Here is a 72089-nt window from a genome sequence, read left to right as displayed (position 1 = left end):
CTCTCAAATCCAAGATCTGTGAAAGAAAATGCTGTTGATGCTTCTATTTCAATTTTATCCTTATTTTTACAGAATTACAACAATAATAAAAAATGTCCTGTGTTCTCTGTTACAAAAATTGGTGAAGTCCCAGTGGAGTCTGTGGAATTGCATCAAATATGCCAGCAGAGAATTTGGCCTATGAAAGGAAAAGAAGTCTCAATAATGTTATACTCTCAACATGAATATTTATTTTCCTTATTGCCAGTATCAAAAAATAATTTTCTCTCCAGAACTCAGACTGCAATTTTTACTATCAAGAATATAGCTTCTAAATAGAAAAAAAAGAGTGAACTATGATAATTTACAATAACAATATTACTTGAGCCCTAATTTTCAAGTGAAAACATTACCAAACTAAATTTCAGATAGCGTTTTATTATGTGCAAACCACTGTTGATATAATAACTTCTATTTTAGGTTGCCAACAAAGAAAAGAACAATGTGACCCATTTAAAAACTGGCTCACACAAAAATATTAGCAAGCTATTTATTGATTCTATTTAATTTTGATAAGCACCTTTTCATAGAAACAATTCTTTGTTACAAAATCAACAGTAGCACATGATATATTTGACCAAAACACACGTGCTTTGCAATGGTACTGAGAAATGGGCTTTCTATTTGTTGCCAATTGTTTGGAAAAGAAATAAGAAAAAGGAAAATTCTCACCTTTGAATTCTTCAGCAGATGAAGCCTGATTTTTGAAATCTCTGATTAAGAAGCAAATTACTCTCTCACAGCTGGAGTGCTGCAATGCCTGGATACAGCTAGAAAGAGCAATCCAAGAGACCTCTAGAGTGCACTGATGGACAATAATGCAAAAATAGGGTTACAAAGTTAACAACAACAACAACAACAACAACAATAATAATAATAATAATAATTCTGATGCAGCTGACTGAGAAGGTGAAGAGAAGAGATGCTCTTCAGGATCTGATTTTCACAAACAGAGATGAACTGGTTGAAAATCACAGAATCACTGGGTTGGAAGAGACCTTCAAGATGATTGAGTCCAACACATGCCCTAATACCTCAACTAAACCATGGCACCCAGTGCCACATCCAGTCTTTTTTTAAACACATCCAGGCATGGTGACTCCACCACCTCCCTGGGCAGACCATTCCAGAACTTTATCACCCTATCTGTAAAATCTTTTTCCTAGTATCCAACCTGTATTTCCCTTGACCCAGCTTAAGACTGTGTCCTCTGGTTCTGTCAGTTTCTGCCTGGAGAAAGAGACTGACCCCCACCTGACTACAACACCTTTCAGGGAGTTATAGAGAGTGACAAGGTCACCTCTGAGTCTCCTTTTCTCCAGGCTAAACACCCCCAGCTCCCTCAGTCGTTCCTCACAGGGTTTGTGTTCCCAGCCCCTCACCAGCCTCGTTGCCTCCTCTGGATGTGCTCAAGCCTCTCAATGTCCTTCCCAAACTGAGGGCCCAGAGCTGGACACAGCACTCAAGGTGTGGCCTCACCAGTGCCGAGTACAGGGGCAGAATGACCTCCCTGCTCCTGCTGGCCGCACTGTTCCTGATGCAGGCCAGGCTGCCCTTGGCCTTCTTGGCCCCCAGGGCACACTGCTGGCTCATGTTCAGCCAGCTCTTGACCAGCACCCCAGGTCCCTTTCTGCCTGGGCACTGTCCAGCCACACTGTCCCCAGCCTGTAATGTTGTAGGGGGTTTTGTGGCCAAAATGCAGGACTCAGCACTTGGACTTGTTAAACTTCATCTTATTGGACTCTGCCCATCCATCCAAACATTCTAAGTCCCTCTGCAGAGCCCTCCTACCCTTCCAACAGATCAACACACGCTCCCAGCTTAGTGCCATCTGCAGATTTACTGATGAAAGACTCAACACCCCCATCTATGTCATCAATAAAAATATTGAACAGAACTGGCCCCAGCACAGACCCCTGAGTGTGAATGCCAGGAGCAGATGGAACTCAGGATCCTGAGAGAAGACAGCAATTTAGCAACCCTGGACATCAGGAAAGCAAACAATGGGACCTGCCTGGAAGAATCCCATGTGACACCCTCTTGCAGAGGAGAGGAGGAGTTCTGGAGGGCTGACTGATTTTCAAGGATCAGCTCTTCCAGACTCAAGAGCTGTCGATCCCCACCTGCAGGAAATAAAACAGAGGTGAGAGGAGGCCTGCATGGATGAACAGTAAGCTCAAAGGTAAAAAAGAAACATTCAAGAGGTGGATGTAGTTAGGTGATATGGGAGGAATATAGACACTGACTAAGCATGCAGGGATCAGGTTAGTAAAGTCTAAGCCTTACTTGGAGTTGACTCTAGCTAGAGATATGAAGGGCAAAAAGGGAGATTTCTACAGATACATCAGCCACAAAAGGCAGACTGGGAAAAATGTTCGCCATCTGCTAAACAGGGCAGGCCACTTGGTGACAGAGGACACAGAAATGACCAGTGTACTCAGGGCTCTTTTCTCATTGATCTCTGCTGTTAAAGCCAACCTTCATGAATCTCTGGGATCTCCCTGTTTCCTTAGAGACATGGAAACATTTGAAATAAGCAAGAATTGCCATTGCTGGAGAAGAACCAGATTAGGGGACCCTTACCCAGCTAGAATGAACACAAGTCAATCTGATGGTATGCAACCATGAGTGCTGAGAGAGCTAATGTCACTGCAAGACTTTTTTTGAATTGCCATCAGGGAAGGGTCCTGAGGGCTGGAAGAAAGCCAGTGTCACTTCTTTCTTCAAGAAGAAACTACAGATCAGTTGTATGTTGTGTATGTTTTTATCCTGAGTTTATCAAGGCAGCTGTAACATCCTTCCTGGTAAACCAGTGATGCACAGAGTAGATAACAGGACTGAGCTGGACTGAAAATTGCCTGAACTGCTGGGCTGAAAGGCCTGATCAGCCACACAGAGGCGTACACTGGAGATTGATATTGGGGCCAAAAGTGTTTAACATCTTCATAAGATAGCTGGACAGTGGGACAGAGTGCTTCCTCAGCAAGTTTACACATGATAGAAAATTGGAATGAGTGGCTGCCATACCAAATATTTGTCACTGGAGAAATATGCTGACAAAAACCTCTTGAAGGTCAAGAAAGGGAAATACCTAGTCAAAGGAATGCACAGAACTGCAGGTACCCATAAAAGCTGTGGGGTCAAAGAGTTGAAAAGCAGCTACAATACGAAGGACCTTCTGGGCTTCATTAGGAAGAGATTTGCCAGCATGTCAAGGGAGGTGATCCTGCCCTCGACTCAGTACTGTCGAGTCCACACTTGGAGTTCTGGGTCCTGCTCTGGGCTGTCCAAGACAAGAGAGATGTGGAGCTACTGGAGAGAATCCAGTGCAGGGCCAAGAAAATGGTTAAGGAACTGGAGTGTCTCCCCTAGCAGGAAAGGCTGAGATAGTGAGATAACTGGGGTGATTGAGCCGTGAGACAAGGAAGCTCAGGAGGATCTCATCAGTGTGAATAAATACTTAGAGGAGGTGATTGAAAAGGATGGAGGCAGGATCTTTTCAGTGGTTCCTAATGACACGACAAGAGTCAATGGAGCAAATGAAACACAGGAATTTCCACTTAAACATAAAAAACCCAATTATTTCTGTGAGAGTGGTTAAACACTGGCACAGCTTTCCCAGAGAGGTGGTTGATTCTCCATCCTTGGAGATATTCAAAACCCAATGTGACGTGACCTTAAAAATCTGCTTTAAGTTGACCCTGCTTTGAGCAGGGGGTTTGGCCTAGTTGGTTTCTAGAGATGCTTTCCAACCTCAGCCATTCTGTGAAATTATTGCTTATATAATAGACCAAAAAGTGTTAGCTCTGTAGGAAGCCCCATGTCACAGTCACGCAGTCATGCTCTTCTGCTGCTAATACGTTCTGTTAGAAAGAGTTCACCTATAAACCTGCAGGGTGTAAGTGCAGGTAGGATCCTGACATCCAGGGAGACACCAGGGACCTTTAGGCACCTGATCCTGGGGGAGATGGGAGATGCTTTGCTGCTCCTCACCAGCTGCATTCCCTAGGGGCTGGGCTTTCCCCTCCCCAGGTAGGGATCACGGTCAGCATGACGACCTTGGCCTGTCAGCCTGCTGGAGCGAGCTGCTGGTGGGGAACAGCTGGCTCTGCTGGCACTGGGGCACCTGGGGAGCCCTTCTCTCAAGGAGAAGCTGCAGCTGATTTTTCCAGCCTACTTTCTAGACCTTTTGTGCTGATCTCACAAAGCACAAAGGGAATAGAGTAGGCCTGGGAATATGTGTGAAAAAATATCTCCCCCAGCCTTGTACATACTGAAGAGAAGGAGTATGTAACAGCATGACTTCTGTACCAGTTCCATAGAGATAAAACCACTTTGGAAAGCAGCTTTTTCATTGTTTAGGAAAAATAATTTTCTCCCCAGGTTTGAATTAGACAAAGTAATTTTATTTTCTCTCCAAGTTCCTTTTATTGATATGATTATTATCAACAATGAATTGTTTTGAACATCAAGAATAAGAAGAAAGATATACTTTTTTTTCCACATCATCCTTTTGCCTTTAGTAAATTTTGGCCTAGACCACTTACTCTGTTTAGGATTAATACATTCATGAGTCTTATTTTCAGTAGCTATGAAGAAAAGACATTTTAAAGCAAATTGAGGTAGGTGATATCTTCTCAATGCATTTTTAATGTATGAGACATTGTAAGGACCAGAAAAGCATTCTGTGCTCTGCAATACAATTTGACAACTAAAAATAAATACAAGATAACAGAACATATGGGAAAGTGAAAGACACAGCCATGCTATTAGTATCCAGTTAGCTAATTTTATTGGGATTTCCAACATATGCAAGATGAATATGATAACTGCTGAGGGTATGAAGATGTTGTGATATTAATAAGAATGTAATTCCATAAGAAATTGTCTTGTGATTTATATCTAATAATATTACTGAAATGAGGCTAATGAAAGCAATCAATCCTATATAATACATTTTGTGAATCTGATTCTCAAAGCATTTCTGATAGAAAGAGGATAGATTTGTCTTCTCCCAGGAATCCCTGCTGACATGAGAACTTCCACTGAAATCAATTGACAAGCAGACAGGGGAGTAAAGAAAACTCTGTGGATGCACTACTGCTCTGCCTTGCTTCTGTAGTTCCTCTCTCATGGCAATGTCCTTAGAGTCATGTTTTCTGTAAGAAAACTGCTCCAGTGCATCTGGAGTGCAGTCTCACACCTTACTGCTCTACTAATGAACTCTGCCTGCTATGAAAGTTGCCTTTGCTCTTGCTGTTTTGGGTACAGATCACACAGTCCTTGCTGTGCTACACCAGTCTCTCCAGACCTTGGGTATCTATTAGCTGGTCTACACTGCACCCCACACTGCTTGGTTTTACTGATACTACACTAAAGAAAGGCAAGCTTCATTTTATTTACCCATTCTTTATGAACACTGCAGACTGCAGTGCATGTTTCCCCACCCCAGCATCCCTGAAATCAGCTTCAGTTGGATTTAGCAGATCCCTGAAAACACACATACTTATTTCCCTCTTTGTCCCTTTGCTTGTCTGTTTCATTACCCATTTTCCTTGGAAAGGACAATGTGATTTATAATACATATCTTTATAGCATTTGGAAGAACGCCTGTTTCTTCAGAGAAATGTCATGGGATATATTTACAACCACAGAAATTTCAGAAAACTGGGACTACTTTGCTTTGCTTGAAGTACAGACTCATAGTTCTCCTTATAGGGGGATATCTACAATGAAATTACTAATCTTGTGAATAATTTTGTGGATGTTGAAGTATGACCTCTCTCCTGGGTAGACTGTGAAGAGAAGCTCCCACACACATTTATCTCCTCATGCCCAACTCCTTCCTCTTCAGGATTCTGGAAATGGGCATTCTAGCAGAGGTTTCTGTCTCTGTCACCATCCTAATTTAAGTCAATGGCAATAACCTTTTGATGTCAGTGAGGCAGGATAAAAGCTTGTGTAAACAGCCAGCACTCACATCTTTCGTCATCTCAAGAACCTTGCTGACATCTGACTTAACACCTTACATATCCACCTCACTCAAATACTTAAGTAAGCACAGATATGTGACAGCAAGGAAGTATAATGGTGAAGAAAAGGAAGTGAATATAAGTTTGGATTAAAGGTGTAATGCTATAGACAAGATCATACATATTTTTTTTTCTGTGCAAGTTTTTTTCTGTATCTTAGTCCAAGCAGATGTTGAGGCAAGCAGCATGAAGCACAGGAGATTAGGGGCAAAAATGTATTTGAACCATCAGATGCTTGGAAAAACTGCAGTCTTATCTGAGCTTGGTGAGAAGAACCTGAGACTGGAGAAACACCAAGGGAATGGCCACTGGTTTAAAAAGAAAAAATGTTGATTATATTTTGTTAGAAAAGGAAAGATTTAGTCCTCACTGTTTTTTGTGTTTGAGGTTACTTATGAAAACCACTTAGCACAGAGCAGATTAGATCCTGGCACTGCAGTGCTGTCATCACTGTAAATTCATTAATGTTTCACTGAACTGTTCTAATGCCATTAGACTGGCCCATGTCACATGTGTTATGTCTATGAATGCTCTCTTTGTCTCTCTGTGTAGCAAGGAAGGTGAAAGGCACTGGAATTGAACTCATTCTTCAAGCCGAGAATCTTTGCAATCATAAATAAAGTCAGTCCCCTCAGCTTAACATTCATTGCCTCCTTTCTCATTTAAAAACAGATGTCAGCACAAGGAGAAGGCAGGTGCAGAGTGCCTCTTTCAGCTGCTTCTGAAGGAAAGCAGGAAGTGAATAAGTCACAGGGAGCTGTGTTGTTTGGATCTTTAGAAAGCATTTATAGCTTCTAGATACGTTCCTGCTAATGAGGGTGTGAGATGTCAGCTCTTTGGAAGTTAGAGCATGCACTGTTGCACTCTCATCAACTCTGATGGATGCAGTGTGTATGGGAATATAATTTAAACATGAGGATATGAGGAATGATTTATTAAGTTACCACAGAAAGTACTTAAGGAAAAAATGTCTAATACTAGAAAAAATGTCTGGTGTAGTTGAATGCTATATAATCTACAAAATTTGTTATAAACTGGAAAGTCCCAAATGGATATTCTCCTTACACTGCAGCACTGTCTGAAAATGCATATAAATACCCTAAATAGTAGCTGTAAAATATTACAATTTACAACTGCCAGGCTCCTAAACCTAATGAAGACTACAAACTGATTGTTGCCAATTGTACTACTGCTGTTAAAGCCAGCAGCAATATCTGAGCGCATGTTTGGGTGTGTGGTGAGAATCTTACTAGTGCCGTTTCTCCCCTTAGGCAATCCAACTTCCACACCAAATAGTGCCCTTTTTTAATGGGAGCAAGATCAGATATGATCCATGGTCTCTACAAGATGCCAGACTGAGGTGAGCAGAAAAGAACAAACAGCACTATAGCCTCTCTTTCCTCTCTTTCCACATCTCTCAGGTTTGATGTGGGGGGAAATACGCTATTCTTTGTAAAGAGCTGGCACAATTTGCCCTCATTAGCAGAGCATGCCCACTTTTTTGCCACTCTTGCTGTACCTCATTTGAAACACCACACTGCAGGGATTTTGCAGTGTCTGGAATTTGGACTATGAAAGGAGAAGTTTACAGGAAAAACGCCTGCAGCTTCCTGGGCTTGATGCACTGCATTGTCTGGCACGGATTTCACTTTCCCTGTGACACTGAAAAAGCATTGCCACAGAACAACTTGCTTTGATGCCCTGTGCTAGCAAACAAGTTCTGTGATAAACAAGCTCTTAATCCTGTATTTCCACACTTTTACTAAGCAAATTGCAACTTTACAAAGCTGTGTGTCAATGACTGTGCCAGAAGTTCAGCCCTGAACAGAGCTGGTAAAAGAGGGTAGGAGAGAAAGTGCTCACAGGAAGCACACAGAAGAATTGTACTTCAGAAGCTTTGTCAGTGCTTTGATTTAGTGCCATCAGTCCTACTGCAGCAGGCCTTCTACTAAGTGCTAGTGTAGACAGTCCAGGAAAACTCCCAAGAAGCAATAAATGATGCTTGTGACCTGAAAAGTATCTTCTGCCTCCCTGAATTCTAAGGAGGGATCTGCCAAAGCAAGAAACGTGCCGGGACTCACGAGGAGCCTGCCCTTTTATGTGATAAGGGCTCTGTGGAAAGAACTGTGGTGTAATCAAAGTACATAAGTAGCCAAATCTCAGCATCAGGTTTTCAGGAAAAAGCCCTGCTGGTCCCTTCCATATGATGCCAACCACACGTGTCACAGTGAACAGCTGCTGAAGAGCTATCTTCTGCATGAAGGGAATACCCAGCACTAAAATGTATGTTAGCACACCCAAGACAGTTTTTCAGTGCCAAAATTAGCAGTTTGGGAAGCAGCACAGGAATGTAAGCAGCAGAGGACCTTTTCTGCTTACCTGAAAGTCATCTTGTTGCCTGAAATCTTCAAAATATCCTGAAGTATTGCACAGTCTCCTGGTGCTACTCCTCTGTTCCTTTTCCAGATGAAGAGAGGCTGAGCTTATCTGCTTTGCTGATGCAGATACAACAAAGCACATTGTGCTACCAACTAACTCCCTTCCTGTGGAACAAACATTAGGAAGCAGCTGAAGAGATATTCAAGACTCCCGTGTCTCAATACAAACCAGAAAATGCCTGTCTTCAGATTCTTAAACAGGAGGGTGCAGGCTGTAATACAAAATCTAATCACTAGAATAAAAAAGTCTGATATCAAACTCTTCTTTTTAGTGAAGAAGTCTTCTCTGATGCTTTTCCCCCTGCCCTTTTTATACAAAACTGAAGTACACAGATGCATTATAGGACATTGATAAAATATTAGAGCCACTGCATGGCTTTAAATTACTGTACAGAAATCTAGAGCATTTTTGGAAAATACTTCATATTCAGTGTGGGAAAGTATTTTTATTTTTAATGGTAGCTGTTTGAAGTTGTTCAGTGGCTTGGAAAGTTACCAGTTCCTTTTCATTTCTGAATACAAACATTTCTGTGTCTGTGCAAGGTCTCAGTTTTTTGAGGCTGTGGCTCTTTTTACCACACATCTAATCTAATCTCATCTAAGTATTGCATTATTTTTGATTATATTATCACCCTGGAAGAATACTAATTCAGGAAATCAGTGTTCAATGTTTCTATACAAAACATCTAAATTGGAACAAAATCAGCTGCTTTTTCCTAGTTAGCTACACGACACATGATTAATGATTGGTAAAATATAAATCTGAATGGAAATATCTCCTCTTCCAAGTTTCCAATTGATCAGTTTTGAATTGCCAGACTGAGGATGTGAGCTAAGAGCCTCTCTAGCAGAATTACAGTGACACACTGTCTGTCATTTACTGCCTGCTCTCCTTTTAAGTACTTGTTCCTTCATAATTATTATCTGCAGTTGGCCACTGGACTTTGAAACTGCAAACTGCTTTCCATATCTTTTGTTACCTGTTGTATATACACTGAAATCACACGGTTTGTTATCTGTCACTAAGATTACAAGCAGCATGACTTAAAAGGAAAAAGGTAGAAAAATGTCAATGAAAATAGGGAGCTCTTTACTGACTATAAAATGTGACACATCTCTGTAACCAAAAATAGAGCAATAGTACTTGGAATCTGGTTCTGATTCAGTGGTGAATAGAAAAAAAAAGAGTAGAAGTAAGTAGAAAAAGACTAAACAAATGTTGATACGTAGTATAAATTTCAGGCTATAAAAATATATTGATGTACATTTCAAGAAAAATCAATAACTAGGTTTCGCAAAGATTTGTGATTTTTTTAACTACACTAATTACAGAAGAAACTCTAAGTCATTACTGTCTGAGACTGCATTTTTTGATGGTGATAAAGAGGTAAAATACTCATAAATATTTTAGGGGTTTTATTTTTGGGGAGGAGTTTGATCCGCTTACATCATGACTGGTTAAAGAATTTTTCACTTTATTAATAACTGGTATTGTGCAATAACATAAAATCTTATTTAAATATATGTACCCAGATAGGTATTTACCAGGCTCTCCCAGAACCTTGGAGTTTTACAAAAACTGGCTGAACAGATCCCCAGTCTGTTATGTAAATTTTTAACAAATACAGGAAGATGTTGTAAGACATAAATAATCTTAGCATTATTTAAATATTAAAGGAAAAAAGAGAGAAATGAAGAAATTTGGGTAACTACTCTCTGGTTTGACAAAAGTAGCAGAAAAATTACAAAATATATGGGACTACAGTTATAAAAACTTGATGTAGAGAACTAGTGCTAGTGACAATAGTCTTACTAGAAGTGTGTCTTGTCAAAGAAATCAATAATGAGATTACAGATTTGTTGAGGCGTATGATTTAGTAATGTACAAGATACTGATTAAAAAGGAAGACTAGGGCTCATTCAAATGGATGGCATTTTAGGCCAACAAAACATTAAATGATAATGCAATCTGTGTCCATAATCTGTAGTCTGGCTCCTGGATACCCAGACTCACAAAGAGAATTTAATGTTTATACTAAATCACAACAAACAAGAGAGCCAATATTTGATTCAACAGCAAAAAAAGACTATGCGAATCCTAAATGTGCAGATAAAAAAAAGAAATAAATGAGTACATAGAGGTGAAACAAGAGCTACCAGGGAGAATTCCAGGATCTGTATTTTTAATGTGGAAAACAGGAAAATGTACAGAAAAAAGCTAAACCCAAGATATCTTGGTCTTAATCCTATAGTAAGTGTTAATGAGCTTCTTTTGTTTAAACCTCACAGAGGTGACCAGGCTAACACAAGTGAGTACATTAGAGAGAAAATACAAAGCAATAAAGGCTTTCCTGTCAAGGCAAACAAGCACAACATGAACCAGTGGCTGAGAGTTAAAGCCAGAAAGATTCAAATTAGAATTGAATACCCATTAGTTAACACTGAAAGAGATTAACCACTGGAATGAGCTCTCAAAGTAATGAGTTCTTCATGTCTTGATGCCTTCAGGTCAGGCATTTCTGAAAAATGTGCTGCGGCTAAACACAAGTTATTATTTATTGATAGCCAAATAATTAACTTAATACATGAGCAATTGCATGAAATGTAATACCTTGTGATATAGAAAGAAGATTATGCTCTGAATGTATGATTTCATAGCTTTTCCAGAACAGGGCACATGAGCACTTTGCCAGCTATGGGTGTTGGAACATTGATAAGTGAAACTGTAGAATGAATGATGAACTGACACTCCTTTCACCATCATTTTACAAACTCAAATATGTTGTTATCTCCTTGCCACTTCATGCTGATCAGTGCTTCCTCTTTCTCACAAGCTTCCCAGCTGAAAAGCCAACACCTGTAAGCCAACACCTGCTTGTGCTCTTCTAGTGAAAAAGTGATCAGGCCCATTATTTAGCTCATCCTCTCCTTTTATTTTAAACTGTAGAAGGTATTATATCTTTCCCTGATTCAGTGGTTCCCTTTGAAACATGTAAGTGGTGGATTTTACATCTATCAGTTCCACTGACAAAGAGCCACTCCTTTTCAATAGCTATTAGATGAAATTCATAATCCTTCAAGAATCTCATATAATGTTAAAGATCTGAAATTATCACAGCTAGGTAAATACATATTTATCATCTCCTTATTGCAGATTTCCCCCCTGAGCTTCCTTTAATTTGCATCTGGGCGTATCATTAGTTTTTCTTCCTTCCTAAAGAAATAAAGAAATAGTTTTGCCATGTCAGGGCCCTTGATTATCATTTGAATTCTGTGTTTCAGAGACATCTTATTTCATCCTTTGACTGCCTTTTCCTTTTAGCCCGGCAGCAGAAAAAAATCTCACTTCCCTTCTAGTCTTCGTTGTCTTCAGGAATTTGCTTTACTTTTGTGCTTACTTTACTTCATCAGCAATTCCTATTGTATCTACCATTTTTTGTAATTCTTTACACTTTTTTTTCCCAAGGGCTATATCATTTTAGGGAAAGGAAATGTTCCAGCAGACTACATAGCTTACTCTCTAAATTTTTAGTGTGCCCTTAAATACTGTGTACTGTATTATTAATTCTTCTGTTCCTTTTTGATGGGAGTTTCTTCAGTCTTTAAAAATGACTTCCTATTAACTTGTGTTTTCTTTAAAAAGCTTGACACTATCCTCCTGTAGTATTAATGTCCTCAAGCTGTATGCCTAAATTCTCATGGAGAGCCATTTTAGTCCTGTTTTACACATTTGAGCACTGGGAGAATACACCCATAGGTTTGTAGCTTATTCCAATTTTCCCATCACTTGTGCTTGTAAAAGGTTTATAACTATACTGTAGAAAAATGTCTGTACACACTTGCAGATCAGTGTGTTGATCTTTAAATTCCCCACCCAAACCATGCATGTTGTAAAGTGAAACATGTGAAGTGTATTTAGGGCCAGGCTGCTGTCCTATTAGCTGGCAAAACCAGGAAGGACAAATTTACACTTACAGACCATAAAAACACACAAGGCCATGGAAACCACCTCTTGGTGCAGATGTAAGGGGAAATTGGGATTCAGCTGACATATTTTTGCAATGTTTGCAGGATGGCATTTGCCAATGTAAACCTGACTTGCAAAGATACAGTGTCTTTCACTGTGAATGGTTTATTTTTGCTATAAATGGCCCCTTTATTAGAAATGGTCTCCCTTTACCTTTTAATCTTGGACTATTTGAACTACTCAACCAAATTTTCCGTTCTGTAATGCATTACTGCAGATGAAGAAAATAAATATAGGCAAATATTATAATTCCAGGAATACTGGAATATTATTCCTTCTAATGAACTAGTTCCTTTTAAAATGTGCAGAGATTTTCAATATTGATACATATAAGGTTGTGCTTTAAAGTTCAAATGCAGAAACTCTGTGCTTACACTTCTAAACTTGGAAAAGAATTAAACTTCTTTTAAAGCTTAATCTGGCATGAAATAAAGATAGAAACAAGACCATGTGGGAGATATTTGCTGGTGAACCTCATAGTCAACACAGGAAGAAAAATAGGAAGCCCTATTCACTGGAAAAACTAGATGCTCCAGGTGCCTTCAGCTGCTTGTCTTGCTGTATGGACATTCCCTTTTCTTTCAGGAAACCTTGGCAAGAACGGAGATCTGGCTAGCAGAAGCATAAACAGACTCTAAATTACCCTAAATAGAATGCTCTAATATGCCACAGAACAATTCTTTCCTTATCAAAATATTAAATCCTTCATGGCCTCACCTACTTCATGTTGGCAGCAACATAATAGAGGAAAAAGTGGATAATACAGGAAATATGGTAATCTCAGAGTCTGAATTTCTCATCCCTTGCACCAAGGAAATAACTGTCAGTTCTGTGGCTGCAAAGAATCATGCAGGTAGGAATGTAAAGTCTAAAATAACTTGTATGTAATTCTGCTTTTCTGTTTGCTATAGATTTCTTAGTAACCTGCACAGTTCTCTGCACTGGACTCTCCCTTTTCAGAGTGGTGAAAGCAGTAAGTGAATTTGTGGACATGTAACGTCTTAAAAAAATGTTGCTAGTCATTCATGAAAATTGTCACATACAAATTTTTCAGCATTAGGATGGAGAATATTGGTTCAGGCCCAGTTTCCCCAGTATATACTTTTTAAGGTGTTTGGGGAAGACATATTTTCTGAAAAAATAAAAAAATCATGTAGAACAAAAAAGCATATCTAGATATAGAAAACAGAGGAATAGTTGCTTGGGATCTCACCAGGATTAAGTATTATACTAACCATGTTTCAAAATGTCATTTCTTGTTTGACAAAAGGAATGTCAGAGACTACATTGCTTCTGAACTACTGTTGTGTGAGTTCAAAGAGGAACTATTAAGCCCTGGATCTGTGCCTGAGCTTTTTATTCCTCGTGCTATCAAAGGGTGTGATCATTAATCCCAGTTAAACAAGAAGTCAGCATGTTCCACAGAATCAAAGGATGAGCCAGGATTCAGGAGAGAGATGTCCTGCTCCTGCTTCTGTTGATGAGGTGTTATGTCACTTATGAAGCTCATGTTGGCTGAGCTTCTCCTACTTTTTGCTCAACAATTTAATATTAGCTTGGGGGCCATAACTATTCCTGTCTATAGATTTTTCAGTGTGTTTAGCCAATGTAGCAAACATCATGGGCAATGCATTTTTACAGAATAGAGTATTTATATGAGTGCATTTATATGTATTACAGTTATATATTCAACATATTTTCATTGTAAATTCAATTATTGGGAGCTTCTACACAAAGTTAAACAATGTTACGTTTGCTTATATCATTCAAGATCAAATTCCACTGATCTTGGACAAATCTTAGCTCATGCCACTATCTCCATCTGAGTGCTTCAGCCCTTTTCTTTGAAGCTGAGTCCATAAACAAATGAGTTGGTTTGTGCAGAGGCCAATATCCACATCCATCTTTATCCTTTTTTGTAAGGTCAATATCCACATTTCTCACTGGAGTTTATTGTGAGGGCTCAGTCCCATGCTCCATTTCCTTGTGGAGAAGCAAACTCTTTTGTTACTTAGATACCTCACCATTAAAGAAGTCCCAGAAATCTTCAGTGGAATCTAATCTGTTGATTCTCTAATCTATGCCTGACAGATACTAAGGAAGAAACGGGATATTTGCACAAAAACTACTCAGCAGATGTATGGGAATAAAGAAATGTCAATTATTCAGTAAAGGTACCTGCTACGCCTAATTTTGCAGAGGGATATGGAAATAATTGAAAGGTTAAAAGGAAGGACAACAGATATATGGCAAAGCCATGAAAAGTATTTATTGCAAGACAGGAACTCACAGGTCTGATAAAGTTGCCCCTCATAAGCATGAAATTCTAGAACAGATATCCCACAGGAAGGTGACTGCAGGAAAGGACTTAATAGAGAGCATGAATGAATGAAATACTGTATTTCAAGGACTAAGGGAATGAAATCAGCCTCCTAGGACTGTTTGGTTCATTTCCAAACTATAAGACTCCTTTTTAGAAGAAAATGAATTTCCAGTCAGATGGACCAGAACAGATGATGATTTAGGGTAATGTTTGTTTTTTTCCCACGTGGTTGAACAATGAATCAAAGAAATTTACATTAATAGAAGCAGCTGGTGTGTGTTTTAGAAATGAGTAGATTATAAAACTTAACAACTTAATAAAGCCAGTTGGCTATGGGAGATGGGTATGCATATACAACATGATACCTCATGTGACTAAAATGCATGTTAAAAATTTCCGAGTTCTCTCTTTGTACTGATGTCAGGTAGTCAATATATGAAGAATGTCTGTTTGGGTTTTTTTCCTCAATAAACTGCATAATGCTGTAATTTGGGTAGTATGATACTGCAAAAGGAAATCTGTGTTTCTTCTCTGCTCTTGAAAAAACCCAACCCAGTAAACTCTGCTTCTTTTGCCCTATTTTCTTTTCACCTTGCATGCAGCTCATGAACCAGTACTCTCTTGCTTCATTAATGAAGTTTCACCTCAGTCCTTCTTTTTTCATCTCACACTCACACTGATGATAATTTCTGCTCCCCTGTCAGTGCTGCACAGGAATCACAGGTACTGCTGCTGAGTTGGGGATCACTGAAGCACAATGAGCTCCACACTGAGATCAAACCTTGTGGATCAACAGCACAGGCTCAAGATGCTATCACCTTGGGATACCAGAATTCAGGGAGGTCTGGTCTTTGATTTTAAGTGGACTAGGATGGTAAGCAAAGGGGACTTCTTACCATTTTAGCAATGCTATTTGACTGCCTCTGCTACGTGTTCTGATTGCTGTCACGGATTGCAGACTGTCAGTACTACATTCCCATTTCCCTTCCTGTCACTGATGCAAGTTTTTGGGCCACTGCCTAGAAGAGATCTCTATAACAGAGGTCCCTTCTGTCCTTTTTTCCCCTGACAGAATGAATATTCTCCAGTTCCATACACGGCTGTTTTCAAAGGAGAATGAAGAGTCCTTTCATAACCTTGAACTGAGGCATCTTCATCTTGGGGACAGAATTTCCTCAAACCTTCAATCTTTCAATAATTTGCAGTAGGAATTGATGCCACACTTCTTCCTTTAGGACAGAAAGGGCAGAAGTGGGCTCCCTTCCTTATTCAGTGGCTTCCATTATCCTCACTGAGGGTTTCCATTCCTCCACAGAAGGGACATAGTGCTCAGTAGTGAGGAGTAAACACAGAAAGGCTGATGTTGGAAGGAACTTCTGGACATCATCTTGTCCAAATGACCTGTTCAAACAGGGCTGCCCACAACAAGGACTGTGTTCACATTAATACCGCTTATGGATGAAGACTCCTCAACCTCCTGGGGCAACCTGTGCCAGGGCTGTCATTCTCACATTAAAAATTGTTCCCTCTTGTTCAAAAAAAACCTCCCATGTTTCAATTTGTGCCCATCAACACTGATCTTGTGACTGGGCCCCACTGAAAAGAGCCTGGCTCCACTATCTTTGCATTTTCCCTTTGGGTATTTGTAGACATTCGTGAGATCCCATTGAGCCTGCCCTTCTCTAAGCTGAACAGTCTCAGCTCTCTCAGCCTTTCCTCATAGGAGAGACGATCCAGCACCTTAACCATGGTCATGACCATTTGTTGGATTCTCTCCAGCATGTTCATGTCTGTCTGTACTGGAGCAGCCCAGTTCTGAACCCAGCACCCCAGCTGTGTCCTCACCAGTGCTGAGCAGAGGGGCAGGATGACCTCCCTCGACTTGTCGGAATTGCTTTGCCTAATGCAACCCAAGGCATCGTTCACCTTCTCTGCATCAAGGGCACACTGCTCGCTCGTGTCTGACCTGATGCCCACCAGGAGCCACAGTGGGTGGGACCCATGCACCCAATGCCAAACTGCATTCCGGTCGGTAGTCGCCCCTTCTGGATTGTTGCTCCCCAGCGGCCGGGCTCTGCCCCTCGCCTTGTTAAAGCCGCTCTCCCTGGGTGTCCCGGGTGCTCAGCGCGCCTGTGCCCGGCTGGAGGGGCAGCGGGAGCTGTGGAGACGCGCACCCAGCCGGGCTAGGGGAGCGGCCTGCGGGGCACGGCGAGGAGGGCGCAGGGAGGCTCAGGAGCAGCGTCCCGCCGGGCACGCCCGCTGCCGCCTCACCCACCGCTGCCTCTCCGTGCGGCGCCGTGCGCGGGACAGCGAGCGGCTCCCGGCGCTGCCCGGCCCGGCCCGGCCCGGCCCCGGCGCTGCCGCCGCCCGCGGGCGGGGGCGGAGGGCGGAGGGCGGGGGGAGGTCCGGGCGCGGAGCCGAGCGCCGCCAGCCCGGCTCGCCCCGCACACGCTCGCACTCCGCGCCGCCCGCCCATGGCTGACAGGAGCCTCATCGAGGGCGCCGAGCCCCTGCCGCGCCGGGAGGAGCCTCCCGAGTGGGGCTACGAGGAAGGTGAGGCGCGGGCGGCGACTCCGCCGGGGAGAAACTTTGTCCGCTGGCGGGGGAAGAGGAGGCGGTGTGGGGATTTCAGTGGCCGGGGCACGGCGGGGTTCGCTCCCGGCCGTCCCGAGGCGCTGGGAGCGGGGAAGCGCCGTCCCGTCCATCCCCGCCGGCGGCAGGGCAGCGCGGAGCCGCGGGCTCCGGCCGAGCAGCCCTTCCCGGCCGGGGACAGCGCCTGTGTGACCCGCAGCGCGGCGTGCCGGGTCCCCCTGACCGCTTTTCCCTTGTGCCTCAGGAGTGGAGTGGGGACTGATTTTCCCCGATGCTAACGGGGAGTACCAGTCGCCCATTAACTTGAACTCAAGAGAAGCTAAATACGACCCGTCGCTCCTGGAAGTGCGTTTGTCACCGAACTACGTGGTGTGTCGTGACTGCGAAGTGATCAACGACGGGCATTCCATTCAGATTGCCCTGAAGTCAAAATCAGGTATGCTGAAACATGACCTTGATTTTCCCGGCTAAAGCTTGTGTTGCCTGAAGAGTCACTGCACTCGTGTCCCGGAGTGTAGGAAAAGCAGCCTTCCCCAGCTGGGAGCAGTTGTGCCCATTCCGCATGGACTATGCCCGGTGAGAGTGTTGCTGTTGACTTTGGTAGGAAGAGGAGCAAGTGTTGCAATGGGAGTTGCAGATTTTGATGCCAGGCTGGATGGTCAGTGAGATTGCTTCAAAGCATATCCAAAACTTCCTCTTGTGGTGATGGTATCCAATCCACTGGCATTAACAGCTGTCTGCACTCAGAATATTGCTGAAACAGTGTAGTGCCAAACTGTTCTGTACAGCTGGCAAGATTTGTTCATGGTTCAAAGACCATGTAAGTTAAAAGTGCTTTCTCCCATTAACTTGAGTGGATTCTGAATGCTACCTACAGAATTGGACAGCTTAAGATAGATACACCAGTCATATGTACTCACGATATTGATGAGGACCAAGTAGGAGGCAGTCCTCATTTCCTAAAGGACGACATTTTTGGTGTCACTCATCAAATCCGATTTAGATGAAAATAATAATTCCAACAAAAGTGAAGCTGCAATATCTTATCCATACCTTTTGTCTGGGTAAACTGTTCTGAATGAAGGAGGCAAGAAAGTAGGGAGGAAAAAAAGTCCACTTTGCTTTCCAGCACTGCAGTAGTTCTTGCCATGTTTTTGGAAGAGCCTCCATGTTATTCCAACCAGTCTTAGCTAGTAACAGCCCTTTGGGGGCATTTAAACAGCTGGATATTGTCAAACCATGAGACATTCCAACTTCTGTTTCCTTCTGAGAACTCAGTAGTATTGGGAACTGCAGCTGTGCTAAGTGAGGGAGTCAGTTCAGTTTTACACAGTTTTTTAAAAAGGAAGGGTTAATAATAATAATCATCTTAATAATGATGCTTTGATTTATAATTTCATTTCTATGATATTTTGATGTGTTTTTGCAGCACAGAATGTTTCTTTCAATGGAATTTTGCAGATTTGCAATAAAAATGTTTTACTTCCAGTCAGTTTTACTGCCTTCATCAGAAGCAGAGCTCTTTTCCCAAGGGGTAAGGTTGTCCCTGAAGGATCAGGAATTCTTGAATTCTCCTGTGGAGGAAATAAGAGTGACCACAAGTGACCTCATAATTCATATGCCAAAATGCAAGTCCTTCCATGCTACCTTTCCCAAGGGCAGTTCCTAACTTAGTGGTGATTAATAAGATGGAACCAACACACCTGAATGCCTTTGCAAAACCATTAAGAGAATTAGAAAAAAGGAAAGACTTCTTTTACACTTGAATGCAATGTGATGCCAGACAGATGAGTCTTGAATTATAAGAAAATGTGAAATAGAGAAAAAGTTTATGACTGAAGTATGGATTTATGATTTAGGAACTCTTGGTTTAGTTTCAGCTTTTTCTTAAATTTAATATTACGTAATTTGCCATTTTCCCTTTGTAAACTGGCAATAATTTGGGAGGGAGAGGACAACATTTATTAAACCTACCAAGAGGAGAAAAGCGTTAATAAGTTGTGATTGAACCTGGCCTAGCATACTGGCCATTTTTCAGGGATTGCAGAAACTCCTGCAGTTTCTTTTCCTCACAGGAGATCTCTGATGACAAATCCATTTGGCCAATTATTTTGTTGAGAACTATTGAGCACTGGATACTTTTGAAGCTCTGTCCAATTAATGTGCAAGAGATCCTCATCTGCTGTAATGTTAGCAAAGAAAAAGTTCTTTGTGGAAAAAAGTAAACTGAGTAAGATACATATTAAAAATAAATTTGTCATTACTTGTGAATGTTTTTATCCTTAAATTCAAGACACGCAGTCCATATGGAGTTCCCAAATCTTTCTTATTATTTAATTGCAAACATTTTCACAGCTGCTTTCATTTTGATAGTGGAATATGTGTTGTGCGTTAGATGGAAGAACCATGACCAAATATGAAATAGTTTTATCATGGGATCCATCTTTTAACTGAAGCCTTGGAAATAAACTCTTCGAAGCTCTTCGAGATCCTGAACTACATAATATAGAGAACATTTGTTCTAGTTACAGTTTTTCTCAGAGCAATGTTTTAAAACAGAAAAAATACTCAATTTTCCTAATTGAGATGATGATGATGATTACATTGTCCTAATTAAGCACTAATTGAGTATCATTATTCTTTTTGTTTGTCCAGATTTCTTAAATACTTCAATTGGTTGTTTCCTCGAGTGTTCACTGGATTTGTAGATTTTCCCTCTAGGGGATATAGCTATAGACAGAATATAGATAAAGCAAGGTTAAGGAGCAAATCTGAATCTCTAACTATATTTAGGACATTTCATTTTAGAAATAGCTGTTAGATAAGTTGTGAAGAATTATTAAAGGAGCATTAACTGGAATATCTGACTTTTTTTTCCTCCAGCTTGGGAAAAACATAATTGATCTGTTTTCTTTCATTTTTTTACAGTTTCATACCTTTGGTTTTGTGTTTGTACAATTGTAATATGATTCAGTTGCTAACTTATGTTTTAGTATTACACCACGTCTTATGCTTCAAGCTCAGATGGTATAGTTTGTGTGTCAAAATAGCTATATATTATGGAACTAATTCCCTAAGGCTATATTTCATGCAGTTAAATAATCCTTATCAATTATCAGAGATTGTAAAAGATTAATTTCAAGGCTATGAAATGTAAGCTAGAATTTAATGGGTTCTGGGGAAGACTGTGAATGCCCTTAAAGAAAACTCAGCCCTGCCTAGAAGCCAATATTCAATGATTTTAGTGGGAAGTTACCTCCAGCTTGTGGTGTAATATTTGATCTAAAGCAGATTCAGAAATCCCTGGGCAAAATGTTTCCATTGATTAATTCCATAGCAGGTTGGGCCTCACAATTGCTTGCTTTTACTACTTCTGGTGGAAGTCTCTATTAGTGCCAAAGTACTGAGCAGCTGTATACATTTTTTTGTGCATGTGTTGTGATTGTGGACAGACGCTTTTAAGAAATTCCAGATGTTTAAAAAACTGAATTAAGAAAAACCCATGGCTTCCTAGAAGCTGTTTTTAAGTAAATGAGGTATGCTGGTTTTGCTCCAGTGTGTAGGTTTGAGTATATTTTGGTGTGGAGGTGTTCAGTATGTCAGAAGCCTGGCAGGTGGTATATGAGTGAGCGCCTTTACCCAGCAAAATATTTGCTATCTAAATTTTTCTGTCCATTTTTCTGACCCATAGTAAATATAGGTGATGAAAATTAAACATTTGGACAACTTGGAGGTTACTTCCCAGTTCAGTTCAGAACCTCTGCCATCTGTTTGGAGCGCACAGTTAATGTCTTGATAAGACAAATAAACATTCCCTCTTCTGACTGGTAGAGGTACAATGCTTTTATTTGGAGTTCTGCATCATAAAACAAAGAGTTCAGTATGACAGCAGTTTTACTGTTTTTCATAACTGCCTCAATTCATGTTCTGTACCTGCAAGGTTCTTCAGAAGTAAAGGTGACAAGTCTGTCAACTTGACTGTTCTCCTCTCTGGTGCCACTTCTATATATAATAATATAGAGGATTGCCACAGACTCCTTGTTGTATTTGGAGAATATATTCAGTGGCTTGTCTGCTTTGAAAGGCAAGTTCTTTACCACTTATCTTCTTTCCCAGTGTTAATAGGGGGGCCATTACCTCGGGGACACGAGTTTGAACTGCACGATGTTCGGTTTCACTGGGGGAGAGAAAACCAGCGTGGTTCTGAGCACACAGTTAATTTTAAGGCCTTTCCCATGGAGGTAAGAGTGCTCTGCATTGTATAACACCTGTGAAATGCAACAGATTTTATTTCATTGCCTGAATTCTTGGTAGCCCGAAAGCGACTTCTTTTAGCTCTGCATGCTTTATATTTCAACCACAAAGCTGTCTTCCTGGGGTGTGCTTTAGTGCAGGTAAATTAGGATATGCATCTGGAATAGAATGCCTCCAGCACTCATCACACTGTATGATTAATTGGTCGTAAAGTTAACTTGCAGAATTATTAACTTCTTTCTTATTAGTGTTCTAACAAGATCTGCCATTTCAACACTTCCTGTGTCACCTTGACTAATAGCTATAGATGGGGAGAACTAGCCACTGGAAATATTTCCATGGTGAGTAATAACAATTGAGGTTGATTTGGAGTAAGTGTAGAGCAATTTGTTTTTGAAACAGCTTTACATACTTGAAAATTGAAGATTATGTGATAGTCCTCTGTATGTTCTCCAAGATCTGAAAACATACATGATTTTGAAATAAAAGCAAAGTGATAATGCAGTCTTAAAAAATTCAGCTCCTCATGGGGTTCGTGTCATAGGCAACACAAAATGCTTGGTCCTGTTTCTCCTGCCCTTCAGCAGTGGTTTGTTTTCACTTCCCACTGTACCATTGCTTACATCTGTCAAGGAATGGCTTGGAGTATTCCTTAGCCCCTGGGCTGCAAGACTACTTTTAAAATATACCATCCCTGATGTTTGGTGACTTCAGTTTTGTATCTTTTATATTTTATTTCATTTGTTGTGCACTATTTGTTTTAAAGAAACTCAAGGTTTTATGGAATTCTTTATTTATTTTTGCCTTATTTATCTATCATAATCCCTCATGAGTCTGAAACTGTTTCTTTTATTCACTGTGCTCAGTGCTAGGAAATTTATTATTGTAGTGTTCATGAGTGCCTGGCTACTGGAATAGAACTGTCTTATGGAAAAGAATGTTAAGATATTAAAGAATATTGAAGGACCTACTGCAGAAATAAGTGTAAAAATCCTTTGAACTTACATCATCCATCTAGTTTTTAGGGTTGTTCAAATATTTCTTCAAGAGTTGTGGGTCAGGTTCTGGTCTCTGCCTTTTGCTATGTTGCACTGGTCTATCACAACCTGCCATATATAAACTTAGTCATTTGGAGTTTTCATTTTGAATTGAGTCAGATCATAGAATCACTTATGTTGGAGAAGGCCTTTATGATCAACAAGTCCAGTCATAAATCAGTACTGCCAAAGTCCTCCCCTAAACCACGTCCCTAAGTACCACATCTACGTGGAGGTCTCCTCTGCAGGTTGATTCCAGGCAGGTCTTGGAAATGCAAAATTGTTTGAATGGATAAGACTCATCAACCAAAGGGAAAACAAGGCAATGACTTCTGCATCCTGATTACCTGGCACAATAGATCCAATGTGATTTATATGGGCAGTAAGACCTTCAGGATACTGCAGTGTTCCCCTGAGGCAGGAAGCAGCCAATTCATTATGAAATGGCTCTGCTTAGTGCTTTTCTTCAAGGCTGGTCCAGTGTTGTGGTGATTGAGAAATACTCATATGAACTGTGCTGAGAGCTGTTCTTGGGAATCTATTAGGATTTCCTGTCTCTTTGTTAATTAAAGATCACTTGCAAACAGTCTTGGTGGTATGTGGGAACAGTCTATCGATAATCTGCAGAAAACCTAAAATTATCTACTCCAGATCAATCCAGAGAAAATATGCTTGACCCAGAGATACAAAATAACAAACTTAATAAGTCATGAAGGGATTTCATTCTTCACCTACTTTAAAAGCAGTGCAGCAGCTGCACAAACAGAGTTCTGGCACAGTTGAAGAACATCACCTGGAGGTGAGCAAGCCACTGTTTTTCTGTTTCCTGCATCTAAGCAGCTTTCAATTAAACTCTAACTTCCAAGAAATAATTACTGATGCAGAAATTCTCTAGCAGAAAAAAGTCTGACCCCTAATACCCTTTAAGTACAGTGTGAATGTTTCATTTTGGAAACAGATAAACTTCTTATGGGAGAAGATGGTCAGTTCATCATTTTCTGCCTTAAGGTGCAAGAAAGTACAGAGCAGGTTTTTTTGACAGATGAGCTGCATTTCCTTCTGCTATATGCACAAAGAGCTGTTATATTAATTCCCTCTCAAATTGTCCAAGTCAAATATTATACTTGAGCAATAATAAAATGGGTGCTTGTGGCCACTGTAATGTTTAGGTAGCACACTTGGGACTTCAGAATGGAAGATTTGCTGTTTGCATTCCAGGCATAGCCTTGTCTTTTTTTTTTTTTAACAATAGCTCAGTAGCTTTGATCATGGACCAGGAAATCTTATTTTCTTAGCTTTTCACATTGGCATTGGTTTATACAGTTGTTGGAAATCATTAAATTCTGAATGTATATTTGTCTTGATTTCCACTGGGTTTCACAGATTGACAGAATATCCTGTCTTGGAAGGGGCCCGCATGGATCATCCCGTCCAGCTCTTTAGTAAATGGCCCATGTGGGGATTGATCCCACAATCTTGGTGTTATAAGTACCATGCTCTGATCAGCTGAACTGAGTTTGCTGGTTACTGAGCACAAGCAGCAATTGATGCCTATTTTGGCTACATCCAAGCAATCTGCTGTGGTTTATGCTTTTGTACAAAATAAGCTGGCAGTTGCTTAAGCTGGCACAGTGCATCAGTGCCTGCCTAGGAATATGTTGCACACCAAGTGCATGAGTTTGGGTCTTTTTCTAGTGTGAGTAATCTAGTAGATCATCTTCCTAAGGAACTAGAAATTATTTCCATGGAAAATGATAGGGATTCTCTTCTCTTTGTGAGAGGAAAACAAGGACATCAGAGGTAATATGAAAATGGAAGTGCTTGGTTTAAGTGGCTACATTAACAACACAACAGGTTGGCCTAGATTATGCACTCTACTACTGTATTTTAAAACCTGAACTGAGCAGTTCTAAAAAAAATCAGCTTTAATTTGACGAGATCGGAGATGCCTATATGAGACTAAGTATTGACTGGAGTAGTAGTCTGGGTTTTTTTAGGGCTGAAGTGTATACAGCTTTATTTTATTACATGGGACACAATAGTTGTGAAACAGCTTCAGATTACCATGTAATGACCTTTGTAAAAGATTTTAAAAAAGAGTGTAATTTTTCAAATTTGGAAGGCTAATCTTCAATTACTTCCTTAGTCTCCTCATCTTTGGTACCATAATTTCTATAAAAGAAGTTAGGCAATATCCTGTATTAGTTGGGTAATATCCCATGTTTCTCAGTGCAAAAATCCATTACTTCTTACTACACAGCCAGGGCCTTTGCATGTAGTTAGGATATATAGTTTCATGGTGAAGTTGGGTAGATTACAAAGCTTGTGTAACCTCTGGAACAGCTTCTTGAGCTAATACATATTGTCCAAAAATGTTGCTCATGTGGCTTGGATGCTGAGTTCTTTTTTTGTTATATTCTTATATAAGGTTCAGTGAAGATGTGTTTTCCGCCTTCCTTGACTGAAGAAACCAGAATGTAGACAGTGATTTGACAGTGTTTTCATTTTCGCTGAAAAATCTGTGTTTGCAATAAGTCAGGAAAGCAGAACAAAACAAAAATATTTCTCAAAAGTAAATATGGTAATGCCTCTTAAACCAAGGAAGAGCAGAGGTTGCATGTACCAATACTCCTCCCTTTTTTCATGAAAAAAAGAGCATGAAGACTGCTCTTGCCCTTTGGGCAAGAATCAGAAGGAAACATTTGTGCAACTTTCTCTAGAAATTCTTCTCACCAACTACTTCTACTTCATGTAAAAGAGTGCTACTTTGCCTTTTTGCCAAAGATGTGTTGCCATGACATATGCTACATGTTTAATAAGGGTCCTAACACTGAGAGACTGTTTCATGCTAGCAAATGGAACAGGATACCAAATATCTGTGCCTTACAGTACAAATTTCCACAAAGCAGTGAAATCCACATTTACACATGTGATTTACCTGAAGCTGATAGACGTGTAGGAAGGAAAGGAACTATTTGGCATCTTTATTCCTCTCCTTGATGCCAAGAGTGTGGGTTGGGGAAGGAGGAAAAGCAAACTAATGAAACTGACTTTTTCCCTTACCTCTGATGTATAACAGGGAGATAGAAGAGGACAGGAATTGTAAATTGCTGCTATTTATTTTTTGTTAACAAAGTGAAATGGGAACAGCTAAAAATGAGTTCCCATTGTATCTGATCTCTGTATAAACACAGCATAATATAGTGCCAGGCTGAATGAATTTACAGTCAAAAAAGAAATTAAATCCAGCAGAGGAAAGTAAATCACATGATAACATCAATGCAGGTTTATGGGGAAAAAAATGTTTTCACTACTTCTGAAATGAAGGGAAACAGGGAAAAATATAAGGGGGCCTGAAAGTTGTCTCTTCCTCTTAGTTAGCCAAATGGTGGTGTGACCAAAGGCACAAACTGACCATAAAGGCACAGTTGTTTCCAGGTTCCTGTTGTGAAATAAAACTGTATCAGGGAAAATAAAAAGGTTCCTTTCATCACTTGCAATATAACTAGGATAATTCCCTGTAATCCATCCTCTTTAAAATGTAGGATTACATTAGCTGCGAACCATGTGAAAGCTCTCAGTAGAAGTGGGTTGGCAGAAAATAATTTAAAAAATGTTTCCAAGGTGTGCAGGAAGATTAAAAACTATTATTGTCCGTCCTACATTTTTTGAGTAGAACAGAAGAAAATACAGTTGCTGCAAGGACCAAAATCAGTTCTGGACAGGAATAAAAACTATTCCTGTCTGTTGGGTAACAAAATGCAAATAATTAATTCTGTAGACCCTTCCAGAGTAACTGAAGTACCTGCTGCAATGAAGGTAACAGTGCAAAACACATATCTTACCCTCGATTTGATTTAAACCATGATGCTTTCCTTTGTTAACAAGAAATGGTGCCTGAAGTACTCATCTAACACAGTTAAAGCTTTAGGGCTTCAGGTGAGGCTGTTAGCATTACACTTACCTATTAAAGTCTTTGCTGTCTTCACTGTGGGATTTTCTCTGTGCCTAGCTCTGAAATCAGATATCTGCACACAGTGCATACTCTTTCTGGCATTTCTGGAGACAAAGTATCATGCTTTCAACACAGAAATTTATTTTTTGCCAACTTGTAATATTCTTTGCCAAGGCTATTTGACCTTGCTGTCTCTTTTAATCATTTTCCTATTACCTTATCTGGACTAAAAAATAAACCAGAGTATTTTTAATTTTAATAGAAGGCCTGGGAAACAGTGTGCTTGCTAGTGTGTCTCTCCCTCTTTATTTAGAGACTGACAAGCTGCAGAAGGACTGGGTAGGTATGAATGGCAAGCAGAATTCAAACCATGATGACAGTAGTTTCTTTATTACGACTATGATCCAAGTAATAAACTTTAAAAGATAAACCAAGGAGTAAATCCTGTTGCCTTAGTTGGTTGCATTGATTACCTGCTTGTGAAAAAAATAATTAATTCCACTCATACTGGCAGCACAAGACCTTTGAACAAAGGATATCTACGAATTTAACAGGAGGCAAAAAGAACAGATTCCAGAAGAGTTTATGTAGCATCATGCTGAGGTCTGGACCTCTGCTCAGACACGGTCCAAGTTTTCTGGTGGAATATTAACTTGTTACTAATAGTCTTGGATTCTCTTCTAAATTTTGGAATGATTGCAGGTGAACACTCTTAGCTGTGATTAAACACAGTGTGCCTTATAAGGAAATGATGACATTTGTGTAATAGCTGATATCCTTGTCAGGTTATGAGTAAGACTAGTAATTGTTTAAAGTAGATATTTTCATTGGACAGTATCTAATTTTTGAGGATAGAATTGTGGAAAAAATACAGGAAAATTGTGCCAATATTTAAACAGATGTTTTCAGTTTTGTTTTCTAAATCTCAGTGATTTCTACAAAAGAAATTTTTTACATGTTGTGTAGGTGCCATTTAGGAACTGTATCAGTAATACTTAGATTTCCACAGCACTCCATGGGCAAAATTGGTCCTAGGAGAAATTCCAGAACTGTCAGTGAATTATGTTATGTGGAATTCTAGTCCCAAATGTGCAGGTGTTTAAGTATTTTTCTGCTTTTTGATATGTATCATACATTCTGCAATCCCCTAATTGATGTGACTTCTCTTTGGATTTTTTGTGGTGGACGATGCTGTGAGGTCTTGGTCTCCTCCCAATGTACAGGGAAACATGAAACAGCAACGAGATAAAGAAAAAATTACCATCATTGTAAAAGCACACATGAGCAGCTTATGACTCCTGAGATTGCTAGTGCTTTAAGTTCTTTCAGTGTTAGGTTTTTATTGTTGTTGAGGGTTAATTTGACCTAAGTAGGCACATGCAGTCTCTGGAGTATACTTTGGTTTTGGGTAATTTGCCAATATGGGCTTCAACTGGCCCTTGCTTTGCTGACTCACATATAGTTTAAATTTTTCAGGAATGTACCTGTGTGCTTTCTAATGTGAATTCCTGAAAACAGGTGCAAAAATAGGCTGATGTACTTGCACAAATGTGCTTTTATCTTGTGTAACACCTGAAAAAAAATTAAGTTAAGCCCTGTGGAAAAAGGTACACAACTTTAGAGGCAGCAAAATATGCTACCCTTTTGTGCAAAATCTACAATATATTTATTGGGTTGTGGAAAATGTATGAGCTGCCAGACACCAGGTCAAAGAGTAGTGGTATTTTTCGTGTTTATTGAAGCCTCTTTATCTTTTTGTCTGTTTTTTAAGAGTCATTTGAGTTTTGTGTGGAGAAGCTCTGTAGCCCATATGCACCTAAACCAGTTTTGAGGCGGCAACTGCAATCATCTATGATTAATAACTTCTACTGGGATGGAGGATTTCAGTATTCATTGAAGAAATAAATAGTTCAAACTAAAAATGACTGAGCAGAACAGGACAAACTAACAGGAAAAAAATTTGCACGGGGAGAAAAGCTGGGTAAAGGAAAAGAGAATGAGAAGAAAACGAGGAGCAGCTGAAGAGAGAGCTCCCCATTCCATCTAATCTCAGTCTGTTAGTCTCAGTTTAGTTCTGCCAGAAGCCGCAGGCAGTCTTTGTGTTTTGCCTGCATCAAATTTTCTTGCAGCCCTGCTGGGCTAAGTTGAGATGTTCAGTTGCAGCCTGTTTGGTGGCACTGCATCCTTGTGGAGGCAGGAGTGTAACCTTGGACAGAAGAGCTGTTAGCATCCCCTGTCTGTGGTGGCCACAGTACAGCCTCTGACACTTTTAAAAATATGGAATTCTTTTCCATTGCTTGAGCAGATTTACAGCTTTGCCTTCTCCTTAACTTGACTTTCTTACACAAGTGTCTTGCTGACAGTGCTTGGATTCATGGATATAGAGGCTGCTGTCAGACAACCCTTATAGAAAACTGTTCCCCAGCTCTAACAGAATGGCTACTTATGGAGCTGCTGTGGGAGAAGACATTCTGTAGTCTCTTAGCAGATGGGACTTCTGAAGAGGATTTAAACTTAGTTTGGAGCTCAAGATTGCTGCTCAGGTCTTTGCCTTTTTTCTTGGCTGTGTGCCCTTGCTGTGATTTCCTTCAGTTGTACATAATTTTCTAATTTCTGCCATGATCCTTGCTGGCACTCTGCATGTATTTTGCTTCAGTTTCCTGCTGCCTCGGTTTTTCTGTTTGGTTTTCCTTGGCACTTTGCCCTAACCACTAAGGCCTAACTGTTTTACTATCTAAAACTTATCACTTGTTGAAGAAGGGGAAAGGAGATTCCTTATTTTGTTGTCTTCCATGCTGCATGCTTGAGTCAGGACCAGTTCCAAGACAGGCCCCAATGCATAAGCAAATACTCTAAAAATCAGAAGTAATAGCTTTTTGATGCTAGCCCCAAATTTTGTGTTATTTGTGCTAATGGTGCATTCATGGCTCTCAAGAGGTAAACGATGAACCTCTGAAAACCTTAGGAGACTTCCAGAAGTATTTGCTGTTGTGCCTGGTTACATCATGAGCACAAATAATATAATCCTTAAAACATCAGTGAGATGAGTTCTATTGCCAAGGAACTGGTAGGAAACAAATTCAAAGGGATTAAATTGTTTTGCCATGGTCACACATGATGTCTTTTGTAGAAGTGGGGGAGAACTGACTTATGATTCGTAGATGCTTGGATTCTAGTAAGGGTTTCAGACACTGTAGTGTTGGAGTAGCCAACTTGGGTTGTAAATCCTGTTTCAGTAATTTAACCACAGGGCTATCTGTGGATGCCCTAGTCCATAGGCCACACTGTTATTAATGAGATACTAGTAATTCCTCACTTTTTACTGTCCCAGCATTAAGCCACATAATGAGCTGAATGGGGAAGCAGCTAAAGTGTAGCAAAATTTATGGAGTTCATGGAGCTATGGAAGAGAAAATTATAGCATGCTATTACACAATTTTCAAACTTGAAATTCAAGAGAAAACTGTTGGAGAAGCATAACAAAGTTTATTATTTTAAAGGAAGCTTAGCCAACATTACAGGAAAACAAAAACCTGCCTGAGTTTCCTAGTGGAGTGTATTATGGAAGAACAACTGCTCCCTGGATAACAGTCAAGCTTATGACTTAAGAAGATAATATGCAGCTGCAGATTCTCATATCTTAAGACAGACCATTACCTTTGAAACACAGAGAACTGTGGGATACAAATCAGTTATTAACAAAACGTGGCAAATTAACAGGGAAGGAGGGTTTTCCATTCTGCCTTCATGAGAGAATCTACCACTGAAAATTAAATTGGTGATTTAAAACCTTCCACATATGAACAGTCTGGTTTTAAATCCAAGACAATAGATTGCAGACAACACTTTGGAACTGAATGTGCTTTTATTAAATGCTTAGTCATATAAATAACACTTCCAGAATTAAATGCTTAACCTATAACTTTTTGTGTTTTCTGTCTTCTTGATATTGCTAGTCTGTAATGTAATCAACTGTCCATCAAGGTCCAGTCTTTTTTCCAAGCTTCACCCTGTCTAACTGTGGAGCTATAAAAGCACATGCAGACATGCACATGCACCCTTCCAGACTGGTAAGAACCCAGAGTGAAGGTAGGCTGGAGAATCTTGCAGTAAAACCCGTGTTTTTTTCCTTCCTGGCTTTCATATTTCAAAGGAAGGAAAAAGAAAGGCTTGAAAGTATATTTGTTTCTGTTAGCATAGGTAAAGGCAGACCCAGGGCACTTCAGCCTGCATGTTTGCTGGGGCCAAACATAGTAGGGAACAATAAGCTGCTCTGTGGTGTTCCTTGCTTTGCACACTGAGCAGAAACTTGGCACAGTGAAGAGTCTGACCCATGAATCTGACAGTAATTACTGTGTAGCTGTTTGGTTTCTTACCATTAGGTTGATATTGAAAGTTGGCAGCATAGAGACAGGGACATTTTCAGTCCTTTCATGACTTTTTCACTCCTTTTTTTAGCCTGTATACTTACATTACAGTTAAAAAAAGTTAATTTTGATTAATTCCTGTTTTCTTTTAATCTCTTGTGAATGCCAGTACACATAAGCCGTGCTTGTGATTTCAAACATGAAGAAAAAAATACATACAGATGACAAATTATGTATCCTCAGTTTCCCTGAAACCGTATGATGTTTTTGCCAGTGATTTTCCTAAGAAACAGGCAAGCTAATATTATGTGTCAGTGACTCCTGTGGGCAAACAAGGACATAGGTAAAAACATCTATGTTGCAGTTGCATTAACCATGAAAATTCCTTTTTTTTCCTCCCACTTTTTTAGACCTTCTGGCTTCTTTTCCCAGAACAGAAAGAAGAGTGCTGGTTGGATTTTTATGGTTCCCATTGCTTTTCTTTTTCGCTTACTCTTTGTAGCTGTCGTGTTTTGAGTTTTTCCATGTACATCAGTACTTCCTGCTGTTAATTTCATTTTTTAAATGAACCAATAGTTCTTTGTGTGAAATGAAATGAGGATGCTGCATGTGATTAGACTTTTCAAAGGAAACAGGTTCCTGTTTAATATTAGATGTTGCAATGTTTTTATTATTCTGTTATGTAGATACTTCTGTAGTGAGTTTGCCAAAAGAAACTGCTACAGTGTTTCCTGAGATGCTGCAAATAATTCAATAGTCCCAGGATTTGTTACCTTTTTTGTGGCACATCTGAAGGTATGCCACACAGGTGCTTAGACTACTGCTTTCACTAGGCTGTCTTGTTTGGAAAGAGAATAGATTTTGAAAGGTGTCTTTGCAGTCCTTGATTTTATGATTCAACAAAAATAAGCTTTTTTACAGCTATTCTTCTTTCAAAGATGTTCATGGAGAGGAGAGCACCAGTCAGCAAAGGTTCTGGACTGCCATGGTGTTCCAGTCAAGCATACGTTCAGCATGTTTTAGCTGTGAATTTAGCTTTTGACCTGAAACATGTAGTCTCTCACTCTGTAATTGTGAAGTGGTTTGAACAGTATCTCCAGGATACTTTGTGCTCTGCTCCATCTTGATTTACGTGCACCTAATTTCTCTGATCTTAGATTACAGACTTCTTTGTTCAGGGAATGTCATCTTGTTCTGAACACACTTGGAGCCTGACGATTAAAGCGCAGACTAGATCTGCTCGATCTTTAACACTTTCAATAAATTATAACAAGCAGAAGTTGAGCAGAAACTGTGCTTTTTCTTCTCCTACATTATATTAATCAGGAGATTTTTAATGCTAACAGTGTTGTCATCTGTATTCATTGGAACTGCTTTCAGTTATGTCTCTTAGTGGTGAACTTCGTGTTGCTTTCAAAGATAGGCAAAGAATTCCCTTTAATTGTAATTTTATCATTACAATGATTCATGTATGGAATTTTAAAGAACATTTAAATGATACTGAAATTTAGTGGCATTTTGGCACATATCCACTCTAGAAGCCTTGAAAAATTCAAGTATGGAAGCATAAACCAAGTGCACTAATTTATAACCTAACAACATTCTCATCCTCTTCTTCTTTGCCCAGAGTCATGATCTACTAATTTGCTTCTATTTGCATTTGCGTTTTCGAAGGAAGCATGTTTATGTTGACCAAACTATAATGTTTAACTATGAAGACTTTATGGGTATTTGTTTCTTTGTTTTGTGGCATGAAGTATGTACATGTACTCCTGCTTCTCCTAAGACATTTTCAAACAGTCTCTGTATCAGTTCCATTAACTTTATTTTCCTAAACTCTCCTTCAGGCTGTTAATAACTAACTTTCTGGGTTTTTAATCACTTTTCTAGAAGCTGTGTGCCCTGGTCATATCCTTGGTTTGGTCCCTTTGTGAGGATTTGGAACTTAATTACTGTATGTTATGGTCACTGCCAACAGCTTAGTCAATTGCTTCCTGAAACAATTCAGTGCCAAGTCAAGTATCAACTCATAAATTCTTGTGCACATGTAAAATAGCAAGACACAATTTTTCCACATTTTGTCCTCCTGAGATGTTGCTTACGCAATATTTGTGCTGTTAAAATTACACATCATTGTTGTACAACTAGACTCTCTTGCCTTCCACTATTACTAGCTGAAATCCTGAGCTTCATTTCATCCCTCTCAATCCTGGAAAAAGCCTTCCTGCTGGCTGTAGTTAGGTAGTCAGAGTTTGCCATTTTTACTGTTCCCTCTCAACTTTTATGGCATGTTGTGGATGAAACTGAAATGTACTGATCCCTGGCAAACTTGGGTGAGTCCAGGAGAAACTCTGATATCTCTATAATCTTTAGCAGAGGAATTCTAAAGCTGCCTTAATTTACCTTAGAGATATAGATTTATCCCTGAGATCACGTTTATGGAATCAAAAGGGTGTTTCAGCTACACTCTTTCCCATCAGTGACAGAAATATCACAAAACCCAGTCTGCTCAGAATTTCCAGACTGACATGTTTTAGGTGCCCCTCTGACTAAGACATTGTGATGCAGTATTCCCCTATTATTATTTGGATGTACAGCCTGTATACATTGAAATAAGAATTGGGAAGATATGAGACCAATGACGAATCTCTCATCTTGAGAGATCTGTTGAGAGGTGCTTTCTATCCTGTAATATTATTAGACTAAGTGGACTTTCCTGGAGCTTGTGACAGCTGGTGGCACAGCTAACAAGGAATAGCTGTGTATCCTAGTTCTGAGCAAAGAACAAAGGTTACTAGAAGATTAATTTACACATGATGCAGCATGCACCAAAGAAAGAAGCTTTTGTAATAATTAGCTTCTCAATCAAGAGTGGAAAAATGCAGTGGTTGATTGTGCCAGCTGCACGGTTTCAAGCAGGCACACTGATGATTGTGTCCTAATCAGATGTTCCAATTGATCTAAAAAGGAATTATTTTAAAATTTTTGTCTTCTACTGTGTGTAGAACACAAACAGGAGCCTGTTGAACAGAATAATCCCCCATGTCACAAGCTCTTGCAATATGGGTTATGGTTGCCAGTTAAGTTGAGGCAGGACCCCCACCCAGGCTGGGCAGGTGTTTCTTGTTGTCTCTTGCTGCCTGAGCTGCCAGTGGTTTTATCAGACCCCTGTAGAGCCTGGTTCTGGTGCCAGGGGGGTCAGGAGGATTTTTGCTGTTGGCACATTTCCTTTTGACTCCTATGGAGCATGAGCTTGGTACTCTATTCCAAACTGCCTGACTTAGCCAGTGGAAATGCAGCACATTGAACAGCAAATTAGAGTTTCAGTCATTTAGCAGTAAGTATTCATAAAGAAAGCAGAAAGTATTCATATAACATATGAGCTGCTTTTTATGGTAGCAGGATATTCCAGACTGCAGGTTCATAGCAAATTTGGAACATTAGGGTCATACAAGAGTGCAGGAATGCTGGTGCAGGGTTCTTCCTCTCCCTGTACCATTAATCAGATGCCTCATAGGAGATGATGAGCTGTGATTTATTTCAGGGTGTATTTTCCTGTAAGGAATTAGCCTGTGTCATTTTGGTCTGACAGTTGGGTGACACATGCACAGCAGTCAGTCACAGTAAGGGACAGAGCTAGTAGCAGCTTTCCTGACATTTTAAGAGTCAGGCAAGCTTAGTTGAAAGTAAGCTTGGGTGAAACATGGTCATTCAAACAAGTGGAAGGCTGAGGAGCTTTGAGAGAGAGGCACCATTCAGGAGTCAATCATGAGACACTGATTTGGTGGTCACAGGCAATTCATGCCTGGGCTCAGAGAATCCTGGGGAGTGTGAAGGAACAGGAGGCAAGGGACACAGGTTGCAACAGAAGACATTCTGATTAGGCAGAAGGAGAAATAAATTATGGGGAGGTCAAGCACAGAACAGGTTATCTAGAGAGGTTGCTATCATTGGAGATACATGAAACTTAGTTGGACAAGGACCTGAAAAACCTGATCTGGCTTTGAATTAGTAGCTGACTTTGAAGTTGGTGCTGCTGTGAAAGAGTTGAACTTCAGAGATGACTTCCAACATAAATTATCCTGTCGTTATATATTTTATCTGTGTGCTGGGAATGAAGTAAGGTCATCAGCAGAGCTTAAAAGATCATTTTTGCTCTCAGTGAGCTTTAGACCCTGCAGAATTCCACAGAGCAGTCAGTGCCCCAGACAGGGGAAAAATGTACATTTTTGTAATTGTGTTTTTTATTGAGACATTGGTTTCCAGAACTGATGAATGTGATAGGTCATATACATTGATTCTTGCCAGAATCTTTCATCCCAGGACTCCAATTTTGTGTAAAAATCTACCATGAAAGCCTTTTCATATTGACATAGAAGGTATTTCTGTGGTAGAAAAAGAAATGGATTTAAGGGGTAGAGCTTTATTTTGATAAATGTTTATTGAATTTAAAGCCGGAATCTCAGGTCCTTACTCAGTTTAGAGAAAGTCTTGTTTTGAGACAGACCCCCTGCTAATGTCTGTCAACTTTTGCTAAATAAGGATTGGGTTCAGTAGTCTTTTGGTTGAGTGGGGTCTGGATGAAAATTGAGAAGTTTCTCAGAATTTTTTCCATACAGAATAATCCTTCCAGGAGGTTTGCTCTGCTACCTGGAATGATTTCTTAATCTTCACTGTGTAGGAGAGTCTCTCCAGCTGTTCACTTCAGAGCAAATCAACTTTATCAGCACTTTATTATTATTTGCCTTCATGAGTTTTCAGTTTATCTTGTTTTAAAGAAGCTGCTACTACAATCCTTTGATTTGTGGCTGCAATGTTGAAAGGAAAAATTATGGATTTTTTTTTCAAGAGAAAAGTGGATTTTTTGAGTGCTGAGGATTTTCTGATAGCTTTCTGATTATTTTGTAAAAAACATACTGTCTGGCATGTCAAGCCAGTCACCGATAATCAGTAACAGCATAGCTGACTCATTTTGGCTGTGTAGAACCATCAGAACTGCAAAGTATCAAAACATTGCCTGACAAGGTGAGCAGAGCCTTTCCTGCCACACTGACATGTGTGGCTGTTTGTACTCTGAATGAAAACCACACAATGGGAAGCTGCCAATGCACTGTAACTGTTTGAAAAGCCCTGCATGGTTTGTTCATATCAGGGGCTGGCACCCCTTGTGACTGAGCACTTTTCAAACAGATGTCTCAAATAAATGTGAAAATGAAGGTTACTAAAATAAAGAACATTGTTAGCCTCTGTGATTATTCCTAGTTGCGAGGTACAGAGGCATGGATATGACATTGTCCATGTGCATGGACATTATATCATTGTGGCAGTTTCAAGATTTGTGAAAGCACTGTGGTCTTTCCTCTGTGCACGTCTGATTCCCATAAATATTAACAAGAGTTATAGGCCATGTTTTTTGTGGTCTGTACTCTCAAGAGTTCAGATTTTGTAATGTTTGTAGACTTGTTGCCATCTTATTTTTGGAAAATTGTTGTCTGATGTTTATATCTGATGTTACATTACAAATAAAAAAGAACACACAAAAGTTAGAACAGCTCCAGAACGCACGATGAAACATGATTGAAAAAATCCACAGGCTTTACAACAAGCATTTACTACTTCCTTGCTGCCTCACTTTCTGAATGACTTCTTCGTGTACTCACCCTGCCCTGCTTTGAGCTACATTTTTCTTGCTTTGTAGAAGAAATAATTTGACTTCCATTTATTTAAGTGCATAACCAAATGTGTTTAATTATTTGAGTGTCCATGCATGGTCTTACAGAGTAAAATGACACGTTGGCCTGCTGTTTGGAAGTATAATGGTATTAATTATTATTTTCCATTAGGTTGCCTTTCTAATTTCAGTTTGTAAATCACTAATGATAGAACATTTTCTGTGAAGAGCTAATTCTGATTATCACCTTGAGTCAGGACATGGGAAGGTAACAAATACACTGCAGTGCATCCAGTGTGCTATTGTTAGCACTGCAAATAAGGGGTGCTATGTAGAAAGAACATATGAGCCTGACCACTTTTTGTTGTACTCCCCAGTCATCTGCTGTCATGGGTTTAGGAGTGCTCTCTGCCTGTTTTCTTTAGTGTTTATGATAGCAAGTTTGCAACCTGCTGTGTAAAAAATATATCACTAATCCACTGTAATTATGGCCATCTTTAACACTATTATGGCCATCTTTAAACACAGATCAGAAATTCATTCTACTTTGGGTGTTAGCAACTCAGTACAAAATGATGGATCTTGTTCCAAGGACTCTACTATGGAATTGAAACATCCTTGAGCAGACCCTCAAAGTTACAGAAACCTTTAGACCAGAAAGTGCTGATTGCCAATTTTTCAGTGATGTTGATTACTAAACCTGAACCCAGTCTGGAGGTGTCACCATTACCTTTACATATACACAGACTGCTGCACAGACTAATTCTAGAGCTCTTAACATTTTATAGCATTACACAGAGGTTTTGGTGTCATTTTTCTAGGTGATGCAGCCTTATCATACGGAAATCTGTGCCCTGATGAACCTGCTGCTTAAGATAGGACAGTGTGTTTCTGGATAAACTGGGGTCATTGCTTGAACAATTTGAAGTGCTTGTTCATTTTCCTGTTTCTGGGGTTCAGCATTTTCCTTTCAGATCTGCTTAGAGAAAACGTGCTGTTGTCAGAATGCAGACAGATTAGACTTCACCTCCGAGGGAATGTTACACTGCCATCCCCACTGAAGTCACCACAACCAATTTTTCTTTCACATTTCCCTCTTCACGTCAGGATTTTGGTGTGGACTGTGGGACTCCGTGATCCCCCTCTAGTGGGGAGCTGGTGTGAACGCCAGGCTCTTCTGGAGAGACCTCAGAGACTGCAATCACATTATTTGATCCTCTGGCTTTAAAATCCAAGGGCAAATCAAATGTGTAACAAAGCTGTTAAGTAGTGATAAAATGCACACAACCAAGTAAATCCATGGGCTTAGTTCTAACAGGGAGCATTTTTATGTCTAGAAGTTTTGTAGCTGTGGACAAATAGATTATTTATTTTAGTGTTCTCATGTAAAAATTATTTATTGTATTTGCTAAGAAAAGTGTTTAATTTTTTTGCCACGGCAGATGCCTTTGATCAAAATGAATAAAATTACTTGTGTGATAATCTGGAATTTAATTCAATTTACAATATGTTCATTTAAAAGTTTGTATTTACTTTTGGAATAACAGTCATCAAGAGGAGTACCTAAAATTCATATTGGAAATAAATAAGTGGAGAGGGATTGCTTGAAGAACTGGTATTCTGAAATGCTGAGATGCCTGAATGGGGTCCTGTTGTGTAAGGGGCAATAAACATTTCACAGAGGCTGTTACTACATAGAAATAAAAAACAAAATAGGAAGATACACTGTTTTAAAAACTAATTTTGCTAAAGGTGGAAACAGTGTTAGCTATAAAAATGACATTTTAAATTCTTGGACACATGACTCAACAAAACATTGAGCATGATTTTACAATGGAAATTAAGTCTAAGAGTTGTCAGATGAACTTCAAAGCAGCTGTACTTTGGATATTGAAACTCTACAGTGTTACTAGACCTAGACACAGAGATTACATTTACATTTATTTCTGGAAAAACTTATGTTCAAAATGCATATTACCTTTCAGTAGATAGTTTCCTTCCTTGCCTTCCTTGCCTTCCTCCCCTTCCTTCCCTTCCTTTTCTTCCTTCCTTTCTTTCCTTCCGCCTTGGGAGAGAGTTGGCTGAGGGGCAGTGTTGGTGGATTTCATTAGCTGACATTATTTCAGTATTCAGACTGAGAGAGCTGTTGAATCATCATTACTATAGTCATTCACACCTTTGAGGTAGATTTTTGGTAACTGGCTGTACATCACTTTATCTGTTTTTTTCCCTTGCTGTTCCTGATATTTACAATATGAACTGTCATAAGTAAATCCACTTATCCCCGCATGCACAGCCAGGAGCATGCACATATGTGTACTCATGCATGTGCACACACAACATGCTTTGTTAATTGATGTTAATTGCTGGTGGTTTAAATTACAAAACATATTTCTTTATTGCTCTGTTTGCACTTTGTTTCAGCTTCATCTAATGCACTGGAACTCCACACTGTACAGCAGCATTGATGAGGCAGTAGGGAAGAAGCACGGCATAGCTATTATTGCTTTGTTTGTGCAGGTAAGTTTCCTGTGTTACACTTGTTATGATGCACTGCCATTTGTCTGAGGATAACGAGGTCCTTTCCATGTTATTTAATTTTTAATGATTTCATGAAAGAAAACAATGTATGACTGCCGGTATTCTATTTGCAAGATATTTTTCAGTCATGTCTCCTATATGTGTGCTAAGCAATCAATTCTTGTTTGAACAGGATATTGGAAGTATGTTCATTAAAGAAGGGATAACAGATTGTTAGGCACCTTTCTGGGACTCTGGCTATAAGCAGACATCCAATCTTCATTCCTCTGAGAGCAGAATGAGGGCTGTCAGGAGGGACAAGTGCTTCACTGTCTCTGTGATGTATTTCTCTTAATTCCTGGCTGGGTCTGCTGTTCAGAGATTGAGGAAATAGACAGAGGAGAGGAGGAAAGATTAAAGAAAAGGCCTACAAAGCCATTGGCACTGCTGAAAACTGGCAATGGAATTGTGCTTTCCTGAACACAGGACAAGTGTGGTTCTGCACACAGGACAAATGTGAGGTGGAGTCGTGTCACTCTCCAGAGACTGAGAGTGTTAACAAGACTTGCCAGAGACCCTCAGAAAAGCCTGCAATGAGGAGGCTTTAAGCTTCCTGGGGACAAGGTGTAATGAATTCTGGAAGTTAGCACTATAATCTAATTGCTGTTGAAGGTTTTTCAAGGTCTGCACTCTATAAAGATTTTCAGTTTTAGTCCTCAAATACCAGACTCTCATCTTCCTCATGAGAAATGGCAAACTGTTTTATTTAAATGGGTTTTGAAGAAGAGGTTTAAAGTTCATCCTTAGATCAAATGGATTTTCTTGCACAGTGATATTATTAATTTGTCATATTTCATAACGAGTTTATGAGTGCCTTTGAGCTTTACCTCTGAATTTAAAGGTGCATTGGTTACCATCTCAACACTCAGATAGAACTGCTAAAAATGGAAGTTAGAAAGTCTTCAGCTTTGTGTCCTAGAGGGCTGTGTGATAATTACTTATGTAAGTCACCTTCTCATTCCAGCAGAGGTAACCTTCGAGTCAGTTAGAAAGTTATATATAAGTTCTTAAGTAAATTTGAAACTTCAATGATACATTTTCCATTTCTGGTCTGTCACCCACATCAGTGTTTGTAAGCATTCCAAAAAGGCTTTTTCATTAGCCAAGAAAGGCATAATTACAACTGACCAAGGAAAAATAATATTTAAGCTGTTTATTAAAGGAACAGGGAGAGGAACTTTGGTGACCATTTTTTTCTTGGTAAAGGCATGGAAAAATAATTTTGTACCATGGTTCTCAAAATACACTATTTTAAAGTCAATGAAAACATTTACACTGATTTAAGTGACGGCCCTTGGGGATTATTAATTTAGAAGCAGAATCTTTGAAGTGACTTAAATATCTTTTATGCACTTCGAAAGGTTTGAAATTGGAATTCCATTCTGAAACAAAAGAAAATGCTCTTAAATTCCTAGAAGTAACAAAGCACCTTTTGTTGACATTCATTTGTTTCCTTCCAGTGGCTACTCTGTCATTCTATAAGAGAAACAAAAAGCAAACAAATTTTTCAGGGTCTAGCTCTCCCATTCTCACTCATGCTGGGTTATTTCCTCACCTTGTATTTGTACTTGTTGACAAAAAAATCAAGTTTAAGGTCGTTCTGCCTCTCCTGATTTTGTTCTGAAGGTAAAACTAGGATCCTGGAATGGGTGATTTGAGTCAGAAGCAGCTGAGTTTAGTGTGCAGAGTGAGCAACATCCATATAAAATTAGAATCTCTCGTCTCAGTGTGTTTCTTTAGAGCCCCATCTTCTGTGCCTTCAGTAGAGACAGTGCTGCAGCCTGGCTTTCACTGGCATGATCCCAGAGATGCTGTGGGAGAGGGAATCTGCTGTTCTGTGCTCTGCAGGCAGGAAAAAAATCCCCTGAGCTTCAGAGATACCTTGGGCCAGATTTGCAATGCTATGGGAACAAATTCAAAAATTTTCTGTTATGCTTGTTCACTCTGTTCCTTTCTGTGTACTTTTCTGACAAAAACTGGTAAGGACAAACTGTCTCCTTGGCATCTATATGCCACAATAGTGCATGGTCTTGACTCCACATAGAGCAGGGGCAGGGGCTGCACATCAGGGCTAATAAAAACCAACCTTAATTATGACTCTTTCTCTTGTTCTGTGAGTTTGTCTCTGCTTTAAAGTTATTTAAGCCCTGTTTACTTTTGGCTGGTGGTTTTATAATGATTTAATTTTTTGGACTTGTCAAGTATCAGTGTATTTGATTAAAACAAGGTTGTGTAGCTAAACTAAAACCAGCTATAGTACTTACTGTTCTGGTTGACCTGAGTTTTGCCTCAGTTTCTGAAATACCAAGATACTGAAATTCACCTTTGCTTGCTGTATTTCAGATAGGAAAAGAGCATGTGGGCCTGAAGGCTGTAACTGAAATTCTTCAGGACATCCAGTACAAGGTAAGGCATTGTCTGAAGCAATCCTTCCTTTAATGACCAGAGCCAGTAAGCAAAGGGACTGTATGGACCCAAGAGAAAGATTTCAGGTGTGTCTGTGGTAAAACCACATATAAAAGCCATCATTTGGTGGCCAGCATGAAAACCTCAGTGTTTTATTCAGATAATATTATTCAGCTAGTATGTATTTTTTATACTTTCTTCTTCTGGTGGCCAGAAAGTTTGATCTACACCAGTAACTGCTTGCAAGTCCTACATTTTCAGTGATTTTCGTGGAGTCAATGTGAGTGCAAGCACTGCAACATGCTTAGTGAACACCAGCAGCCATGTCTCCAAACTTACCTGGTTTTAATTTGTAGAGGAAAACTACAGATGAACTGAGCACCCATATTAACTTGCAGGGAAATCAGCAAAAATACAATGCCAACTTGTCAAGTGGATTATGTCTGGGCATCCTGAAGGACAGGTAGTAATCCTAGCAGGACTGAGGAGATTTGAGTGCTCTCCAAAATGTTGCCACTATCTTAAATGACCTTGGGCAAGTTACTTTCAACTCTTTGCTTCATGATCTGTAACATAGAAATAGTCATACATTCCTTTGATTTTAAAAGGATTTTGAGATGTATTGATGACTCATTTTTATTGGTCTGAAGAGATTACCATTCACTTCTATAACTTCAGTAGATGCCAAAGTGAAGAAAAATTAGAAAGAAATTGCAATCTTTTAGTCAAATAGTATATGGTAAACTTCAGGCATGATGTTTAATATTATAAATTCCTTAGTTTTGAAAGTGTCAGAGAAAACAATAGTGTATGTAACTCTAATTTCATTACTGAGACAACAGCCAAGCAGAGGAAGGTCATGAAAGGCCTTGCCATTGTGCTACTGTGTTATGTTGGTGCCTCCCAAAGGACCAGCACCAAACACACTTTGGCATACATAACATTTTTGTGTATTAAGTATGTGGGACCAGCATTATTTTATTAAGGTTATCCACATCAGTTAAGTAAAGCTCACTTTGGCCCTTGTTTTTTTATATGAAACCCCTGAATTTCATGAAGAGAATTTCAAGGCTGGGACCTGAAAGAAGTCCAGGTGATAAAGGCAGAAAGTTAACAAATTGCTGGAATAAGCTTAAAAATGAAATAAAAAATAGGATAAAAATATGTGTTTGTGTAGCTGCAAGGAGAAATGCAATGATGATTAAATGGGTGCTCTTAGTGAGGTTGCTTTCCACAGGAATTCAAGGCTTGATGGTAAAAGAACACAGAATGTGTTTTACCTCAGCATTCATTAGCATTTTAATTAGAAGCTAGAGATGAGATTGACTTGTATTCATTTTTTCAGGGAAAGTCCAAAACAATACCCTGTTTTAATCCCAACTCTTTATTGCCAGGTAGGTGCCTTTGCTTACTTTTGTGTGTGTGGATTAGTAGCTGATTGCAGAGGCTGAGACAATCTTAACCTAAAGTCTAGCCTAAACTGCAAGCCTGAGTGTGTCCCATAAGGTGGTAATGCATTTTGGTAATGCACGTCCTAACAGGGATGGTCGTGGATTCCCATTGGAATTTACTGTAAACCTGCACCTTTGTCATGTGAGTGGGATGTGATTCTGTAGTCTGTGCAGTGCTGACAATACCATGGGTAGCTTTGTTGAGATTTACGCATCCATCCAGAGAGACAGCTATATGTATTCATTTCCCTACTTGGGCATAAAATAGGAAGTGTAAGGCTACCCACTTAACAAGGTAATTTTTTTGGCAGAATCAAAAGACAATACCATTATGCAATGACAGTAGTACAACAAAAAAGGAGAAGGGACAAAGGGAGGCAAATTCAAACTTACATAGCTAAAAGTTAGAGAGTAACAGTAAGAAATGTGACTTTAAAAAAAACCACCTGTAAAGCAAAATGTTTCTGCAAGGAATCTATTTGAGCTAAACTCTACCATAGTGGCAAGATCTTTAATTTTTCAAAATAGTCTAGGTCTACATTAAACTATATTAATTATAGGAAAATAATATTGTTTAGGTTGCAAAGTCAAGTGCTCAGCAATTAGGAATTGCAGGAATTAAGGCAGCCTGTGCCTCTCGTGCATATCCATTATGAAACATCACCTGATTGCATGACCATAAGCTATTTTTTACAGGACCCCTGCTTCACAGCTCCTGTTTGATGCTGATCAAGCCACATAAACAAAAATGCTCACAAGTCATCTCTAACTATGTGTTCCTCATTTTCCAGGTGCCCGACTTGAGATCATGGGGTCTGATTTGCAGAAGTGCTGAGTGCTTACACCTCCAAGAGAAGTCAATGGGAGCAGTGCTCTGACTGTATTTTGTGCTATAGAAAGTTAAATACTCTGAGAAATCAGGTTCTAAGCATGTCATATTGAACACCTCAAATGAATAGATGCATTTGACCTCGTCTTCTCTGCCTCAGTTCCCCAGCTGTAAAGTGAGGGGATAATCTATCCTTCCTCACCACTCAGGGGTATGGGAGGATAAATTAATTTATTTAAGCTCTCAGGCACTGGAGAAATGAGTGTATTAGAAATATGGAAAATGAGAAAATATTCTAACAAGCAGGATTTCAATAGCACAGGAAAAATAATTCCAAATGCCTCAGATTGTACTGGGAATTCTAAACAATATTATGTACTTTTCAAAACAAAATCGTCTGCCTTTGCAAGTAAACAATGAAAGGTTTTCCAGAAAAGACACATGTGATCATGTGACAGCACTGTATCACAATGCATGCACAGGATGGGCTGAATTAATTCTTGCAGTTCTTAACTTTTGAGTGTTTGATAATCAACTCGCTGTCAATGGGTTTGCTACATCATTTCCAAGCTGAGAAAGAAAATTGCACCAACAAAACAAAATTCCTTTGCTGACAATCACAGGCTTCGTTAGCAAAATTTAATTCTACTGATCTTCCTCTGAGCTAGTAGTGAAATGACAGTAGCAGGTTAGTTCCACCAAGCAGGTTTATTTGCTTCCAGTATCCCATTCTGTCCTTGTCAAGCTAGTCACAACCTTCCCCCTGGCTCTCCATGCCATGATTGACCACCCTTTGTCTCCAGTTTCTCTCTAGATTTGTTTCTTCAGAAACTTCTTTTACAGTCAGGAGTTTTCTCTACTTTTTTAGGCAGTTTTCTCTCCTTTTTTTAGTGCTTTTTAGGCTGTATGGCCTACAGCAGCAAAAGAAAGCCCTGTGTTGTGTCCTTTATGAAGTGTAGTGTGATTGGAATCTAAGAGAAATTAAAATAATGAAAATCAAATGTGTTTTATGTAGAGCTAAAACTCTGCATGCACAAAATATTGTACATTTTCTTCAGCGACAACTGTTTATCCTAACAGTTATTTATAAACCTATTAATAAAAATATAAATGTAAAAAATTATGTAATTATAAGGTAAACCTTGATGTTTTTCCCCTCTGAAATTCAACTCACTTTTGCAAAGGTAGGAAGCACCACTGCATCTCAAAAACTATGTCGCCAGGATTGCAAAGTGAAAAGTTTTTCTTCAGCTGAAATCTCATTGATTTTTTTTTCTAAAAAATGAAATAAAGTTAATTCTTGAGACATATCCTAAATGCAGAAGTCAGTTAAAATTTAATCACCACAGACCCCCTGCATTCAAAATACGTGTCTTTTTAGCTTTTGACATTAACAGGAATTCCTTTATTCCCATAACATTGCTTATTTGCCATGCTGCTTTAAAGAGCTGTGCACTTGTTATTTTTCACATCTACCAAGTGGCATTTTCACATCTAAAATGCACCTCTGCAGGGTAACTTACTGTAATATAATGACCACAAGCTCATGTACATTCATATGAGGAAGTAGTGGGCAGTGCTTGGCAGGTTGTAAATTCACACTTTAGCTTCTGCTTACTAAGTCTGTCGTGCGAGAGAGCCCGCAGCTGTCATAAGCTGTCACTGAAAAACACCATTAACTTCCTAATAGTCATTAAAATTCCACTTTTTTTTTTTTTTTTGTTTCAGATCCTCTTCTGCGTGACTACTGGGTGTATGAGGGCTCTCTGACCATTCCACCCTGCAGTGAAGGTGTCACCTGGATATTATTTCGCTATCCTTTGACTGTGTCCCAAGTGCAGGTAACAGCTGTGCTTACATTGACCTTGGAATATGGTTATGAGCTAAAGGTTATAGCGTGCAAATGTATATATCAGAATGTCATGTCTGTTCTCCTTAAAGATCCCATTAGATCAGTACATGGCTTTTCAAGTAAAGGTTAAACCTTTTGAGTCACTGAAAGCAACGCAAAGGTCAGAGATGAAAAACCTTGTTATCATATATCATCTGCATTTAAAATAATTCTTATATTTAAGTCAACAAAAAGGGAAAAAGGAACTCAGTGGGCAAAAGAAATTAAATTCTTTGTAATTGTAAGCTTTCAAATATCACTGCTTTTTAATGTTAAAGGGGAAAAAAAAGCACAGGGAGGCACTACATCCTGGAGAATGAAAAACTTTAATGTAGTACAGATTGGCTAGATTGCATTGAACTGTATTTAATTTATCTGGCTCTTTTTAAATTCAGTTTTATAATAAATGTCAAATGGAAGCTACCTTTTTAAATTTGATTTCACACGTATGTATTTTAAAATGTTTGGGTTTTTTTTTAATTAAATCTAACAGTTCTGAGCCCTTCTATGCACAATTTTTCAAATCTGTCTACAAATAATCCCAGTAAAAACAATGAAAACTCCTGATGAATATTTTCTCACAGTCTGTGAATCCCAGCTGGAGGAGTGTGCATTTAATTTAGGTGAACCCACCTAGAATCCCTGAAGCTGAATGCATTAATTTTCATTGCCTGCTCTGAAGCATGTGAAGCAAGTATAAAAGGTGATAAATTCAGATTTCAATTATTTCAGCTTTAATAATTTAAAATTTTGCTAGTGATGCTGGCACAATGTTTTAACATCTTTAACAATTTAGAGCATTTCTTCTCTTATGGAAACTGAGTTCCAGGTCTAATCATAGGATAAAAGCAATAGCTCCCAATAAGTTCTTTGTCTGGTAGCTGCAACTTAAATGCATCCCATCATGAATCTGTTATTTGTTCATGAAAAGGTAAAACTTGTGGCTGCTTACTACTGAGTAAATGCATTATTTACTACTGAGTAAACAGCTTCTTGTTAGCATTATTAGATTCAGAACAACTTTTAAAGACAGAGTGCATTTTGTAACGTGTCAGCTAATTGTCCAGATGGGATATTGATAAATAAGGGGACTTAATCAGATGTACAAAGTCCAGCTATTACAGCTGAGACATAGTAAGATATTACAGCTATTACACTGAGGCATAGTATGATATTGCTAGTTGCAGATTTTGTGGTCTCTATTCCTTTTTAATCCAGTCAGTGCACAGAGGAGAGCTGAGTTTAAACCATCCATATGTAGTGGGAGAGACCAAGAGGGTGAACAAAAGAGGAATTAAGAAGAGAAATACAACTTTAGTTAGTATTAGTGTGTACTAATCTACCACAAGAAGGCAGGATGTTGGAATGTTGTGTGAAGGGGATAAGACTCCTGGAAAGAATATTGTGCCTGGGGCAAAGACTAAGATTCACAGCCATGGCCTTTGTTAGGTGAGGAGTGGCTGGTTTGTGTTGCTGCATTATTGTGATAGGTGCAAACCCGACCCAGAAACATTGCAGTGATGACGGGCATGTAAGTCATGGAGGAGCCTATCCCTCCCACTGGCACTGTACATGGGTGAGAGGTGGCACTGGAGTCCAGTGATGGATTGGAGCAAACTCATGCCAGGATGATCCACTATTCTTGTCACAGATAAACAACAATTAGAAAAACATTCCTCTGTGATATTTATGACTGCAGCATTAAAGTTAAGGTTGTGCCAGAAAGATAATGATTAAGAACTTGAAAGGCTTTTGCCAAGGTGGGATAAAAAAATATATATATTTAATCAGATATTGCTTTCAGATATCAATGAAAAATTAATATGTCATTAAAATAAATACATCACTGAAAAATAAATATGGGGTAATTGAGAGGAGATTATTCTGGGATTTGTAAACTGAAAGGTATTGTGAGGTTTCCATGATGCCCAAATTAAGATTTTATTGGTTCTAGAATATTTTGCTATAGCTAAAATTCCAAGATTTTAAATTTTAATTAGCATTTTGTCTGCAGTGAACTATCTGGCCTCTTTTGTGCATGTGGGCATGAGTGCCTATGAGAGATTTCATTTAATAACAGAACCACAGAATGATTGGGGTTGGAAGGGACCTCTGGAGAGCATCTATTCCAAAAGCCCTGCAAAAGCAGGTTCATCTGGAGCAAGTTGCCCAGGAGAGATTAAGGAGAGATTAGAAATACAAGGGCTTTTGTCTGCAGGAAATAAGAGGATGTAGTATAGGATATACCATTTTGAATCTTCCATGGAAGGCTGGTAGAGGTATTTAATTTTGTTAAGCCAGCTTGTAGTATTATATCATAAGTTTCAGTGTAAATGCATTTCTAATAGGTTTAACTACATTATTTTTACATTTGTCATTACCTTGTGGAAATTTCTTCTTTGGGATGCTAATGAAATGTCAAGTGCTTTATATAAATACTAGTAGCATCTGTGGTTGTAGCCATTGAGAGACAAATTCAAGGCTATTTTCATTTTTCAGGCCATGAAATAATCAAGTTTTGAGTGTCAATAATAAGTAAATAAAGAATTACATAATATAATATAGAATAAGTTTTATTTCTTTCCTCTGATCAAACGAGTTCATATATTGGAGGCAATATGCTAATTTTCTGCAATTAACACAGCAATATTGATCAGCTTAACAAACTGCGGGTCATAAGGGCAAAAAATGAATAAAATTGCCACGCTCTTTCAAGGTCACACTCATAAAATATTTTCACATTTTGTTATTTTGGAACAATGTCAAACCATTTTGACATGGGCACAATAGGCTGACTATTACAAAGTAGAGAACCTTTTTTTTACCTGAAGACATTTTCAGAGAGTAAAGTTCAGCTGATGAGTTGATATGCTACTGATCTAAGTCAAAGTTAAGTGAAAGGAGATCTGAGTGTGCTCATTCTACAAATAGCAAAAGAGCAATTCAGGACTGCAGCATCAGGATGTGCTTTCCTGGAATCATGAGGAATGCTGTTTCCTCATTGGAAGTAATTTTTTTTGTCATGAGACTTCACTTCCATCAAAAAAGTCCTTCATGGGTCATTCCATGCATATTCCTGTCCTCCTATTGTGAATTTTTTCATCCTCACTTGACTTATGTTGAAATGCACAGCCCAGAAAGAACTGTGTTGATTCTTTTTGTGAGATATCTTACACATGGATGTACCTGCTGAAATGCAGTGGGAGAAAACTCCTATTAGGCCAGTAAAAACAGAAATAATTGAAAAAAGTCGTAGTCATGCTTCTCTCCACTATATTAAAAAAAAAAAAGGGACATTTGTGAATAATGTCCTTTGTGGGTCACTGAAGCCCAGAACAAGTGCATTGTCTAAGCCACTCAGAGTAGGGATTTTAAACAATGATGCAGAAGGAGCTCTTGTTCGCTGTATTCATCATCAGAGTTAACTGTCTTTTATTGAATGGCATGGTCTCTAGTCCTTTTGTCTACCTCATTCAGAATGAAAAACTACCAAAGGACAGAAAGAGTAACTAGCATATGGAACTGTTGTGGGAACTGGGCAAAATTTATGTCAACTAAAATAAAGCACTCAGAGCTTCATGGTATTCTGGGTGTTGGGAAGTAAGGTCCATGTTCTTGGAAGGTGTCATGGAGACATGTTAAATTTTCAAACAGAAGGATAATGCTTCTATATCTCATATGTAATAAATGTCTATAGAAAACAGGGAAATCCTTAGTATTGTGTGCTCTATTCTTCAGCTAATGTGTGAATTAAACAGAAGAATGCTCAGGATCTGAATACAATGAGTGGTAAAAAAAAATTCTACACAATGTGAACATGAATGGTTTTACTCAGTAGAAATGCCACTGTTCACATTGTGAATTTGCCTCTACACTGGTTAGAACTTAATCCCAAATTTCAGTGTGAAAGGCTTAGGTCATCCCTAATGTCTTCTGTGCAGGAGAAGAACTTTTAAAAGTAGCTATTCCTGGTAAAAGTATGTGACTATCCAAAGGTGCTTAGCCATATGCCTCTAAAACATCTGTTTCCTTGGCAGTCCTGCAGGGTGTACCCCACAGCATTGATTATGAGGGGCTGGGAGGAGATGGTGAGCAGTGAAACAGGATCAGCAGGGCACACATATGTCTTGGTTTGAAAAGACAGGTGTGTGCTAAGGAAGGCAGGAGCCTCCCCTGAAATGGAAAATGTAAACTCCCTCCCTCCAAATTATTGCAATTTTGAAATTAAGGGGCTCTCAGACAAAGACGTGGGAATAGGAATAACAGTTCTTTACTAGGAAAATGTTAAAAAATACATATGCAATTGTAAAAAAAAAAAACAAAAAAAAAAACAAACTACTGACAGAGTCAGAATACAACCTGACACCCTGTTGGTCAGGGTGCTGGTTTCAGTCTCATTGAATGGTGGCTTCAGTCCTCCTGGAATGACAGGTGAGGTTCTGTTGAAGCAGTGATCCTGTAGAAGGGTGGAGTTTTCCTCTGAAGGTCTGGTGATGGTTTAGATCTTCCTCTGCAAATCCAGTGGAGAAGAAAGCTGCTCCTCTGGGAATCCAGTGAGGGAAGGCTGACTGTGATGTTCCAAATCTCAGATTATATCCAGGTAGTGATGCTTGGCTCCTCCCCTGGGCAGAGCTTCTCACAATGGGATGATGCAATTTTATCAGCCATGCAGTGATACTCAATGGCCCAGTAACAGAAGATATTTCCTGGAGGGAGGATTGGTTGTGGAAGAAATCAAGAAAAACTGCCCAATTAACAGAAGATAACTGCTCCACCTCTAACAGATGGGAATAGAATACACATCCAGCTACCTTTCAGTCTGAGACACCATATTACCTTGCCACATGGAAACTCAATAGGGAAAGTAGTGTTGGCACAGCTAATGTCCTTTTCTGACAGAAGTGCTTCTCATGAGTAGAGCAAACCACCATGTGTGTAGTCCTTTTGTCTGCCTCATTTGAAGGTTCACATGGCAGCGTGAACCATGGAAGGAACAACTAAACAAGGAGGGTGTTGATCGCAGAAGAAATTCCCCCTTGGAGCAGAGCTACAATTCTTGACTTCCGTAAAGACTAAAGAGCAGGCACAGAGATCAGGTCAGTTCTACTCTCCTGACTGAAGAAACTGGAAGCTGCTTTGTGAGGAGTTACCTCCTGGAGAAAGATTTCACTGTGGGAACTGGGACGGAGCATTTGTAGTTTCAGTAGGAGACAGCTCACAAATGCCAGCTTTGCAGAGAGCCTGCTCTTCCCTCTCCATCTGTCTTTGAAGTATCTCATTCTCACAAGATCAAACAAAAGCCACATTTTTGTAAAGTGCTCCTTCCTAAACTGCAATTATCTCAGACTTTCCAGAGTTGATTCAGATGGTGAAAAAGTATGCTTTTACAAAGCTCCTTCAGTCATTTACCAGCCCTTGAGTTCTGAAGACTTTTTCAATTCCAAGCTGGTAGTGGGTTTGTTTTCAGTTTCCTTGAAGTAAACAGCAACAAAAATCTTCCATAACAGGATTCTGCCTCTAAAAGCACCTTCAAGGAGCTTTTTTCATTTTTGCAGTCTAAGCTGTTGCCTTATATCTCAGCTGCCACAAGCTGAGTGTTGATTTCCAAGCACACTGTTTTTTTGAGGAAAATTAAGCAGAGAAGAGCTAGCCTCTAAATCAAGTAAATAAATCTGTATCAGTACTACTGTAGAGTGGAAAACAACAATGAGGGCAGTTGTGTTCCACGTTGCAGTAAGAAAGTATTCTCTGTAGGCAGGATAAGAATAAAAACGCCATTACCTGCTGTTTAGTACCTCATTTAATTTAATTCTGGAATCATGCTTACATTCTCCCTGTAATATTTCCTAGGGTGTTTTTCATGGAGAAATTAACTCTATAATGTCTTAGATGTTAAAATGATTGTATACTCCAGGCTCCATTTTACTTTCTGTGTATCTTCAGTTTCAAGTTAGAGATGAACTGCATAGTGAAGTGTCACAGGGTCAGTGCAAGTACAAAGGCTGAGGTTTGTAGTACAAAGGGGAGTCAGCCATCAAGTACATTTGCTGAATCCAAGCAAATGGATTTGTGAATACGTCCAAGAAAAATATTTTTCTAGTAGTTGTAGCTATTTAAAAGATCAGACTCCTAAAACCAGCAAAAGTGAATACTAAGGTAGTGTTTTATCATGCAGCACTTGATGCTAGTACCAGGGATGGAAGCTGCTCATAGTCTTCTGTACACCAGATGAGACTTAGGAAAATGTAAAAAGAGGCTATAAGCAAGAAACATTTGTTTTGGCTCAATTGAAATATTTCTTATTTATTTTTTACTGTATTTGACTTTCTGACTGTCTACAGCTACAGATCTTTTGAAGCAGTATTTTGTTTTGATCACAAAAACTGTATTTTTTCATATAAAATGTCAATAGACATCCTCTAAAGCTAAGAATCTGTTCAGTATTCTTCTGGTTTAGAAGATAACAGTTTGAGGAAGTAAATAAATCACTAGGGGAATTTCAAAACAATTTTTAGTCAAGCAAGTTATTCCTGAAATGCACTTTTTTGAAGAAGACCAGAATTGCTACTCTAAATGCACGACAGTAGGGCTGATTCATAGGATGTAATCTGCAATGGCCAAGATGGTTATAGATCTTAAAAGAAGTTGTGAAAAGGCAAAGGAGGAGTTTGCCAAACCATGTGCTTAAGAGTTCTTGATTTTCTCTATATCTCAAATATTTTGACAGTGCTGATAACTATTTTAAAATATTATTAATGTATACTGACCTTACTGTATGGCACCTGAACACTCCGATTTTCAAAGCTGCAGAATTGGCTGGGCAGGGCTGGTCTTGGTCATTAGTCCCATGGTGAAGACTGTGTCTCAGCTTCTTAATTTCTGTTTTTCTGTCTTTCAGATAGAGGAATTTCGAAGACTGAGGACTCATGTTAAAGGTGCTGAACTTTTAGAGGGCTCTGATGGAATCCTAGGAGATAACTTCAGACCAACTCAGCCACTTAGTGATAGAGTCATCAGGGCTGCATTTCAATAGCAGAGCAGGAAGAACAATGATGAATCTTCAGTCAGGTAAGCAAAAACAGCAGAACAATCAAAATTTTGAAATAATTTAGCTAAAGTAGAAAATGCACTTTAGCTAATATTATGATACCTTGTCACAATTTTAAATTCTAACACTGTAATTTCTGTTTCATCCTGTGTGTAATAGTTTGGTTATGTCATGATTTACCTCCAGCTGGCAACCAAGCCCCACGAGCTGCTCAGTCACTTTCATGTGGTGGGATGGGAAAGAGAATCCAGAGGGTAAGAGTGAGAGAATTTCTGGATTGAGGCAAAGACAGTTTAATAGGTAAAGCAAAAGCCATGCGTGCAAGCAAAGCAATGGAAAACAAGAAAGTCATTCACCACCCTCCAGGCAGTGAATCACAATGCCCACTTACATCACACTTTCTTCTTGTAGCTTTTATTTCCCATGCTGCAGTGAAGAAAAGCACAGTATGCCTTGGTTATGTGGTATATTTCCCCAGATACAGAGTTTTACTGGTAGTTTTCTTTCCATGTTTCTGGAAGACCAGCCATTTGTGGATCTTTTCACACAGTTAAAAAAGAAGGGTAGTAGTTCTGGAAGGAGGCCTTTAATTCTAAAATGAAGCTTTTTTTTTTTACAATGTTGTTCTTCCCCAACAAGACTGAATTTTGAGTAATTCCAGTGAAGGTATGAAAGGCAACAAATTAAATTCTGTCTATGAAAAAATAACTATTTTTTCATATTTCATTCATCAAAGTAGTTGCTGCTTCTTTTCCACCTTCATTGACTCTCAGAGCAAGAATTTGAGGATGACACAAGAGAAATACACATGTGAACCTGCATTAAACCTGCTTCAGCTATTAAAACTTCTCATGTCATGTTCCCTCAGCCTCTGTCTATTTTATATATAAAATAAATCCCCTCAATATTCAACAGTTACTCCTAATCCACATTATACTTAGTTGATGGATGTTTTGCTATAATGAAAAATCTGGCAAAGAGATTCAAAGAGAGCTGAAGTCCAGGGAAGCGGCAGAGTGACCATTTCTGAAGACATTTAGGATATTAGATGTGATTTTAGGGATATGGTTTAGTGGTGCACCTGGCAATGCTGGGTGAGTAGTTGGACACAATGATCTTAAAGGTCTTTTCTAACTTAACAATTCTATTATACTAAGACAAATTATTGCCTTGAAAGGAATGAGTCAGGGCACCAGCTTTATGGTTGATTTTGAAATGAAGAGATCCTGCTTTAATGCAGGACCCTATTTACAGTTGAAATACATAATATAAAAGCCTCAGATTTTCTATCTTTTAATTTCTTCAAAGCTACAAAATAGATTCATCTGAGGTTTAATCTGGAAAGTATGCTGCTTAAAGGGCTGTTTTGGGTAAGGATATTTATTTTTACTTTAAATTCTTGCCGTCTCTAGTTCATGTCAGGCTCTGTAGTGGAGTTAAGCCCATTCAGTGCATGCTCTGGATCCAGACACCAGTTTCATGTGAAGTAACAAATGATCAGGCAGCAGATAACCCATAAAAAAAGACTGATAACTCAATGCTTTCAAAAGATCCATTAAAATTAAGTGAGAAGATTATCATCCCTCCTGCATATGACAGAAGTTATTAAATTGGTTAGGACAATGACCAACAACTTCATGGTCTTTCCATATAGCATAAGCATTTGATAAAGTGTATGCATCTAAATACTGTTGAAGAAAGGGTTTATTTGTGTTTTATAACCCTATTTAATATCTGCATCCCAGAAGCTGAAGAAAAACCCAAAACATTGGTCCCTTTTTTAATACTATTTTCTCATACCCATATTTAATTTTGGACATATCCCTAAGACGAATTTGCAATTACATGGTTCTCTGAGGTGACCAAATGTTGTCACTTTAATCTTGAAATGGATGTTTCAAATTCATCCCAGCTTCTGCATAAAAATTACTTGGGAAAATCGTAGCAATATTAAAGTACAATTTTTTTCAGAGAGTGAATAATGCCCTCAGGCCAGTGCAGGTAATTCAAGTCTGTAACGGTGAAATTACTTGACACACTGAGTTTGAATTTTAAGCATGAAAGAGTTTCCTTTACAATGATGGAATTGAAATGTAAAAATTTCCCTTTTGCTTTCATGTTTGAAATTTTATTACTTTTGTCAATACTTATAAAGATTTTTTTCTATGTAATAAGATTTATCTTGGCTTTGCTTCACAAAATAATCTGCAGTTTTAATTCTTAAATGGTGGAATTTTTAATGCAAAGTAATAGTCCTCACTGTGGGGCCATACTAATTATGGACACTCAAGCACTGAGGAAGAACTGTGACTCCTGGCACAGTGTAGCTCACAAAAGAAATGACACTTGTTTCTGTGCACCTCATTGAATTATTTATCAGAAATTCGTTTGGTCAGGTCTTTTCAGTTTTGTGTGCATCAGTCCAAGTAGCACAGAACTAATCAAGATTTCATTATATATCCTTGCTATTGAGTTCAGGGAGCTGAAAAAAAATGAAGTGGAAAAAGAAATCACATGGGTTTGTTCACATTTCTTCTATGCAAAGAGGTTTAAAGGGAAGGAAACAATCTTACTTGTACTGATTTCCTCACACTTCTCCAGGAGGAAGGTGTTGAGGAACAGTAGCTCGCACACAGACCTCAGAAATCCTCAGAAAGATTCCTTCCTTCACAGAACAAGGGAGGTCCCTTAAGCTGGGACTGCTGGCATCAGCTGAATATTGCTGTGAGGACTCAGTAGTAGATGGGGAAGTAATACTTCTCAGGGCAGCATCTTCCTAGTAATTCAAGAGGAGCTGTTCTTCTTTTCAAAGAGCAGATTACTTTTTATTTTAAAGCTCTGGTATGTCTTTAACATTCAATTACAAACACACTGGTTGATTTCTTTTCATACACTATGCCCCTCTGCCAAAGCTGCTGGAACTCCTGTCAGGAAAGTTTTAGGTATTTTTTTTTTTTTATTCCAAGCCAGTGTGGCACAGCCACCTGAAGAACCTTGGGGAATGTTAGTTTGCCATGACCTTGTTACTCTGCCGGGAAAAGGAGGAGACAAATGTTTCTGTAAGTGTATCCATAGGAGTAGAAAAAGGTTGTTTGAAAGGTCTAATTAATTTTGACTGAATCAGAATGCAGTCTCTTTGCACACCATGCTCCCAAAGCTTCAGAACATCTGTTCCTCAGCCTTGATTTAAACCTTGACAAAACTGAACCCTTTGTGGCTTATGATCAGATGGCATATGTTGATCTCTGATGTAATTTGTTCTAATTTGTTGAGTAAGAAGCAGAGTTGACACAAACATTGAATATCATGGTGTGTAATACCAGGGAAAGAACTATATTTTTTTAAATGTTCCTCCATCATGGAAAAGCCCAGATCTCAAAACATTCCTCTCCAGTTCTAAGACAAAGTTTGGCCAGGCTTTAAAGGGGGCCTTCAGGATGACAAAACAAATAGAACTTAGTAGCTTCTCTGCTCTCTTTAACCCAGTAGGTTTTAGAATAAGCTTGCTGCTATCTAACAGCATAGATAGCTGTTATCTAACTGGCATCTCCTGACTGCTTCTTTTCTGCTGAAAACATATGTCTCAGCTATAGCTTGAGGTTAAGGAGTTTTTGAATTCTGTTTTGGTAGGGTTTTTGACATGCATCCAGACTACATCCCATTAAATGACCTTTTCATCCTTCTTCTCCTGCCATTACTAAAGTTTTCAAATACATTTCTTTTGAAAAAGCCATTTAAAAAATTTGTAACCTCTTCAAATCATATCCAGTAGTGAAAGAACCAGTCAGGTGTTAAGGAGTTTGGAGTAAAAGCTCAGTACAGATTTGCTTTCAGACATGGAAGGTTAAAAAATTGAGTTCAGATTTAGAGAGTGAAGAACAACAGAATAACAGAGTAGTTGTAATTGAAAGGTGCCTCTGTAGATCTATTAGTTTGATCCTCTGCCCAAAGCAGCGTTAACTGCTTAGCACTGAGCCTGACACTCAAAGAGTGGGTTGCTCAGAGCCATGTCCAGCTGGGTTTTGAATATCATAAGGATGAAGACTCCTTAACCTCTCTAAGCAATTGGTACCTGTGCACTCCTGCAGGGAAAAAGGTTTTTCTTAATTTTAAATGAAATTTCCCATATTTCAGTTGGTTTTGTCATCTTATTACAAAACTCTCATACCTTCTTGGTGATTTCTCATGGGCTTCTCCTCACAGCACTGACTCCTTCTTCACAGAGCAACCAACAAACTCCAACTCTCTCCCCAACCACCTAACCCACTCTTTTGTAGCACTTGTCTTCTTATTGGACACAGCTGTGGCCTTTTAAGGGCAGGCCTGTTCCTAATCTTTGGTGATTAGTACAGTTGCAACTCCTCAGGTGTGAGACTGCCTTCTGCACTATTCTCTTACATTCTGTCCCTCCACAAGCTGGTGTCTGCTGACTCTTCTCCTTTCTCTGTATGCAGCTGAAGATGCAGTCTGGTGTGATCTTCTGTACTTGTTCTCATAAAGTGTTTGTACACATTGGTAAAATCCCTGTTGAAACACCTTTTCTGGAGGCTGGGCAGTTTCAGCTCTCTCAGCCTTCCTTTAATGGCAGGTGCTCCAATCCTTTACCATGCTTGTAGCCTGTTGCTGCTCTCCTGTATGTGTGTGTTTCTTCTGAGCTGGGGAACCCAGGACTGGGCCCAGTGCTCCAGATGTTCTGTCAGTGTTGAGTAGAAGCATTTTCCTCTACCTTCTGGCAGTGTTTTTCCTGATGCAGTTGAGAAAGCTGCAGAACTTCATTGGTGCCTTGGGTGCATTACTGACTTAGCTTGAACTTGATGTTTGCCAGGACTCCCAAGTCCTTTTCTGAAGGAAAAGGGATAACATTGTGGCTTCCTCACTGTTAATGCTAGTTTCTTTTTTACTTCCTGCTTGACTCAGAACCCTTGCTATGGGCATTGAGCTATTTCTTGATAATTTCAGATGATCTTGAAATAAGATTTATAGTTACTGTTATACAGCAAAGCCTAACAATGAGGAAAACAAATGCTACCGCTCTTAGGAATCAAACAACAAAAAAATTAAATCTTCCATTTCATTAAAGGATATTTATTTGACAGTTGTAGGCTTGACACACTATTTCTCAAGATGTGAAGTGTGGCTATTCCAGAAGGCTTGCTGGAATTTTGGGACTTGCCACCTTTTCTAATGGATAAGTACTTTTTCAGTACTGTGTTCTTCACTGATTAATTCTTGTTGCTTTATGTGTAGCTGATTTGATAGACATGCCTTTCCCCTCTTTCACATCAGTGGAACAGCTTTATCTGTGAATGAGCAAGACTTCTGATTTCAAACGCTTGAGAATCTGTTTGAATTTGTAATGATAGTGAACTTGGTATGGCATGCCAACGTGTCTTCATCCCTTCATACACGAGGGTGTATACACATGATTCCATGCATAGAGTAGGTAGATGGCATTGCTTCTGTTTACGAAGAGGAGATCAAATAGGTGCCTGTTATAGAGGTCATTGAAATCCACAAGACTTAGTAGGAGACTGTAAGAGCTTGTTCTAAAAAACAATTTTCTAAAAGAATATTTTCTTTTTAGAGTGATGAACTTTAATTTGCTTTACTTTGAGAATAGTTAATAAAATAAGGAATTTGATCTCCAGTGTGTTGTCTCAAAACTCCCCATCACAGACACAATTTATTTTATATTCATGAACAATTATCCTCGAAGTGTGATGATGTCTTATACCTACTCCATCTACATACACACATTACTCAAGTTCTCCTGAACATTTTTTCTTTTGTGACTGATTCAGAAATTCCTGAGAAAGCATCAGTTTTTGTATACACAAGTGCATATGCATACTCATACATACATATACATCTGTGGTACACTCAAACTGCAAAAAGCTGTAAGTTTATCCTATATTCTGTAAATTATGATGGCAGAAATTGATTCAGATTAAAAACATGCTTAATATAATTACTATTCTCCTAGTTGTAAATTCAAGATTAGAGAAAACAATTAAATGACATCATTAAAATAGCAAGGTTTTGCTAGGCCTGAGGAACAGGAAGGTGTAATTTAGGGTGGGAGGAACAGAGACTGCATTTCTGATGCTTCAGACACTCTCTGCTTGATACTGAGAGGTCTGAGCAGACAAGAAGAAGCTGGCACAGTGTTAGTTTCACAGCAATGAGAGGGGGGATGATGTGGTGACTATCTGGTGTGTTTTGTGACTGGAAAGTGCAAATTCCTTGCTTTTGAAGCTGCTGAGCAGCTCTTGTGACAACAAGTTTTATGTTGCCCTTTCACCAGGATTTAAATAGGGGATCTGGTGTTGTCAGTGGGAATGAACTAGTGCTGAACAGGTGGTGGTGCACTCTCCTCTTTATGGAATTATGAATTATATGATAATAGATTGTAGAATATGAAAAACATTCAAATTCAGAGTGAGCCATGGAGCCGCACCTTGCCTTTAAGAAATGGGAAGGGTGATGCAATGCTATGGACTGTATTTCTGTATTTAAACAGATCTCAGTGAAATTTATATTTTAATGGACATTTACATTAGCAATCCACGTGCCTTTACTCTCAGTTTATAAGTAGCATTTGCAATTTGTGAAGTTCACAAACAAGTTGGTTTGCAGAAGTTCTAACACTTGGGGATTTTATCCTTTCCTGTTGTGTAGGTCCAGAGCTGGAATGAGCTGTCAGCAGCCATGCATCATTAGGCTACTACAACTGTTCTTATCATCTTCCTGTTTGAAAAAACCTGAATCAACCTGACACAAAGATTATCAACACTAGTTCTTTAGAAATGCAAACACCAATTTCCTAGATTTGTTGAAATATAAGTATTTATACTTCTTCTAAATGAGTGATTTTTTTATTGGTTATTGTTTGTCTCCATAAATTTAGTTTGTGCTTAAAAGGTGATTGGTTTAATTGTTAAGGTTCAGTCTTTTAAAGGAACTGAACTTCATGTTATCACCAAAACTAACTCTTTTTCTTCTGTATTTAATGTCTAATGTCCAGTGCTCAGCCCTCTGCTGCCACTTTAGAATTCTTGAGAAAGTGTTTATACTTAAATGCATGACTGTAGGACAGAGGGCCAAACACATTTGGCTTGTGAGGCACACACCATAATCAGAGGCCTACTGGAAACAAATTTTTTGGAGCCTTCAGGCAACCAAAAGCTCCAGGAATGGCTGGAAAAGGGTGCCTTTTGAGGCTGTTTTACTCTGCTTCGTTGTAATAGCAGAGGGTAGTGCACTGAGATTGCAAGTGAACCCTACATCAGCATTAATTTTTTCCTCCACTGCTGATGATTCAAATAAGTGACTAGAAAAACTCTTCTGTTACTTATGTGACATAGCTCTGACATGTGGGCCAGAATGTAGGGACTTGGTAGCCAGAGGCAGCCAAGAGTTGGTTGTGGTAGGTGTTCATGTCCTTGTTGTGGTAAGTATTTATGTGTCCAGGCTAGAGCATCAGTATAGCAGGTGATCAAGCCCTAAATGAGAAAGAAAACCATTCTGAGTTTTCAGAGTTAGTATCATATTGGAATTGTGCTTGTTCAATTCCTTACTGAGCTTTTGTTAGAAATAGATGAATTGTGGAAGAATGGAAAATGTTCAAAATCCCTTAGCATGTAAAGAAGCAAGGAGGAGAGATTACTGTGCTTTTCAAAGCTAAAAACATCACAGGGTAGTCTAGGAATCAGATCCCTGCTTATGCTTCAAATAAGATGCTTTATGCTGACAAGTGCTCCTAAATTTTGTGACCTGTGAGTGTCTACCAGCATCATACAGTCTTTCTGATTCATAATTCACTGCTATCATCAGCTTTTCATAAAAAGAGTTTTGAGAGTATAATTCCCAGCAGCTTACCATAAACCATGTATGGGTTGTAGACTGCTGCTTGGGAACTGATAATGTAGCCAGGAGCCCAGAGTGCCTGTCATACAAAACACCTTCACAGCATGTTTATTAGCAATCACAGCACACAAGTTGAGAGTCTGAACATCCACTGAAACTCTGCCATGGTATTTTCACTTATGGGGAAAATGCTACAAATTAATGGTGAGTCAAAATAGTGGGAAGCTTAAATCATCACTGGTAAAGCTACACCCATTTAAAAACAAGAGTGGCACATATAAAATATAATGTAATATACTCTCAATTATCAAAGATACTAGAAGGACACACAGGTACATATGTCTGTACAATACAGAGAAGAAAGCCTGCAGTATGCTTTCCTCCTTTACCAATGTTGTGGCAGTGCACTCTATTTTACCTGGATGAAATCACAGAGATTTAAGCAGAACAGTATTACTGCATTGAAACTGAAGATCCAGGTCAGCCCAGATCCTTACTCTTATTGGAACTTTTTAATTCTGAATATTTTGTATGAATGAAGGCAATGCAATGAAAAATATACAAACTCTTGCTAAGCAAACAGACATGTTTTGTAAATAAATAGCAAATGAAAACTTCAAGGTTATTTGAATTACTGAAAATGTTTTTGCAACTGATACTTGCCACTCAAGAAACAGAATATCAGCACTTACTGTTGTTAGCAATGTTTTATGGATAAGACCAGAGTTTATGAAGAGCAGTGCTACACAACAAAAGTTTCTTTGAAACCATTTATGCATCCCCATAGCTCAAAACAAGCAAAGGTGTATTTAATTTAGCTAGAGGCAGTTAAATGCCCACAGAACTTGATGCTGATTCAATACATTGTAACCTTTTAATGGAAGGAATGCAAAGTTTTTCAAGAATGATAAGGTTTGATAAGGTTCTCAGTTCTCTTTTCTGAGACACACTGAACCCACACCTGGCTGTACTTTCAAGTGCTGTTTTTAGGAAGGTGTAGGATAAAGGTAATGTTTTGTCAGTATTACACAAGGTTTTGCCATCTGTGTATTTTGTATTTTGCTTTTTTAAAAAACTCTTGAACTTTTTGATTTATCATAATGTTAAGGAGAAGGCAAGATCCTTCTATGATGAAAAAGGGCATTGTGTGAGACAATGGGGGTAAGGAGTAGGGTAAGACAAAAGAAGTGGAAAAGCTCTCCAGGAAAGAGATTGGCTCCTTTTAAGCAGCAGAATAAAGGTTTTGATCTTGTGTATTGATCTTGACGTAAAACTGCTGCAGTGGGACATCTTACTTCCTCCCTATCAGATGGAAAGACAGATTATTGTGGACGTCCTATCTAATTTCTCCATACTCTCTTTATTTGCACCTTCTCAACACTTCTGGGAGACTTTGAAAAATAATTCTTTTTACTGAACTTTTCTCATATCTTCTCTTTTAAATATTTTCTTTCTATTGCTGTAGGAACATTGGAACCTTTGGTTCTTAAAAATATCCTAGCTTTGCTCCTTATCTTTGCTCCTACTTCTGCTCCTTGTTTCTGAGGTAAAATTTATAGTGTTCCATTTCTCCTAGTTTTGAACAAGAAAATTTTCTCTGTGAAGAATATAGGTGCATAAAATTTTGTATATGAAAGAATTAGATATAAATCTTCTTGGAAAAATAATGGTATTTTTCCGTTCTGAGATTGAATTCTGAGATTTGATTAACCTTGTTAATAATTTTTTTTTCTAACAATGGGTATTGTGAAGAACTCTCAGATTTTGCAGGTGTTTATGGCACTGATCCTGGAAGGTTTTCTTTGGGAATAATTATTTGATCTGTAGAGGACTTCACCAGAAAGTAGGAAAGTTATCAAGAATAAACAAGGATAAACATTGGTAATAACAAACATAATAACAAACAAGGACAAACTTGGATAATAACACCACCAATATATACAATCAGTCTTTTGTCAGACAATGCATTAAGTATTTCTGTAAAAAACACAGCTGAAATCTTCAAACTGGCTCATAATTAGGCTCCCTTCAAAAAGAAATTTGTTAATACAATAGGTACCAAATCCCAGTTCAACTTAATTTCACTGACTTTTGGACTAAAAGCATTAAGCTTGAACTAGCTAAAAATGTACAAAATGTGCATTCAATTAAAGAGTAATTAGATACTCAATCACCCTTACATTACACTAGGGATTATCCAAGAAAGAAGAGAGGTACTACTCATGCAGTGTGTAAAACAATTTTCTTAATTAGTTTAAGCACTAATTGAGATTGAGGGAGTGTCACTGTGTCACAGCATTAGTTTACCTAAATGGAACCTTAAAACCACAAAGGTTTTGGCTTCTTTTGAATAGTCTCACTCGGATTGTTCAGTTTTATTCACTGATCCAGTACCTCAGGCCACAAAAATGGAAATTTTCTTTTCAATTCAGGGAGGAGTGGGTTGGTTGGTCCCTGCACCCTTGTATCAGTAGTCAACTGAAAAACATGCCAAGACTTTTTCCAGAGATGGAGAATAATTTGTTATTACTTGGTTGTTGTTTTGTTTTTTTTTTTATGCTACACCTATATATACCAAGCCCCAGGAAGAGCTGGCAATCCTCTGTGCTGTTATGTGGAGTGTAAAACCCTTTCCCTGCTTACAGCCTGCCGTAGGAGGCAGCTGGTGGAAAGCTCTTCAAGGGGACCGTCAAATGGTGGTGCTGTCAGACAATGTGGCTGTCATGGTTCGGTGCTGACACCATGCCAGTGTCCCATGAAAATCCCTTTTCCCTGGTGTCTACTGTGAGATGGGATCAGGAATAGAGCAAAGCAGGCTCCAGCTTAGGAATAGAAGGAAAAAATCTTTATTAACTTACAGTATATAAAAGAAACACACAGAACTCAGGATGAAAGCCTTCCAAACATTACTTCTCCCCCCAGCCAAGTTCCCAACACATCACAGTAAGACAGAACCTTAGACTCTCAATTCAGTTGTCACCCTTCAGATCACCAACTCTTGGTCCATTGCCACCTTCTAGATAATCAATTCATCAGTTCATCAAGAGGAGAGGAGTCCCTCTTATGCCATAGGCTTCCCCAGGAAACACCATTGAAACCTTGTGTGTTTCCATGTCACTCGTGGCACTGCCTGGAGAACATATGCCATCGTGACCTCTTCCTTCCACGTCCAGTGCTCTCACCACTGCACATGGACCAGAGCTGCTTCTATTGTTTTCCTTTTAAGGGTGCTTTTTCCAGTTCCAAAAAGAGCACAGTCTCTCACCTTTGGGACATCTGTCCCCCCCCCAGATTTCACCCCCTGGGGCTGAGGGGTCTCAGCACTAAACCCTCTTGGCTCTGAGGCATTACCTGCAAGACTTGTGTCCAGAGGCTGTGAGGGTTAGCCCTCCTCGTCATTCCTTGGTTGATGACAGGATCCTGTGACAGGGATCCCAAATGCCTGGCTACAGTGCCATCCAGAATTGAAGCCTCGCCTGCAGCCTCCCAGAGATGGCTTTGGGGGGTATTGAGTGATAACCAGGTGTCCGATTTTCGGCTGTTTGGATGGCCTGGAAAGGCCCGGGGTGGCCTTGGGGCAGCCCGCGCTTCAAAGGATGAGAAGAGGCTTCAAATCTTTTCTCGGTCTCGATGTTTGTTAATTGCTTATCTAAAAGATTTTCTCTCGGCCCGACAGAGGTCTGCTCAGCAGCCAGCCATGAGCACACTCCCTGCCCTCCGGGGTGGTCACCTATCTTTATACTCAAAGTTACGTATACAATATTTATCATTTTTCCCCAATACCTTTTACCCTTATTAACCAGTGCACTTTTAGTAATGACCAATCCCAAAGTGCCACTATCACCACAGAAGATGGAGGAGAAGAAGAAGAAGAAGGACAGGACACGCCCCAATTCCTCCATCTTACTTCTCTAAACCCCCCTGTACAGAAATCCTAAACCCTGTGTTTCACTCTCTAATTAACTTATCCCTTCACCATTCACTCAGGTGAAATCCTCCTATCCTCATACAAGTGTCGTCTCCTGTGTAGGATCAAAGTCCAGCCACCAGACACTTCTGGCAACATTCCAGGACTCCCGAGGCCCCCAAGGGTGGTCTCGGTGACTCGGCACCTCAGTCCTGAGGTGCTGAGATCCCACAACCAGGGAGTATATGGAAATCACAGATTGTCTTGAGGGTAGGCACTGACTTCTTGGCAGCACTGCTGGTTGCTGACAACCTCTACACCCTCTTCCCCTGACAGGACCAAGCGGGAATTCTCTGGAATGAGTTGACTCTTCCTGCAAGCAGTTGTAGCCCCAGGTGACCATTTGCACACGAGCGCTTTCAGATTGTTTGTGTGTACACACTGAGCTGTTGTTAGCAGTATAATAACCTCAGGGAAAAAAAAAAGGAAATTAATATTACAACAGAATGAAGCAGTCAGACATTCTCATGCCAACTGCCTCTTAACTGAGAGCACTGGGTCAACCTGAGCACCTGGATTCTTAAGGTTATGCCAAAGCACATGAATATGTGTTTGCATGAAATCAAGTATTGATTAATGCTGCTAATGAATATTACTGCTCTTGGGAGGAATTGAGTGATTGCTTTCTATCCTTTGAGTCCACCTGACTCCCATCAGAGCTGGTACTCAGCACTTCTCTTAGTAAGGCCCTTAAAATAGTAAATGGTAAAAAGTTTTCTGTTACCAGTATATTTTTCTTTCTAGTTTACTACTCATGAGCACCAGGTTATAATCAATTACCAGACTGATTCAGAAAGCCAGTTTTAAAACTTTGTGTTAAATTAATAATTTTACCACTGCATTTAACTTTGCATTTTTACTGCCATTTCCTCCATTGCTAGTAAATCTTGCAGCACTGGCTTTACCCTAAAAGAGAAGAATTAGTACCATTATGTCACTGAAGTATATACCCTGAAACTGCTCCCACCTGCTGTCATGAAATCCCAGCTTTTAGTTTTCCCTGTCTTCCTGGCTGGATATAAACAGTCTTTCAGACCCACTGCAGAGGAATTTCAGTAACATAATTGTTCCATTCTCTTTTCAGAGAGGGGGAAGACAATGCTCCCACAGTGCCCGCAGATGAGAAATGGAAACTTTTGAGACTGCTGCTTCAGTTGAACCACAAAGCCTGTATTGTTTGTCTTCATCTAATTCAGCCTTGATAGACAGCTGTGACAGTTGGTCTGTCCACATGGTCCAGGGAAATTCTGGGAATGGGCTGTACATTAAAAGAAGAAAACATATTAAATCTTCCAATTCACACTGTTAACTATTTTCAAATTGTCGTTATCGTTGCTTTTATAGCTACTTTGGCATAGCATTCAATAGTCATCTGTGATCCAAATAGTACTGATTTTAAACTTGGTATGAATGCTAATATGTAGAAATACCTATTATTGTTTTGAATGTTAGATTTGCTTTTATTCCATATCATCTCTTCTGCTGTCAGTAGCCATATTTTCTGTAGAAGGGAGATGCATTCTACAAAGGTAATGAAAGCACTGTTTGTTCACAAAGAGCATTATACAAATTCAGAATTAATTTTTTGGCAGAAAGGAGAACTTCTCTGCTAGACGTATGCACTTGACATGATTTATCTGAATAAAGCTGAATGACATTTGCATTACTAGGAACCTTACTGAGAAGAAGGACAGTTTGGAACTGAGTAAAATTAACCAACATAACAATAAACAGAATTGTCTGGATTATTTTCTACTTGTTGAGCCATGGAATTTTGTGATATGGTGTTGAGTAGAGGCAGAAAATTTTCAGTCTTTGTTCTCGTGTGAATTATGACAGTTCTATTTGTTTTGTACACTGCTGAGGATGGCGGTCTGGGCACTTACTCTGCATGTCCTGAGCTGGCCTCTCAGCATGGGGATTGCCATGCTGGGCCACACATGAACTTATCTGACAGAGAAGATAAGGCAAGGGTAGTCTGAACCAGCTAGTCAACCTTACAACTTCTAATTCCTGAAACACCAACACCAGGATCGGAAGGACAGAGTCACTAATTTGGGAGGCAATAACTTTGATCACTGTAGCTATTAATGAGGTCCCCTGTCTTAGCATGAGGGACATTGCAGATATCTGTGTCAGTGGAAGAACCCCAGAGGCACAGATGGCAACTTCCAGTCTGGGGCACAGTGAAGGTGCAAACTGAGGGCTGACAGAGGGGAGGTCACTCCCTTGGAGCAGATCAATCACCACTCACAAAGTCATTCCCAGGCAATGGTAAGTGCAGAGTCAGAAGGCACCCTTAATCCCCCTTGTCAAGGGTTATGGGGAGAGCTACTGCTGAATTACGAGCTCTCTGAGTAATTTATGTGTATTAGGGGCAGCAGAAACAACAAGGCAAACCAACACAGTGCATGTGAGCTGGGTGAAGGGGGACCAGATATTGCTGACCACTTGAAGTGTTTGTAACTGGGTATTCTGCAGAAACACATGCTTCCTTTGGAGATAAGTCTTGGTGCATTGCAATAAATACACAGAAAATGTAAAGCAAGCAGCCCACCATGAGGTTATTTGTTCATCTGGGCTTAGCAGAGTAACAATCAGCATGTTGTTCCTTGGACTTAGAGAAACTTATATTTCTTAGGGTTATCCCCATCTCCTGCCCACATTTAATGAAGTGTAATCCCATTGTCTATACAATGGGTTCAAGATTTCAGTGCTGGCCAAAACCACTCTTTCCACCTGCGGTGTCTGCAACGTGTGGGTGTAGCAGCTTCACTGGCTGCTGCCCCTCTTCCTTCTGCAGTTACTCCCAAGCATCTGCAGCCAGAGCTCAACCCCAACACCTGATTACCAGACCCTGGCTTCCCACTGATCTGCATCATACCACAGGGCAGGAGAAGTCTCTGCTGCAATGGCCTGGCTGGACTGTCTGTAGTTTTTGACAGGAGCCTGATAATTTGTCTTAGTTGTCAAGTTTGGTACTAAAATCGTGGGAAAACAAAATCTGTGAGGTGGAAGTCAGCTGTTTTCTGCCAAGTGAAGGTCTGTTTTTGTCTCCTTGCACCCAGCGAGAAATGAACCCTCCAAAAGTGGAGTGACCCATGTTGCTGACCTGACAGTTCTCAGGTTGTATACACAGCTCATTCAGGTCTTCTCCCTTTGCATACAACATACTATTAACTACTGAGTGTTAACTGACAGGAACTGTAGTAGTCATATGGCAAATATTGACATTATGATGAAATCTGAACTAGATTTATTCTCTAAATAAACATGTTCCTTATCTTGGAGCTGTCTGATATTCTTGTGGCTGTGAAATACAGATACGTTGCAAAGCAAATGATGTCATGTCTCCACCAAATAGTCTATTATTTCCTTTTCCTGTGCTCCCTTCCTGTGTTTGCTGTTCTTTCAAGCATTGCCTTGTGCAGAGAAATTCTAGTCATATAAATACTACTGCTGAGGAATTGAAGTTAGTAAATTTGTCTCAACACTTGTCAGACTTTTTTTTCCTAGGCTTGGCTTTGAAAGAAAAATAAAACCCACTAGTAAAAATACTTATAGCAGTTTTGTGTCTTAAAAACTGGATTTAATTATAACAACATATTCATTCACAAAACACACCCATTACAGATTGATCAACCCACATTTATTGCGTGTTGGGAAAAGTTAAATTAGTCTTTCTGGTTTTGATATGAATCCACGTGGAGAAATGTTCAGGAGGGGCTCTTGGTGTATTATTTCAGTTACAACTGCACCCATCAGAGGTTTTATTGAGTAGGGAAAGGCTCCACTGCTCTCCAATTGGAGTTCCACATGCCTACCTGTGTATTAATATTTTTAAAAAATCATAAAAACTGATAAGGGTGTTCTGACGGTAGTGTAAGACTGTAAATTAATAATTTCCTCTTTAAGCCTACAGCTACTAAAATTTTGAATCAGTTTGCTCTCTGGAAGTATTTTTAACAGTAAATGTTAATGGACATAATGCTTCCTGTAATTTTAGAGATTTATTAGAAATGTGAATTATAAGTTTCCAAAAGATGCTGAGCAGTTGCACACTTACTAGTCACAAAAACAATGACATAATACTTAAAAGCAACTTTGTGCTTCATCAGGCAAAAGCTAGCTCCACAGGCTTCTGATAAACTGTAGGAAGGCATTGGGAATAGGAGGAAATCCAACTCTTGAGAGAAGAAGGGTGAATTGGGGCAGATGCCTGTTGTCAGTGATCATCCATCTGCAGGTGACATGTTCTTCAGGTTCCTCTGTAGTTTTCTGGAGCTCTCAGAAAAATTTAGAGCCTTTAATCTCTTAGTTTGACTTCTAACCGTGGTATGATGTGCTTTGCACTTTGGGCTGGGATTCTGGGCTTCCACTTACTCAAATTAGAGGAGTTTCTTAGAAAGCACTGTGCCTTCCTAATGCTGCCTGTTGCCCTGCCTCCCATCTTTTCTTGGTGTGAAAATTAAGTCATAGATAGGCAAACCAATAAATTCTAGGCCTGATCCCAAAATATACTTGGGAGGTAAACAAGAATAAATTGGTGTGAGTTAAAGGATAGGCTTGATCCTAGACATTACACTGGCAAGTGTGGAGTAGTGGCCGTGTATGGAAACATGAACATGAGTCTAAGAGGAAGTAAGAGTGGTCCCTGGCTAGCATCCTGGTTTGTATCCTAAAGGTTGACTCATCTGTGTTCCTGACTCTCAGAGGGTAATTGAAGACTACTGTTGCTGAGGAGATAAAAGTGCTTAACAGCCAGGTAACATAAAGAAAAAATAATTTTACTGAGAAGTTTCAGCTGAATTTTGCTGAGATTGCAGAAGGAACAAGGAGAGGAGATCCCTGCACATGCAGCTTCACAAGAAGTCACACCAATCAGCATTTTCCAGACCCTGCCAGGTTGCAGCTGCTGTAAAAGCACAGACTCATCTTCATTGAGTTTGACTGGTGGGCACAGCACTTGGTGCAGTGATGGCCTTGGACAAACAATTCCTTTCATGGTTGTCACATCCACTCCAGTGAGAATGAAGGGAAACTTCCTTTCTTGTAGAAATGGGGGGAGTCCCAGGGGGAATGAAGATTGTAGAGAAAAATGGGAAAACCCTCCAGGGGTTGAGAACTGTGGAAGGAGTGCAGATTTTGGCCTGGTTTTTCTTTGTTGGGTTTCATGATGGCATCACCCGCCATGGAGTTTTCTTAGAGATGGGTTTTCCTTTATACACCAGTGCTGCCTGCTGAAATATCAGCTAAGTGGAGAACCACCCACTACACCTTCTGATGCTAGACCATGCAGGACATGTTTGGAAGTGTTCATGTGCACATTTATTTATGAAACTGTAGCTGCCATTGTAAGCACACCTATGTGTGTGTATTTATCTCTTTAGAATACTGCACATTAAAAACTATTTTGAAACCAAAAGGAATTCAAATTGAATTTTAGAACTTCTAAATGAAGTTAATATATTTCAGTATGAAGACTAAATGCCTAGCATCACCAGGCTAGTTCACCAGCCCTTTTTACTTGTATGATTTGTTTTGTCCCTTTGCTTAGTGAATTTGTGTTAAAGTCCAATTTTTTTTTCCTTTTTCCCCATTATTCGTTTTACAGCCCCAGGTCATTTCTATCGAATGCTGTTCAAGACCTGCTCTGAAGACATTATTCACTTTCTCATGAGCCTTTCTCTTACAGTACTTGTTTGAATGCTTCAGATGTACTAAAACTTATCTTTCCCTCCCTTTGCATATGCCTTCTCGTCTCTTTCATGTGAGGACTCCTCTTTGATCACAGATTATCTGTAGGATGCCAGGCATAAGAGAAAGACACAGCAATCGGCCATGTCAGAGTGTGACTCTTCATATGGACCTGCAATGCATGTAGTCCTCATCCAGGAGAACTGGTTATACCTTAAATTAGCCTTCCTTGCAAATTAAAAACCCAGCATTGACCCAATAGTCAGATCACCTCTTAAGTCTTCTCCATGATTTGCTGGGATAGTTACTTCTAATGCAAGGTTTGCTTTTCAGGGCTGGGTAATTTTTTGTGATTCTTCTTCAGCATCTTCAAATGCTTCTCACCAGTGTTCTTCCATGTTGTTTACAGAGACAGTGGCTGCTTGGCCTTCCCCAGAGCCTGACCTCATCTTGAGCCAAAGAGGCACTCCCCTCTCCAAATATCAGAGAAAAACTGAAGATGGGGTAAAAGAAGGAAAATAGATAAACTTAGAAAGAACTTGCCCTATTTAAGCCTTGAATAACAAAGAAAAATAAAGTATAAAGATAACAAAGCAAAAACAGCAAAAAGAAATTTCCTTAAGTGTCTTTTTCACTAGCAGGGATGTGGTTGGAAATATTCCTTTTCTATTCCCATCTCAACTCGCTTGCGTTGGAAGTGATCCATTCTGGGTTGTGTAACACCAGCTGACTAACCCACAGCCAACTCCCAAATCAGTGATCAGAAACCAGCCTCATTCCCTGAGACTGCTTCTCTCCTGCACCTTTCCCACCAGTGACAGGGAATTGGCTGCTTGTCCTTGGAGAGCAACCCTTATCCAAAACCCTGGCTGTCCACCACATTCCCTGTGTTGTGTTACCTTTCCACCCCCACTGCATCTCCTGGGATGGAAGATGGTAAAGAAATAAAGTTAAAACACAGACTCCATTCTTTCATATAGTAAAGTGCTCGAGAAGGCCAGAGCTTCAAGCACATAAGCAACTCCAGTGCTTATTATTAAAGGTGATGTTTGTGTCTGAGGTGGAGACAAAAACAACATGATCTTACATAGACATAAACTCTTTTCCTCCCTTAGGCTTTAGTATAAATATACACTACAAACAGGGCTTTCTGAAGTGCCTCCCATGTAAACATCTGACAGTGGTGAGCATGAAACGGATGAAAGCTACGATAAGTCATGAACACATAACAGCTGAATATGATACACCATGTCAGCAATATTTTAAATAGCAGGTATAAAGTAGTTCCAGAAAATGTGTGTTTAGCCTCATGTTGTGAAGATACCAGGGTTTTTCTTGTTGGTGCACCGTAGGTCTGTATCAAGTGAGTTTCATTATTTGGGACCATAAGTTTACAATGGCTTGGTCTCTTTAGCTGGGCGATCATACATGCAGCCAAACAAAAGGAAAAAAAATGCAAGCCAAAGGTAGCTGAAAGATTTATTCATGGCTTAGAAACATGTAGTAGTTCATACAGATAAAGAGATGTTTACTCTAGAGAAATATAGAAAACAAACACAAAAGGGTCTGAGAGCTGTGTGCTCTTGGCAGGGAAGTTGCTAATGATTACCAAGAGCATG

At 39.4% G+C, this 72089-nt stretch overlaps 1 protein-coding gene and 1 long non-coding RNA gene across 2 annotated transcripts; one reads left to right on the top strand and one right to left on the bottom strand.

Annotated features, from left to right (window-relative positions):
- The first annotated feature begins 17256 nt into the window (after window positions 1–17256).
- On the top strand, window positions 17257–66518 carry CA8 (carbonic anhydrase 8). Its single transcript, XM_064706136.1, has 9 exons — window positions 17257–17412; window positions 17696–17887; window positions 21568–21692; window positions 39160–39255; window positions 41659–41721; window positions 43067–43115; window positions 45730–45842; window positions 52791–52960; window positions 65858–66518. The coding sequence occupies exons 1-8, from the start codon at window positions 17334–17336 to the stop codon at window positions 52923–52925; spliced, it is 852 nt and encodes a 283-aa protein (XP_064562206.1). The 5' UTR covers window positions 17257–17333; the 3' UTR covers window positions 52926–52960; window positions 65858–66518.
- On the bottom strand, window positions 52008–57257 carry LOC135444456 (uncharacterized). The gene is made up of 4 exons (XR_010439217.1): window positions 57109–57257; window positions 55514–55968; window positions 52660–55422; window positions 52008–52126 (listed from the first exon to the last, which is right to left on the bottom strand). It is a non-coding gene; the product is annotated as an uncharacterized LOC135444456 (long non-coding RNA).
- Window positions 66519–72089: the final 5571 nt, after the last annotated feature.

Source organism: Zonotrichia leucophrys, chromosome 2 (assembly GCF_028769735.1).
Source record: "Zonotrichia leucophrys gambelii isolate GWCS_2022_RI chromosome 2, RI_Zleu_2.0, whole genome shotgun sequence".
NCBI classification, from domain to species: domain Eukaryota; kingdom Metazoa; phylum Chordata; class Aves; order Passeriformes; family Passerellidae; genus Zonotrichia; species Zonotrichia leucophrys.
The sequence above is the reverse complement of the archived record's forward strand: the minus strand, read 5'-3'. Positions and strand labels throughout refer to the sequence as shown.

Excerpts from the sequence above, each read along its gene's own strand:
- CA8 (XM_064706136.1), top strand. The coding sequence starts at position 17,334 with ATGGCTGACAGGAGCCTCATCGAGGGCGCCGAGCCCCTGCCGCGCCGG. Across the intron at positions 21,693-39,159 it reads TTAAGGCCTTTCCCATGGAG|CTTCATCTAATGCACTGGAA; the intron begins GTAAGAGTGCTC and ends ACTTTGTTTCAG. Across the intron at positions 39,256-41,658 it reads TTATTGCTTTGTTTGTGCAG|ATAGGAAAAGAGCATGTGGG; the intron begins GTAAGTTTCCTG and ends GCTGTATTTCAG.